This window comes from Dipteris shenzhenensis, chromosome 26 (assembly GCF_047967505.1).
Source record: "Dipteris shenzhenensis isolate YYH24624 ecotype China chromosome 26, Dip_SZ_1.0, whole genome shotgun sequence".
NCBI classification, from domain to species: domain Eukaryota; kingdom Viridiplantae; phylum Streptophyta; class Polypodiopsida; order Gleicheniales; family Dipteridaceae; genus Dipteris; species Dipteris shenzhenensis.
In genome coordinates this window covers 45,308,415-45,380,503 of record NC_141621.1, presented here as the reverse complement: position 1 = coordinate 45,380,503, position 72,089 = coordinate 45,308,415, and the positions used below count along the sequence as shown (strand labels likewise).

At 41.1% G+C, this 72,089-nt stretch overlaps 1 protein-coding gene and 1 pseudogene across 6 annotated transcripts; one reads left to right on the top strand and one right to left on the bottom strand.

Annotated features, from left to right (window-relative positions):
• The first annotated feature begins 13,773 nt into the window (after nt 1-13,773).
• On the top strand, nt 13,774-45,466 carry LOC147885152 (Protein kinase superfamily protein). 6 transcript variants are annotated; one of them, XM_087397753.1, is made up of 11 exons: nt 13,774-14,013; nt 18,104-18,276; nt 18,396-18,447; nt 19,110-19,511; nt 19,637-19,878; nt 22,253-22,379; nt 22,469-22,576; nt 42,274-42,460; nt 42,576-42,708; nt 44,872-45,103; nt 45,210-45,466. In XM_087397753.1, the coding sequence occupies exons 2-11, from the start codon at nt 18,211-18,213 to the stop codon at nt 45,224-45,226; spliced, it is 1,566 nt and encodes a 521-aa protein (XP_087253879.1). In that variant the 5' UTR covers nt 13,774-14,013; nt 18,104-18,210; the 3' UTR covers nt 45,227-45,466. The 6 variants fall into 6 exon arrangements, with proteins under 6 accessions (XP_087253879.1, XP_087253876.1, XP_087253878.1 ...); XM_087397750.1 differs by adding an exon at nt 17,442-17,558 and having other exon boundaries at nt 13,775-14,013; nt 44,872-45,465; XM_087397751.1 differs by having other exon boundaries at nt 13,786-13,874; nt 13,961-14,013; nt 44,872-45,465.
• Nucleotides 25,856-26,921, bottom strand: LOC147885153 (uncharacterized; annotated as a pseudogene).
• Nucleotides 45,467-72,089: the final 26,623 nt, after the last annotated feature.

Here is a 72,089-nt window from a genome sequence, read left to right as displayed (position 1 = left end):
GGAATAGAGGACTTCTGAGCAGTTTGGGCATGAAATTTTACTGAAAGTAGCCTAATCCATCGCTCAGATGCACGATGATCTCATCTCGAGGTACGTTGAATCTCTCGCTCTCTCTCTATATCTCCTGTAGCGATCAAGAGCATTCTGCCTGTACGTAGTAACTTACCAAGAGCTTCCAGACTGATCTCTTCCAAGCAACGCCACACTCTCTTGCAGCAAACTGTCTTCCCAGAGTGATTTCCTCGACTTGTTGATTAAAATCTATAGCAGCGATGAAGGCATCAACACAGAGATGATCAATAGCATTTTGCCAGTACATCGTATCTATGTGCTTTTAACTCCACACAAACGTAATCATGACAAATTTTGTAGGGCTCAGCCACATGTCGTGTTGGGAGGATGAGGATTAGTGTAGGTTGAGCGGAGGATGTTTGTGGATGTTTGTTGCGTGCGCATACCGTTTCAATTTCCTAAAAATCCTTCTTCCTCCATTCACGGTTGTGGATTGATGCTTCAATTTCCCGAAAATCCTCCCTCCTCCATTCGCGGTTGCGAAAAATCCATTCGCCACAATTTAGACTCCTTCCTCCATTCATGGTTGTGGAAAATCCATTCGCCACAATTAAGATGCTTGAAGGAAAACTCTAACGATTGGCTTCAACGATGGAACCACAATGAGACCTATTAATCAAGGATTGGTCAGACGTATTAATCGGATGATCAGATGCACGTCTTCAATCTGCTACTGTTGCCTAATCCGTCACTCGCTCTATCTCGCTTTTTTTGTGGAATAGAGCACTTCTGAGCAATTTGGGCATGAAATTTTACTAAAAGTAGCCTACTCCATCGCTCAGATGCACAACGATCTCATCTCGAGGTACGTTTAATCTCTCGCTCTCTCTCTATATCTCCTGTAGCGATCAAGAGCATTCTGCCTGTATGTAGTAACTTACCTAGAGCTTCCAGACCGATCTCTTCCAAGCAACGCCACACTCTCTTGCAGCAAACTGCAGCAAACTGTCTTCCCAGAGTGATTTCCTCGACTTGTTGATTAAAATCTATAGCAGCGATGAAGGCATCAACACAGAGATGATCAATAGCATTTTGCCAGTACATCATATCTATGTGCTTTAAACTCTACACAAACGTAATCGTGACAAATTTTGTAGGGCTCAGCCACATGTCATGTTGGGAGGATGAGGATCAGTGTTGGTTGAGTGGAGGATGTTTGTTGCATGCGCATACCGTTTCAATTTCCTAAAAATCCTTCTTCCTCCATTCACGGTTGTGGATTGATGCTTCAATTTCCCGAAAATCCTCCCTCCTCCATTCGCAGTTGCGGAAAATCCATTCGCCACAATTTAGACTCCTTCCTCCATTCACGGTTGTGGAAAATCCATTCGCCACAATTTAGATGCTTGAAGGAAAACTCTAACGATTGGCTTCAACGATGGAACCACAATGAGACCTATTAATCAAGGATTGGTCATATGTATTAATCGGATGATCAGATGCACGTCTTCAATCTGCTACTGCTACCTAATCCGTCGCTCGCTCTATCTCGCTTTTTTTGTGGAATAGAGGACTTCTGAGGCAGTCTGGGCATGAAATTTTACTGAAAGCAGCCTAATCCATCGCTCAGATGCACGATGATCTCATCTTGAGGTACGTTGAATCTCTCGCTCTCTCTCTATATCTCCTGTAGCAATCAAGAGCATTTTGCCTATACGTAGTAACTTACCTGGAGCTTCCAGAGCGATCTCTTCCAAGCAACACCACACTCTCTTGCAGCAAACTGCAGCAAACTGTCTTCCCAGAGTGATTTCCTCGACTTGTTGATTAAAATCTATAGCAGCGATTAAGGCATTAACACAGAGATGATCAATAGCATTTTGCCAGTACATCGTACCTATGTGCTTTTAACTCTACACAAACGTAAACGTGACAAATTTTGTAGCATAGTCACAGGGATACTCTGAAACAACGCATTCTAAAACAGAGAGAGAACATGCAGACAGAGAGACAAAGAGGTACCTGGAGCTTCCAAATTGGTCTCTTCCCAGAAATGCCACACTCTCTTGCAGCAAACTGTCTTCCCAGAGCACTTCAAACACCACACTCTTGCAGCAGGCTCTCTTGCGACAACCCTCACACTCTCTTGCAGTAGGCTCTCAAAGAATCTGTAACACAATCGCGGCCCTCCAAGATCGAGCTGCATGGTTTATTGTAACTGAAGGAGAGGCATGCGAAGGAGAGGCACACGAAGGAACGAGAGGAAGGAGGGAGAAGGCGCCCTTGGATCACCACGTGGATCCTTTCCTTGCATTGCATCATCAATTCAAAATTCCCTCTCCCTCCCCTCGTGACACATGGCGAAACGTCGCTCCCTCCCCTCGTGACACGTGGCGGTCCTCTCCCGTCCTCTCCCTCCTTAAGATATAGAATAGAAATAGAAGAATAGATAGAAGAATAGAAATAGATGGAACGTTGCCCTGCAAGTTGAATGCATCCGTTGTGATCCAAGATGCGAATTCGGGCATCTGTTTCGTGACAAGCTATATGCAGTTTCATCTATGCTTACGCGGGGAAAAATGAGTATATCCGTGGCTAACGAATTGATGAAGACGTAAGGAGAGCCTTGGAGAAGATAAGTTTGCACCTTCAGCAAAGTATCTGCTTTCAAATTCTTGAAGTGGAACATGTGCGCGAGAAGAATTCACACTTTTGAAGTCTCGACTAGAAGCGAGTATATGTACTATGTGCAACAACTCTGCGAAGGTCTCTCAGGTATATTATAGCTCTCGTGCAGCACATTGGGCTTGCCCAGATCTCCTACAAAAGGATCGCCGCAGCCATTGCAGTTCTCTTCCATTTGCTCGCCTTTCTACCGCCAGCCATCTCTTGCAGCCTTGGCAATTGATTTTATGCCTAGCGGATTCGTCTCTTGCCAATGATCTTGGTCTCCATCTTCTGCACGTAGATACTGGGCGATCAGAGGAGATTGCGGATACCATAATGGCGCTCGCTCTGGTCACAACCATATTCTCGCAGCGCAAGGCTTCTCTAGCTCAGGGTGGCTTGGTGCTACACAGGACTCTGGTAGCTCTGGTTGTGTCCTTGGGAAGGTGGAAGTGTACGTCGTGAGGCAGCAAGCCACTCGTGAGCCGGCTGGAATGTTGCGAGGTGCAAACGCAAGAGGGACGAGCTGCCAAAGGCAAATAATCTGAGACAAGAGAGAGAGAAAGCAAGCAATTCACAAAGGCAAAGGAGGTGACGAACGTTCAATACTCCCATTTACTCTAATCAAAGCGTCGTGAATATCGATTGATCGATCGACGTGAATATCGATTGATAGATCAATAGATCAGCGGACATTGACCTAAATTCGTCCTTGTACCATCTTCCTCCTCCTCCTCCTCATCCTTCTTCTTCTCTGCTTTATCTTCGCCGCCATGTCCGTAGCCTCTCTGCAACAATGCAAAGGCCCGTATTTGGAATCGTGGAACCTTCAGCGTCTTGCCTGCGCTTTGGCGGCCAAGATTGTGGCTTTTAAAATGAAGGTTCTCTACTTTGAGCTCATAGAGGTAATCTTTTTGGCCTGCCATGGGAGGCCTTAGTAAAGGTTGGCATCAACGAGAAGTCAAAAATGAATTTCTTTAAATTTGTTGGAGCATTTCTTACGTGTAAAATTGTGGTTGGATGTATTCTGCATGGATAGCTTTGCGTTCTGCATGGAAAGCTTCCTTTTGTCGTCATTTTATGGTCAAATCTATGTTCGTGATGGAAATGATGTAACTGTTATTGTTCGTGGAGGCCAAGTGGATGCCCTGCTTTAGTTCCAAACACCTTTTTTGGATTTGTACACAGAGAGTGTTTTGTCTATGTGCTCCATGCTCTCATCCATAAAACCAACTACAAGCTTCACTATCAATAGTTTCGGTCATTTGGTGGCATTTGAGCCGAACGTTTGAGGAGTGACATTGTATTCACTTAATATTTCTTGCAATAGAGTGTACTACCTTTGTAGCTTTGCTTTGTAGTTTCATTCGTGATAGTTTTGCAACGTCTTCTTCCCTTGTGCATTTCAATAATTGATAAAATGTCTTTACAAGTTGACATTGGGAAGTACGACACCAAGAGACATGCAAACTTTATGAAAATGTATCCACAAAACTATGACATTGTGCTGTGTATGGTGGAATTTTCTTCGACTCACACGTATCAAACATTGTTGCAAGCCCTTTGCAATGACATTCTCAGTAGTCCAGCACATACAGCTCCTCCATGGAAAGGTTTTATCAATGACTTCATGTCAGTGCACCCAAACACTTCTGAAGTTCAATGTGTCATCAACACTCTCAAATCCAGTTCAAGTTCTTATGCGATCATACATGATTGCCTTGTCCGAGTCTCTTCGCTCCTACGTTGCTCTTTTGAAGTCCTCGTGCAAGATACAATAGGAACACGTACTATAATGCAAACATCGAACGGTTCTACAGAAGTAATCGCACTACTTGTAAATGAACTAGAAAGCCCCCCCCCAAATATCGCCACTCCACCCTCGAAAACAAAAGCGTGTTTACAATCACTGGAGTCAAGAGTAGCATGTTGCGTTGCTTTCGTACATTCTGAGAATGCCCAAAGAAACTGCGAAGACTATTGCTTCATGTTACATGGCTGCTTTCCCAGGTGTTTCACACTCAATACAAGCCACAATAGCGAAGATATACAAAGCAAGAAAGTCTTTGATGCTTGGATGCCCCCCGAATGCTACGGCAAACGTGCTAGCTACCAGCCAGCTTCCAACCCATGAAATGGGTCCACCTTGCCATGTTTCCATGGAGGAGCACTTTGTGCATGACAGCCGAGCAGCCACAAAATTCATTAAGACTGTAGCAGACACACCGTCATAGTCATGTGTTTGTTGTGGGGTTTTGGGCTTCAAGAAGAAAATGCACCGCACTAATGCAATGACAAGTGCGTTCATGTGTGTAGAAGGTATCATTGCAATGAACAACACATCCGAAAGCCTTCTCTGCAACCTTTGCCACACTCAAATTAGAAAGAGCATGGTTCCAAAATTTGCTTCTAAGAACATGCCTTTGTCCAATCATCTAGAATTTACATACAAACTCAACACACTCGAGCCGAGATTAATCTCTATTAGAATACCATTTGCTCAAATACGCGAGCTCATGTACGAAGGGCAACTTGGTCTTCATGGGGTAATAGTCAATGTGTTGCTGACACTGATCGAGTGCAGTGCCTGTTACCACGTTTCTTGAATGACAACTCAACAGTTTTTGTTGCTATAAAGCGGAAACTTGAGTTCACGCACAACTACATGATCAATGGCTTAGTTCGGCCGAACTTGACACTTAGAGCACTTAATGAGTTGCTACAAACACCACTGTATGAGGAGTCTAATGTCACAATGGATCCACAATGGGCCTTGCACATCAACCAAACTTCGAATGTCAATACATGATAGCGATGGTCAATGTGGGGTTTGCGAAACCTGTTCCTCACTCTTACAGTCGATGAAGTCACAACCACGTGTTGGCCTAAGATCGATGACATTGAGGTGCTCGTTAAATCCATAAACCCTAACTTGAACTAGAGGGATTGTTTGGTCGAGTGTATGGTGCTCTTCTATTGTCGATTAGAGATGCTCATGCAACATTACATCTTGAAGCCGTCTGGACCGCTCTGCTCGGTCGCTTTGAACATCATCTCATCTGATATGAGATCTAGAACCATGGGTTGGTACATGCACATATCATGCTATGGGTGCACCCAGATCACATTGATAGGATAGTTGATGAAATAGTCACTCACATTCTAGGGGACAATACCAAAAACCCATACATCCTGAATCCGTTGCAAGCCCGTCTGCATGATTTGGTGTGTCTGTCAAAAATCATGCATCGGACAACTAGGTCGCCAAAAATGCAAGTACAAGTTTCCCTTTGGCACATAGCCAAACCCTTTCGAGATGATTGACAAAAAGAGACAATGCTGGCTGTATTATTGGCCAGGATATGAGCACCAAAATGTCATGCCCTATCATTCCATCTTGTTGCTCGGGGGCACATACATGAATATATAGCATATCGCAAACGTTGGCATCTTCACTAACTTCTGAAGTATGCCATGAAGATGGAGTCGATGGGCTAACTCAACCTCAACATCGATGATGCAAGACACCTGGGCCTAAATAACCTTGACCCCATTAAGTTGAAGGTCATCTCTACCTCGGCTAAGCTGACATCACATACCGAGGCAGCCCTGAATTGCTTGCAAATCTCGATCGAGCGCAGCGAGGTAGTCCACTACAAAGACTCATTGCTGCCCATACTCCAGCAGAAGATTATCACAACACATGGTCACACTGTTATGCAACCAATTGACTTGTATCGTGCATGATTGCACGAGCTCGAGCTGATTACTTTTTGTGACTACCACATAAATTACTCAGCAAAGAAGCATAGGAGGGCTAAGAAGAATCATGTAGGCACAAATGCACTCAAAAACTTCATTTATCGAACAACTGGTGTGGTCCACTTCATAGAATATCACCCAGGACATCGTACAAAGGGCTTCTTTTTCAATGCCCTATTTTGTCATGTACCGTTCAGAAGGCATTTTTAATATTGATGAGAAACACTGCCCAGTCCTACTTTGATGAATGCCAAATACGTGGCCTCATCAAGACAGAGGATGACCTAGAGATGTACATCATCGAGTACACCCAGCGCCAATTGCTGATAGAAGACATGATACAACAAATCATGAGCATGGTGTTACAGAGTGTGTGTGTGTGTGTGTGTGTGTTTCTCTCTATGTGTGTAACACACACACACACACACCTTTTTGACAATTACTGTCAAGAATGGATGTTTTTTTTCCCATGTATAAAAAGGATTTTTCTTCGATACAGTAGGTCGAATGACACATGACCTATATATATTTGTTCAAAGGTCTATCAACTCTAAAGGGTAGCTAATTGACCATGACTTGGTAATAACATGAAATTAACCCTTCAAGAATTCATTTATTGTCTTTGCATTATATTGGCCCAAGAGAATTGTGGAATTATGGACAATTCTTGCCTTCATATAAATAAAAGGGAAATAAAAAATAAAGCAGTTAAAAGGGGCTTCTAAAAGAAAAAGTAAAGGAATGTACTATCCTCACATGGTTATTGGGTAACGAATGTGTCGCTTGATATGCACGAATAGTCATGCTATTAACCTGTAATGACTCGAAGGCCAATAGGCAATGGACAAATAATCATAGGCTGCTTAGTCTTTAATTGAGATGTCTAGAGAATCCCAATATTTACATGGGTAAAGAATGAAGAAGGCGATTTGTGTACATAACAGAAAATGAATCGTTCGAAAGGACCCTTCATGTTCCAAGATAACCTATCATTTATTGGGAGGCATTGTCATAAATACAACCTCTACTTGAACAGGGGAGCATCAAAAAGTACGTGCTTACGCGATTGACTGTGCGGATAGCTGCATAAGGTAAGTGGATGCAAACTCCCACCTTTTATTCATACAAAGTACTTGAAAGGTGATACGTAGGGAAGTGCTTTTGCATTAAAGTACACGGGCCAATCCATGCAATCATAAGGCACAATCTAGTGCATTAAATACATACACACACATGTACATATACACGCATGTATGTATGTATGTGAGTATGCATGCATGCATGCAAGTATGTACGTATCTATGTATGTATTACATATATGTGTGCACGCGTGTGGTGCAAGTGTGGTAAACCCACCATGCGACCCGTAGATGCTTGGTTGTTACCTAGTATGTGGTTTGCCTAGTGCACACTTGCAACACATTTTAGTCCACTAATTTTTTTCGTTGCTTGCTAATTTCCTTGGAATAAGCCCTTAGCTTTGTACACTTGTTTTTACACAATAACCTTCCCAATATTTGAATTATCTTACCTCTTGTGATTACTATTTGTCAGATTTATCCTTTCCACACAATAATCATCTTAGTTTTTCTAAGCATAGTCCCTCAAGGCCTGCTATAGGGGAGAATCGATGCCGTCATTGGCTACACCAGTATCAATGAGTTTCTCACTCATTACTATCTTTGATGTATGGCTTAGGTATTTGACATGCAGTTTTCATATCAAGTGCACTTTTTATGATCTTGTTGAAAGGACTATTTGTCTCTTGAGCCATTGAAATATATGACTTTGATGAGGCTTAGGAGCTTTGCATGTATATTTACTATACCATGTGACACCTCATGTTTGCTATTCAATGTATTGCTTTACATACTTTTAAGTTTAACATATTTTAGGCATATCCTATGCTATTCAATTGTTGACTTTTCTTAAGTCCAAGTCCACTTTAGGAAAACATCAACAAGTCTAGTATTTGCTCATAAGCCATTCAAGACTTTCATTTTAACCAATTCTTTGACATAATGAGAATTTATTTGCCAATTTTATGTGATTGCTAATAGTAAAAGATGAAAATAATCCTTTGCTAGGTTAGCTCATATTTGTACAAATTTCTGGATGGAAGATCCCATGTTAGAGAAGGCATGGAGCTCTTTGTACACCAAGTTGGCCAAGTAATTACATGTTCGACTATGTTCTAACCCATTGAGTGTATACCATTATTGCCACTAAATAAGGAGATTGTACCGACTTGCCACCATCCCATACAACATGAGTTTATAATGGCACACACTTTGTGAGGTAGGAAGGTTTAGAACATACACTCTTAAGTGTTGTCCTATCACGTTTTAGAAACAATCATGCATATGCCAATTTCATAATTACTTTTTTATTTTAAAGGTCCAAAAAATTTTTTAACTCGTGTAAAATTATAATCCTACACACTATGTTATAGTTATATGTAGGGCTTTATAATCCTTTTTTTAAATTAGTGGTCATTCCTAGATAGAAGAGTTCATAGGCTTTCCATTTTTGTAACCCATCAAAATTTTGCTCCCTAGTTCATGTGAGATCAAGGGCACCAAACTCGTAAAAACTTTTACTCTAAGTCAAATGTCTACACAAAAGCATTTACATGTTCAAATATGAGTTCCTATTAGCAAAAGACTAAGAGTGTTTTGATCATGAACTCCTTAGAAATCTATTTGAACATGGAAGGAGTGAGAGCATCCAAGGAGTGTGTTAATTGGGAGATGAAAGGTCTTTACATATTCAAATAGCTTTCTTAAGGATTTCTTACAAGGAGAGCTTCACAAAGAACTATAAGTGTTTTGGCCATGAATAATTAAGAACTGTGAGTGTTTTGGAAGGCACATCCATTCAAATATGGTTGACATGGTCACTAAAAACTTAAAATTATGAGTGTTTCAAAGGCACAACCATGAAAATATGGCCAATATTCCATCAGCTTCATCTTGAGATGCTTATTTAGGCTAGAAAGGGAAGGATTTGTGTCTTTTTCTTGGTTTCACATCTTAAACCGTATATGGTTGTGGTAAATTTGGTAGTATTAAGGATATAATTTAGATTATAGCTTAGCAAGAAATAGTACCAAATGGATCACTTGAACGCATTGAGTGGGCATAGATTCCAATATGCTATATCCATTAGGTTTACTAGTTCATTCGTTTGTGAAAGAAACATTTAAGCAATATTTATCCCAAAAATTACCTTCATGTGCAAATAAGAAGAAACAATGGCTTCAAATGCTCATACACTCGTGTCTATGTTTTAGTTTGCAAGTTTAAGTGGCTAGTAATGGAATCGACACAAAAACTACACTGATACTCTTCAATTTGTATAGCAAAACCATGTTTAAAAGAATGCAAGGAAGAAAGGGTACGAGCTATCAAAATAGATGCATTTGGAGGGTACAATCAAAGAATGTGAATCTCAAGTAACTCAAGGAAGAAACAAAACTTGCAGATTTACGAGGAGGCAAAACTCGAGCTTGTTAAAGCATAGAATGACTACCACTTTTGCATCACAAACAACCAAGCCCTTGCAAAATAGTATGATGTCTTTATTTCCAAGTTTAATAGGGAGTGTGGTACACTGCCCAAAAAGAGGGAGATACTATATTAATCTTTGAAGTACCCTATCAAGTTGGATTTTTATTGTCAAGCACTAAGGTTGAAATATCTATTAGAGTAGCATTCAAAGATAGTTGTCACAAGCACTAAGGCTTGTATTCAAATATCCATTATGTTAACATTAAAAGCTAGTTGTTGAGATTGCAACAGGAAAAGACAAGCTTGATGGTACTAAATTGATTGAGGCATCTCTTTCCTTTTGGTTCTACTTTCCCTTTCATAGAATCAATTCCTATGTTCATAATAAATTGAACCAATGAGTTATGGCATCATAATTTGTTCAGGAATAACTTTCTCTTGAAGTGCTATCAATTGACACTGATATCTCCCTTATTTGATTCGATTCTTAAACGGCTACTCAAATGAAAGTAGATGAAAGGATTGGTTCCTCTTTGATTGTCCCATAGAGGTGCCTTAAGGGCAATTAAAATGTACTATTAGATGCATTCATGTAGGTTGTCTAACTTCCACATGGCATTTATTCACATTGTAGTAAGTGAACGAATGCATGGATCTAAGATTCAATTACAAAAATCATTCTTCTAAAGGTACAATTTGTTTGTGACTTTGAAAGAGTATTTAAGTGGTGCTCTTTTGAGCACTCTTCTATGTCCTATTCTTGTCTTTTATAGGCGTCAAGATGGGATTTCAATTGGTTCATGTTACCTTTATTGCAATATTATACCTTGAGGCAATGGAGAGAATTGGGTGATGGACCCAAGTTGTTGATTGATCACCACATGTGTCAAATTTAATACGTGGGATTTATGCTATGATTTTGAAGTTTTTACATGCCTTGAAAACAAAAAAAGATAGGTTTTTTGTTCACCTCTCATGTGCAAGAAGCATCAAAAGAGAGAGACAATCTTATAATTGATGCGGGAGAAATGCCATGAAGGGACAGCCTTGGAAGGGACGCATGGCATTCTGAAATAGGGTTAAGTGTGAATGATCTATGAGGGATGTGTGGCCTTGGAAGGGACGCATGGCATCCTGAAATAGGGTTAAGAGTGAATGATCTATGGAGAAATCTCATATTTTTTGTGGAGAATTGTGCTGCTCACCATGTGTGGGTATCCCAAGCAATTGTGACACATAGCTGGGATGTGAAGAGAAGGCACTGGGAACTTTGTGTGGAGGGTAAAAGAAAGAGATGTGATTGAGAGGGAAAAGGCCTCGAGATATTACTATGAGATGCTGGGAATCTATGAAGTAGCTTGTGCAATTACAACTTTCCACTTCAAGAACTCCAATTTCATGGCTTTCAGTCTCTACTATGGATGAATTTGAGCCCTATGCTTTCTTGCTTCATTGAACTTCCTCTCGTTATCTTCTAGTTTGTAATGGACTTTAGAGTGAGTATGTAGTTTGACCCAATGCTTTGTAATATTCAAGCAAGTTTTGAGGGATTTATAAGGGTCCTACCATGTGTATGTCAAGAGACTTTAATAAGTTATGCACACACATGGCAGCATGACAATCTAATTGAACTCCACTTGAGCAAGCTCTAGGATAAACTCATGTAGACTTATACTAGTTTATTCTCAAATTAATGAATTGAAAAGAGTGCACAAGTTGAAACTTAAAAGTGAGTTGTATGTAAAGAAGGACCTTCACAATGAAGTAAGAGTGTTTTGATCATGAATCACTAAAAATTATGTTTTGAAGGCATCCATTAAAATAGTTCAATATTCCATCACCTTCATATAGAGATGCTTATCTAGGTGTTTGAAAAGAAGGGTCACCCACACACCCACCCATTTTGGAGCTATCAAGAGGCCCTGCCCTATGCACATGTTGCAAGCTACTGAGGATCGAATGAGGGCCGCCACCATGGTAGGTAGGCAACCCTACCATTGGGCTACCGCAATGTCCTCAAACTCAAGCTTGTTAAAGCATAGAATGACCACCACTTTTGCATCACAAACCACTAAGTCCTTGCAAAGTACTTTAATGTTTATTATTTGCAAGTGTAATAGGGAGCGTGGTACACTAGCCAAAAAGAGGTAGATGATATATTAATCTTTGAAGTACCCTATAAAGTAGGAATTTTATTGTCAAGCCTAAGATCTCTATTTAAATTTCCATTACATTAACATTAAAAGATAGTTGTTGAGCTTGCAAAAGGAAAATTTCCCTTTCATAAGATCAACTACCATGTTAGTTGTTGAGCTTGCAAAAGGAAAATTTCCTTTTCATAGAATCAACTACCATGTTCATAAATAAAACTGAACCCATGAGTTATGGCATAATAGTTTGTTTGGCAATTACTTTCTTTTGAAATGCTATCAATTGACGTTGATATCTATCTTATTGATTCAATGCTTAAACACCCACTCTAAATGAAAATAAATGAAAAGCTTTGGTTCATCTTTCATTGTCCCATAGAGAGAAGGGCAATTCAAATGTACTATTTGGTTGGTGCATTCATGTTGGTTGTCTAACTTCCACATGGAATCTATTCCCATTATAGTGAGTGAACAAATGTCTGGATCTAAGATTCAATTACAAAAATTGCGCTCTATTCTAAGGGTACAATTTGATGGTGACCTTGAAAGACTATTTAAGTGGTGCCCTTTTGAGCACTATTCCATAGCATAGTCTTGTCTTTTATAGGAGTCAAGATGGGGTTTCAATTGGTTCAAGTTGTCTTTATTGCAATTATTATATTTTCAAGATAGTGGAGAGAATTGGGTGATGGACCCGGGTTGTTGATCAAGACATGTGATCGATTTAATACATGGGCTTTGTGATGTGCTTTTGAAGCTTTTTACAATGTCTTGAAAACCAAAAAAGGAGGGTTTTTGGTTCACCTCTCATATGCAAGAAGCATTGAAAGAGAGAGGCAATCTTACAAATGATGCGGGAGGAAGGCCATGAAGGGAGATGTATGGCCTTGGAAGGGGAGCATGGTGCCTTGAGATAGGGTAAAGTGCAAAGGAGGAATCTCATATTTTTTGAGAAGAATTGTGATGCTCACAATGTGTGGTATACGAAGCAATTGTGACACAGAGCTGGGATGTGAATAGAGGGCATAGGGAATTGTGTGTGGAGAGTAAAAGAAAGAGATGTGATTGAGAGGGAAAAAGCCTTGAGATATTATTATGAGATGTTGGGAAGTATGAAGTAGCTTGTACCAGAGGAGAAACCAACATGGAAGGGGTTCAAGGCTCAAGGGTCAATGCCTGACAATACACTTAAAATTGGAAAATTACCTAAAAGTAAGTTGGCTATAGTGATGCCATAACTACATGTAAGTAACATAGTAAGAAGAATCTAGCTGTGTGCACATCAAACCAACAAAAAGTGATTGCATGAAACCAGCTGTGTGACAAGCAGATCTAGGCTGGAAAGGGCTGTAGCGCTGGGAACATCTGGTAGTGATATATTATTGTTTGACCCGCTGCTTCTGCAGTCGAGGAATTTGGCAACCGTTGGACGTGCTTAACAACGATGTTGAAGTGAATGCACAAAGATTGAGAGATGGTGTCACTAGTTTTCACGCTATAAATCCTACTATTAGAAAGTGTTTTCATTTATTTATTTGGAGGTGAACTATCCACGAAACTTTAGACAAAATCCTAGTGTCACAAAGGATCGAGATTTATATATATAAACGTACCCACACTTGTACACACACATTGTGAGGTTTCAAAAGTTGAAGCTGTAACTATTGACTAACTATGGTTATTAGTCACCAGGGTTGAGGGTTTGCTCATCGTCGTCTTCTTCCAAGTTCATCAGCCATCCCCTTACCCTTTCTACATTCAACTCTCTCTTCAGGTTTCATATTCTCTCATTCCCTGCCCGTTTACATTTCGTTTTCGATTGCGTTCTGCTGCCTCCTCCTCACAGACATTTCCCTGCAGGTGCGTGCTCCTTCATCTGCGTTGGGGTCGCTACGGACTTTCCTACCATACAGGTTTTCTTACACCCACAATATCTGCTTGTTTTCCTTGCTTTGGATCGATTGGTCTGAAATTGATAACTTCATGACTCGGGTTCGAAGGGGTTGCGTTTCCTCTGCCTTTGTCTAAGGCCCCCGTCCCTGCGCGTACACCCAGTAGTCTGCAGCCTATTTCTGCCTTGCTCGTTTGCCTTGAGTAGGGGATATCTACGGGATGCACGTATTCTCCGCCGGGTGTTAGACTTCCCTATTTTCTCTGTGCTTTAAGCTTTAATGTAGTTTTATTCACATTAATGTATGTGCCTACTCCTGTGAAGAGCTTAAGTGAAGAAGAACAATGTGGAGTGCGGCACTTCGCCAGCCAAATCCGCCGACCAGGAAAAAGAGCAGGAGCCCGGCTGGGCCAACTTCTTTGACAGAGGAGTCAAGCCGGTTGAGCTATAACACCCGACAGTAAGTCAGAGGCCTCGCAACATAGTGGGTCAGACGTCCCTGATGCAGAATGGTGGGTCCAAGGATGCCGACGTTGCAGCTTCTACGGAAGCTGAACGACACCCCAAAATCAGACGCTGCAGCTCTTGAAGAAAAGACTGCAATGTGGAGAACAAGCAAAATGCTGTTAACGTAGGCAAGGCAAAAGTTATGAAACAGGCGTCATACGATAACAAGGCAAAATTGAAGTTATGAAAACAAGCGTCACGGAATGAAAGGGAAGCCTCTGAAATCGAAGTAGAGGCACTTGAAGACGATAAGGGACGTAGGACGAAGCAGAAGTGCAGGAGATGAAATTGATGAGGAGGAGGACCGGGTTAAAGGTGTGGAAAGTGAGGATGATGCTGAGAATGAAGGTGTGGAGGAAGGAATAAAAAAGGAACATGAAGAAGAAGAAAGGAACGTATGCAGGAGGAAGGAAAGGGCAAGGAAGAACAGGTTGAGGAGGACAGTGAGACATAAATGAAAGAAGCTTGAGGTTTTCGTGGGTGTTCTGGATAAGCATGCCACTGAGAATGATTTTAAGAAAGCTTTCGAGGTGCCTGGTCAGGTTTTAGGACTGCTCAAGATGAGGCGAGGAAAATTTAAGGTCCAATAAACCAAGCCAGATATACAGCAATGTAGTGACTTGCCGTCTGTCCCCACTAAATTCTGGTCTAAACAGCTGCCGATAGCCAGAATTTCAAGCTCCAAAGCTGGCACATCAACTGCCCATATAGCAATCCCAAAACAGCTCAATGAGGCATCCATGTGGCAGTCTTTTGTGGACTACAGAGTCCTCATGCACTGCCCATGTGGCCTGTTCCAGTAAAACCCTAACAAGTATCTACCGGAGGTCAAGCCCTGAACTAATTTTATTATCTTTATAGATGATTAGCTGGCATCAGTTGGTCATAAGGTGGACCCGCTGCCAATGGTCTTGTTGAATATGTTGCCGAGGAGCTTCATAATCTGCATTACAACGTCAGAATGGTTGAAGCAGCTAAGTTTTGAGGAATCGGGGGCTATGTCAGTGCAGGAGGAGGCAAGGGAAAAGATCTATGATAGAGAGGACGGCAACGACAAGGCCTTTGTTGCTCATAGCAAGAATAAGGGCTGGGGGAAGTCTGGCAAAGGAAAGTCCAAAAAAAAGAAGGGTGATGAGAAATCTGACGAAGATGAGGGCTCTTTTGGTGGAGGCAAGAAAAAGGAGAAATGCTTCTATTGTGATGAGCCTGGACACTATGCGGGAGATTGCAGGAAGGAGGAGGAAGAGTCCAAGCAAGAGCAGCAAACGTAGGGAAACATAAGCACTTTTCTTGGTAACAATTCTTGGTAACAATTCTCGAGTGTTGCTAAGATCAGGTATGCAAACCCAGTTGAAACTGTATTGAGGTTTGACATTGAGAAGTGGACTGCTGAGCCAGAGGAACTAGAAGCCTTTGTGAAGATGACAGCATTGGTTGCTCACACGGCTGTCAGCACATACATGGATGAATTGACTCTGGAGGGACTTATAGGATCAGAGTCAGATAGGTGCATGAGCACTGAGGCATGCAGTATAGCGTTAGATAGGTGCAAGCACGATGAGGGATGCAGTACAGAGTTATGCATGGATGCCTCTGGGAGGTACCTAGCTTGCTTTCAAGGCAAGCAACATGATGAGGGATGACATGGACAGGTGTTTCGGAGGCTTCTTCAGCTGCAAGGAGTTGGAAGCGGCTTCACCAAGTGTCCTACTTCCTTCAGATGCGTGGCCCAACAATGCTCCAGTATCTTTCAAAAGTCTGTCCAGGGCAGGATTGTGCTGCACATTCCTCCTTGCTCTTCTACCTGCAGATACGGGTGCCACACTACTGAACTACTGGACCGCCAATGGGCCCCCTATTTTATAGGCTTCGAAGTCCCTGGCCCGCCAGATCCACAGACTGGCCGACCAGTATGTATAAATCCTGACCAGGCAGCCCTACTGCTGACTGGCTGCCCATTCTGCTACTTTGGCCCAATTCCTGCTGACTGCCAGCCGGCCCAGGCGGGCCTGATCTGCATGTGTAGTCTATTGACCAACAGACATCTTTCATGGCCTATAAATTGCCCTCTACAGGCCCCATCTGTAGTCCTGTGTGTGGGCCCTTCTGCCCTCCACTTTGGGCCTGTCAACACGCCTGCATGAGCCTTTAGATCTGTCCATGTGGCAGCTTGCCCACATGGCAGCCACCATAAGATCCCATGCTGCTTTTTCCCTCTTCTCAGTTCATTCCCCATGGCATCTACATTCTCAGCCCATGTGGTCTCCCTGTGAACCCTTTCTTTGCTACAGGTCGTCCTCCCCAAAACCCCGCCCCCCTCTTTCCCCCCTCATGTCGTCATTTGGAGGCTCACAGGTAAGGAGGTGACTCTAATCCTCAATACCCCCTCTCACTGGCTGCCTGGTGTCCTTGATCTTTCATTCTCGTACCCATAGCTCCTGTTCCTCCAGCTCCAGCTCCGCACAAGTAAGCCATCTTGGAACACAAGTACAATCCTAGTAGCACCAAGCATCCATGGCACAACACTTGATCACGAACATGCCAATGCTCTCTTTGTTTTCTGACATCTCAGTATACAGAAAGCATGCTCAATGGTATCCAAGTAACAAATATGGTATTGTCAGGTTAAAGATTCCGCAAGATTGCAGCAATTGTAAGACTCTAGATCTGTTCTTTATTGGGAGAAGGCAGTATGTTAGTGTGTTGATGCTGTTGGATACTTATATAAAGATGAATAACGTAAATAATTAGTAGATTGGTGTTTTAGATTTCAAACTTTGATGCTGTAGTAGGAATTAGTGCTGATTTCTCATCCATAGGCTACTTTGGCTCTTAAGTGTCAGCCTTCATCATGGCTGAGTTTGCTGCTCTCTTCCTGTGTGCTGTTAGATTCCTCAGTACAGAGTCCCTTATATCAAAGGATGCTCATGTGTATGTATACAGGTTGACTAGTACAAGCCTATGTCTATACATTGGACTAGTGGGTGTACATATGCTGATGAATACATTAAGTCGAGCCTATGTTTATACATTGGACTACATCAGCTATGGGCTCTATGGGTATGTCATGGTAGCTTGTCTCTTGTATGCATATTGGAGTTGATCGTTGTTAAGCTTTAATCACCATCGTAAGGTTAAAACTTTCTGACTGAGTCACTTGAAGATTGTAGGCTTGTTCCTAGAATCTTCTAGATAATTGGGAGGAGCAAGTAGTTTTCTTGTCGGTACTCATGACATATGGAATTTACCTATTCTTTATCCAGCTGTCATCATTTTAGGATATTTTTTCAACAATCTGTAATATATTGACAGATCTTTGCTGTTTGAAATTTCAAATTTGGATTTTTTGATTTTGGTTCATTTAGGTCAAAATGATAGTGGTACAAAGTCCTTGTATTGTGTAAATCTGACCAGGAATCATAAGCACTTATTCGCTAGAAGTGCTATTCGAGGCGACACATGCACACACCCTTGCTTGTAAGAGGTTGAATAGTTTTTCGTGACTGAGAGGGCAGCTCTGTCTCCTCATCTTATTCTTGTAAGTTAGTAAGTTATTGACATGCAGTATATCAGTTTTTGGCTTACAGAACCGTTTGCTTTTGCAGTAAAGAAGGAAAAAAGACGTGATGAGAAGGCTGCAAGCTTCCTTTTACTTAATTTGCTTCATCATATCTAGGGGATATCGGATTCACATATTTCGTTTGGCCTCTGCATGTCAGAAATCTTAAGACTACAATTCAAAGGGCCCAACCTCAGGGTCTTTGCAAGTCTGTTAATTGTAAGTTTTAGATTGTGCTTTGAGCTTATAAGCATTAGATTGTTCTTTTCCTTGACATTTTTGTCCCTGATCTGAGCTATCTGTGGCATTTGAAGTGATATGGTTCTAATGTGCTCCAGGAGGTTGAACAACTGCTACTTGAGAAGACAGGTACCACAGGATTTGGGCAGTGTAAGATTTTGGCCTCCCAATCCTCTCTGCTGTCTCCCTTGATGAAGATAATCAAGTAATAGAAGCTTGTTTGTATGAAGGCGCTATCATACAAACTTGTGTTTTCCCACCTGGTTTTGCTCCAAGTAATGCATATCATTGTCTCCTTTTGAGGTGCTTAAAGCTTCTTTGATCAGAAGTCGCTTTCTGTCTTGTAATACTCTTTAAACTGAGAGAATTGTAGGACCTTTATTTCCTGGTCGTTTTGCTTGTTTATTTGGATTGGGCAGTGCCTTGGGTATTGTGAGTTCCCATTTCAAGAATGCTTTTTATCTGTAGCGTTACTAATTGTAGCTCCATATTTATCTGTAGCCTTACTAATAGTAGCTCCATATTTTTTATCTGTAGCCTTACTAATAGTAGCTCCATTATTTTTTCAAGTATGTTCTTTTGACATGGACTTGTATAATGATCTCATCTGACCTGCCACCAAGATTCTTTATAATAATCAGGAGAGTACCCCTGCTTTGTGAAAAAAAGCATGTTCTGAGTCATGGAAACACATTCTTAGTTTCTTGACATCGTCTATGATCATTATCCTGTGTGTGGCAATACACTGTACATGCACAAATGTGATCACGCCCATGTCTTACTTTCTACATGATTTTTTTAATCTTTTGCAGTATACCTCTGCATTAAGAGAGGACCAGAAAGGCCTTTTTGGTCTTATGTTGCAGGTATTTGCCATAGGGTTGACCTAAACTGCACCACCTTTGGGAGCCTTGATTGGTCTTCATGTGCCCTGGCATCAACGTCTGCTTTAAGAAAGATCAGGCATTGGAAGTCTCTTCTGAGTACCAATGGGTCAGATATGAACAGTCCTGCAGCAGATGTTATTCCTGCTGAACCACCCAGTACCAGCTCATCTGGATCAGGGTCACATATAAGTGCAATCGCTGGGGGTGTGGCAGGGGCTGTCGTATTGGTTTCAGTCACTCTTGCATTGGTTTGCTTGTCTCTTCTTCGTGCCAAGAGATATCCAACTGGGCAATCAGATACAGGATCTTCTGATCCTTCTGCTCAAGGTGAAAGTTGTGGATTGTGAAATAGCATTGTTGAGACGAGGTTCTTTTAGATGGTAAAATCAGATCTGGGATCTGTTGAAGTCTTTACCCAGTGAAAGCTCATTGTGATCCTGGTTATTTTGCAGTTGATTGGGTGAAACGTCCCGACAGTCCTTTGGGTGGAGGTGCACCTCCTACTGTTTCTGAACTTCGAAGGGCAAGATGTTTCTCTCTGGCAGAACTAGAGCATGCGACTAAGCAATGGAGTCTGATCAACTTGATTGGTGAAGGTGGGTTTGGCCCAGTATATAAAGGCTTGCTTGAGGATGGCAGGATTGTGGCGATAAAGAAAAGAACAGGCAGTGCCAGTCAAGAGTTTGCAGCTGAGGTGAGCATGTTCATTTTGAAAAGGATACCACTATATGAGGTGTTGAAGCATATGGGCCTTCCCAAAGGGCTGTGTTAATGCCGTGGGGATACTCCAAGGAGTTTCTTGTTTTGGACTATCGTGAGATTGAGACTGCACTATGTTGTGTTTTTAGAGGATGAGTTTGGGAATGTTCTTGGATTCATCTAGGTATATACTCCAAGGAGTTTCTTGTTTTGGACAGTCCTTTCTTCTTTCCTCTTTGTTTCTCCTTCCTTTTCTTTCATTTCCCTGGTCTTTCCTCGGCTTCTCATTTTCCTTTTGGACAGTTTCCATAAGGAAGTGTTGAAGTTGTATGTTTGTTGATAGTTTAGTCTAGTTTTCATCAGCTTTGGTTACGATTTGCTATCCATTTAAGGCGGGAAACTTTTTTAGTTCTGTAGGTATAGGGCCTTACAGAGTCGCTGATGGTATGGATCTTTGAATGTTTTTTTTTCCCCCATTTTTCTGGTTAGGCATTGTGCAGTGTAAAGTATATTTTCATTCTGAAAAAGTACTTTCCACACCCTCTTTTCTTTTGAGGCTTTCACCTTGCCTCTTTACACTGCATAGTGGAAATCACTTGATGAAGTGACATTGCAAGAAGGCGTTTCTAACTCTCTTGGGTAGCATTTTTGCTCGATTTCCCTTTGGTGTAATTGCGAGCTTCTCCATTTCTCCCCTTCTTCTGAAATCCAGACGCTTTGGAGGTACTTTTCAAGTACACAAATGAGAAAGTCTTATATATGGACATTCGAGTTGAATAAGTTTTTGGTGTGATTGTATGAGGCTAATAAGTACACTGTTTGTTTTGCTTTTACATGATGGGTTTGGACATATTCATTCTTAGACATACATGGTGACCTGCATTTGTTATTTGTTCATTGTGAATCATGTAAAAGAAACATTCAAGGCCTCATATTAATGGTCTTTATCTCTCCTCTTCGTTCTGTTCTCGTGGAAAACATGTGATGGAAAAGCAGCTGCTTGGTCATCACAGGCATTTCCTTGTGTGGTTTATTTTTCTCTCCTTTTAGGTTAAATTGTGCTAGAGGTACTTTCTGTTTAATTTGAGTATAGGCACTGTTGAGAACATGTTGTTTGGAAATATCTTCCATGCACTGTCATTACTTATAGATTTTTGTGAAATTGAGACATTTGGTATTCATACACGCAACCCAGTAATCTTTCTAAAGTACACTACGTGAGCTTCTCCTCAACCCAAGCAAGGACACACCTAAGTGAGATCATTATGCATGGGTTAATGGGCCTCCAATGTTGTGCTAAAGTGATGCATACCCATTTGAGGGCACGCTCCATAACTTTGTTTTGATTTGTTGAAAACCAAAACGGATTGAAAATTTGGAATTCAAACTATTGGGACTAGTGTATGGTGGTCTTAAAACATTGATAGTTGTTGGTATTGGTATCTAGATTCACCTTAAAATGGAAGAAGTTGGAAAAGTGCAATTGCATGTGCAAAGATATTTTAATAAATCCAACACTATTTACAATTTTGAATTGTTTCTTTTTCCATGCACTTGCTTGCTATATGGCTCATAAGCATGCCAAAGGTCATTGAATTTAATAATACACAGCATCAAACCCAATAGCGTGCCCTTTGGTCGATTTGTGTTTTGAAGCATTTTAGGCCACATTGCACTTGTTTGGGATATCCAATTCTGGTGGCGTGTATCGTCGGAGGGGGAAAAACCGGTGGTTGAAATTCCGCTATTCCCACGAATTTTGAATTATCACACCTCCCGTCCATTTTTTTCCCAGACTCTCAAGGTGCTTTAGGATGCCTCACACGAGTTAAACTCTCATTGTGCGCGATATTTGTTTAGTAAAGCAGACTATTTTTGTAAGTTTTGAAGGAAAATATGTATTGCAGTGTGTGCTCACTATTTACAGTATATTTGTTACATACATGTTTAGTTCTGCTTCTACTGCTCGTCAGGCCTAAATGTAGACCTATCTTTCATCTCAAAATGGAAGGCCTCCATATGTTTGGTCTAATCGATCTTAACTATGGTGGATCTGAATTTTTGTTATATATGTTGCATTCTCTCTGACTTGTTTGTGCACGGGTGTACATCTAGATTGATATGGGACAAGGAATGCTGTTGGTGAAGGTCATCACACTCTGTGCTCTTTGTTATTTGTTCTTTTCCTTTCTGGATTTAAAAGATTGGATGCATGCTGTCCTTGATTTATATGTTCCTATGGTGGGTACAAAATAGTAAGCTTTCTGAAGGCGTTTTGCCTGAGAGGATGTTAGTCAAAACTATCAGTATCCATTAGAGTGTTCCTTATTGTTAAACTTCTAAACCCGTTTACATGATATACATTGTAGGTTGAGTATCTGTCCTATGCGCAGAACAAGCATGTTGTGATCCTTCTCGGCTATTGTCAAGAAAATGATCAGCAGATGGTTGTGTACGATTATCTCCCAAATGGGAGTGTCAGCAGTCACCTATATGGTAACAGATCATCAGTTGGAATCTGCTATGGATTTGTTGTCCTTCAGGAAATTGCAGGAAGCTGAAGGTTCATGAACTGTGCTTTACAGATGCTGATGGGTGCAGCTTGGGAAAGCTAGACTTCAAACAACGCCTTTCTATTGCATTGGGGGCAGCAAAAGGTAGCAGTCAGTCATGTTTACGTGGTAACTTATTTGGTAAATGCCTTTTCAGAAGGTCTAGGAGTTGAAGAGAAATTGACTTGCTTCTTCTGGGTTCAGCTAGCAGATTCTGTTTGGATGTGTATTTATGATTGGGTTTCTGTGCGGTTTGTATGAGGTAGGTTTGTGGTCTACTGGAATCATTTCCTGCTAATGTTACTATATTACTATTTCGAATCTGATGAGAAAGCATTGGTCAATTGAATTTGGACACTAGGATTAACCAACACAGTAGCATAAAGTCATTCTCTACCTAGGACTACATTTGTCTTGTCTACATGTTTGATTAAAAAATCAAGACTATCCTTGGATTTTTAAATCCACGCTATTTGCCATAGTATCTTGGACTGTTTTGTCTCAATCTGTAGTCAAAGAGACTACATACTTACACGTATGTGGGATATGTGGATTTGGTAATGAGTGAGCAACTCAGAAAACCATGTCGGAAAGGGAACCTCTTACCCTCTTACCCACAATGTCCTCTTGTATAGGCCTAAAAAATTCCTTTTCTTTTAACAAGACCCTTTCCAAACTGGCAAAGGTGGAAAGTTAAGGTTATAGACGGAGCTTTAGATCTTGCCGTGAAATCATCATAGATGTGGGTAAACCTAATGGCCTCGTTAGTAGCTATATGACTAGGACAATTTGTAGCGATACGATCATGACAAAAGCATTTTAAACATAGCTGCTCTTTGATAATGTCACATGCACCCCTGCACTTGGGTGTAATGTGACACATTGGCTACATCAACAAGTGTGTAATAGTTCCCTAATAGGAGATTCTGCCGTATGCTGTGACCCCTTTGTGAGCCCTTGTCCAGGGATAGTCAGGCACAACCACAGTAGGGTAGTGTTTCCATCTTAGGTTTAGGTCCAGCCTAGGATAGGAGCCCTTTTGGGCCCCCTCAGGGCTGGAACAAGTGAAGGGAAATGGCCGGGGAAGGGCTGCCTTTATAGGCTACCTTGCACCCCTCCCTAGGCCACCTTTTATGGGGCCAAGCAGCCTTTATAGGGCCAAGGGTCCAGCCAACCAGGCCCAAACAGCTGACTGAAAAGTTGTTCAGTTTGGCAACTTGCAAGGTTGGCTCAGCCCTCCAGCCCTATAAATAGGGGGGCTCCAGGCCCTCATTTCTCATCCAGCTCCCCAGCCTTCCAGCACTCCAAAACAGCTCCTCCCCCAGCCTCTTGTGTGCAGCCTGAACACCTCTGGAGTTGGCCCTGATCAGCCTCAGCCTTTGGCCTTCAGTTCAGCCTGTTCGAAAGGTGTATACGCAGCACCACAGTTGAGGATTCAGACTAGGAAACGAGTAAGATTAGGGTACTGTTTCAGCAGCTCTTTACAGCTTTCTTTACAGTTTTGGACAGCTCACTTCTCAGCTCTATATTTCAGTCATCTCTCAGGCTTCAGCTCTCTTTAGAATCTATTACTCCTAGCTTTCACTCTCTCACTAACGCAGTAACCCTGCATCCGGTGGACAGCACAAGCCTCTTCCTTGCCCTGCAGAAGTGCCCTACATTGTTAGTGTGGACAGCATCAAGGTCTCGATATTGGTCAGCATTGCTTCTCAGGTCTTTAGGCTTGCAATATGTGTGCACAGTGTCCTGTTTCTGTGCTCTCTCAAATAGTGTTTTTTGTATTTCTCAGTTCTCCAAGTATAAAGCAAATTTTCCCCTGATTGGGGGAGGGGGCTCTCAGTGGGTACAGGGACCCAATCACATGGTGGGCTTGGAGTTTCGAAACGGCCGGTTTCGAAGTTTCGGAAACGTTTCGGAGCAAACCCGAAACGTCTGTAAAAACGTTTCGTGCATAATAGGGGTATTTAGATATATAATTTTTCCCAAAAAAATCAAAACATTCTAGATTATTACCACCAGAGCTCCAATACTTGAAAAAAAACTCATGAAACATAGTGCATAGACATTGGATATGTCAGTGAGTCATGACTTAGAAGTTAGAACTTGAAATTCGATTCTTGAAAGTTAAAACATATTACTAATTCTGAAAATGAACCACACATCATTGTACATTCAAGAGGCAATGGTGAACCACATATCATATTTCAGAATTGGAAAACATACATAAATGATGAATCATGGATCATGAATCATGATTCATGAATCATATCAGTGTATCACATGAGTCATGACAAGTCACAAGAGATTCAATTTTCAAAGCTGAAGTGATGCTAATACTAAATAGATACTTTGGTGTTGCTGGAAAATAAAAACGAAGAGTACATAGCAAAATATGAAAGTACTGAAGTAGTCAAGACTTAAAGTATGAAAGTACTGCTAACTAGTCTCTAGAGTAGCAAAAAGAGTCCTCAGTCAAGACTAAATGGTCATCCAATACGACCAAATCTCAAATCATTCACAGCTTGCTTGCACAGGTTAAAGCCTATGTGTGTTTGGCAAATTGGCAACAACAAATATTCATGTATTTGAGTTTTCTGATGTACTACGGCTTCCAATGCTCAAAGCTCCTCTGTGCAACTGAAATGTCAGTATTCTAATTCATAAAATTGAGATACAATCCATTTGATGACCCAACATGCAGGTCCCCTTTTTGTACTACTATGAGGAAAACAAAACAAAATACAGTATATGCAATAACGCGGTCTAATTAAGCTAATCAACGTACGGGAAGGCAAAACAATTTCAACCCCCGGGCGGATTTAATAAGGTCATATACAATAAGGTACTAGCAAAATAAAACAATTTCAACCACCGCATTGGTTTAGGACATTCACAATTTCAACCATCGGGCTGGTTTAGTACACGGTCACAATTTTAACCATCGGAGTGGTTTAATACGGTCATATACAATAAGATACTAGTAAAATAAAACAATTTCAACTCTCGGGCTGGTTTAATACGGTCATATACAATAAGGTACTAGCAAAATAAAACAATTTCAACCACCGCATTGGTTTAGGACATTCACAATTTCAACCATCGGGCTGGTTTAGTACACGGTTACAATTTCAATCATCGGACTGGTTTAATACGGTCATATACAATAAGATACTAGCAAAATAAAACAATTCAACCCCCGGGTTGGTTTAATGCAAACATCGGGCTGACTTAGTACACGGTCACAATTTCAATCACTGGACTGGTTTAGGACAGTCACTATTTCAACTATCGGGTTGGTTTAGCTTGACAATCATAATTAGACAATAACAAGTATATTGCTTTTCATTTCTGAATTTCATAATTAGAAAATAACAATATATTACTTTTCATTTCTTTATTTCTGTTTAACCACAATTTTAATTAGATCTCATCCTCGCTCTCGCTAGCAACGGATGACTCCTCAAATGTATTATCATTTGTTGGAGGCGGCGCAGCACTGCTACTTGCATTTGCCAGAGGTGGTGCAGCATTGGTAGTAGTCCTCTCATAAGATTGTGTCGCATGAGATGGAGCTGATATCTCCTCATATAGTATGAAGTAAATGCCTCTCTCCTCTTGAGGAATCTCTGAAGCGTCCTTGGTTTTGTTGATGTCGATTCTATCTAGATTGACTTGTTGTGCCTCAATGGGATTCCCCTTGTGCTCCAGCAATCTCAAATTGCAATGACAAAGACAAGTCTCTCCAACTGTGTAGTAGAGAGCCTGTTTCTCATTTTTGTGTGAAAGAGAGCACACGTACTCCAATTTCTCTTGCACGGGCTAGAACTATGGCAATGTGTCTTTGTAATTTGCAAAGAAGTGCAAATATTTAATGAAAGAGACATATAAAGAGTACAATAGAAACAGCAAGATATGTTACCAAAAAAGAGAAGCCTACCAATTCTGGGGTAGAAATGCCATATTTCTCCCACCAAGAAATTGGCTGTAACAGTGTATCACGAAGCAAAGCAGTTGGCTTTCCAAACATAGAGATACTATTGCGGAACATGAGACGCTGATCCTCGAGCTTCGTCACAAGATTTAGATTACCATCTACCAATGCAGTAATGCACTTTGTCCAACCCTCCTCAAGTTTCTCACACAATGCTTGGCTCTTACTCCTCCACAGAGGATGCAATATATGTGTGACCGCGTGGATTGGTCTATGAAACCAGTCCCAACGCTTGCTCCATATCTACTTAATGTCTTGAATCCTATATAAATGATAAGAGTTCAAAGGTTAAGGATGCAACATGAGCTTAGAAGTTAGCAAGCATTGCATTATGCATAATGGGAAATAAATAAATATCATGCAGGTAGCAAGGCCAAATATGTTTGGTTCCTAGTTAGAGAAGAACCTCTCGGGCTTTAAAACAGTACGAGCATCCAAAGATTCCCCAATCTTGTCCATGAACTCATATAGAAGCCCAATGGTGCTACCCTCCATATCTGTGAGTCACAAGACACTATATAGAGGGTTTAGGGCCTTCACCAAGGCCTTTACATCTCGCAACCATCTCTCTCGCAAAACTACCCAAGCAAATGCAATAGACTTGGGTTCATCCCTGTCATCCCATGTACACCACTCATGACACACCATAGTGCGTGACAAGCCAAGTCACACTCTTAGCAACCTCTCCAATACAATGAACATGTATGAAAAGTGTGTGGCGGAGGGCTGAAGGAGCTCCAAATCACTGTTTACCCTGAACATGCTCAAAACCTTTGGCCTCTTGGTGACAAATTTCACCATGCTTGATGCTGTAGAGAAAAGACGGCTCACCCAATCAAGCTTTCCTATATCTTCCATCAAGAGATCAAGGCTGTGGGCTGCGCAAGGTGACCAGACAATCTTAGCAAACTCTTCCTCAAGCATCTGTCCCATAGACAGACAATTGGAGCCGTTATCTGTAATGACATGTACAACGTTCTCAGGTCCAATTTCAATGATAGTTTGACGGATATGAGAGCAAATAAATAGTCTTGTAACCACGGTCCCTGCCTTGGATGCATCAATGGCAGGGAGAAACATAGTGCATTGCATGACAACACTAGTATATTATATACACTTCTCCTCCTCACATCTGACCACCGATCGCATAGTAACGTGCATCCATACTTCTCCCAAGTGGCCTTTAGTGGTTTCAGCTCCCTCTCCAAAGACTCCTCATTGCGAAGGTGTGATGTACGCAAGGTTGTATAAGAGGGACCATCCTACTCACAACCTATGCGTGAGACGGATCTTATGGCCCTTCTCAAAGCCGGTGTGCATGCAATGTTAAGTGACATTCCACACTGAATGAACAACTTTGTCAATTGACTAGTTGCCTCCTTCATGGCAGCCTTTTGCATCCCTGTCTTCATATGCCCTTGCTTGTATATTTGCAAACTAGTTCTTTTTGCGCGAGGTGTTGAGCTAGAACCACCACCGACAGTAACAACATCACTAGCATCTTCCCCCTCCAAGTTCTCCGTACCACTGCGAGATCTTTTGGACACAGCGTTACATGTATCTTCATACATGGCTTCCCAATTTGGGAATATACCCTAGGCTCTGAACAATCATATATGCTATGCTTGTTTGTGCTACATGCTTTAATGATGGTATATTCACTTGTATTTCAGAATGCAATCGAGGACTCTTGCAATGTTTCAAGAGAGGGGTATGTCACGAGGGCGTGACTTCTAGCTTTGGCGTATGCATGTTGGTCTGCATGTGGGCACGACCCAGGGAAAACAAGGAGCATGGTCAAGGGTTGCTTGATTTGCAAGATTTTCCCTAGGGATTGGTGCCTTGGGGGTAAACTAGTGCTTTGGTTCAATTTGAGGGATTAAAAGGCCATTTAAGGGACCTATGGGGTCAATAGGCCCAAAGTTGGGCCTTGGTACCTTCATTGGTGGGGGCAAATAGCCTTATAGGGGCCTCAAGGAGCAAAAAACCCCCAAATTTCATTACGTAGAGAAATTGCCATGTGGCAATTGCTCCCTTCCTCCCCATTTGGAATGGAAGCTGGAGAAGCCTGGCTAAAGGGGGGATCACGAGGTTGGAGAGATAAGGAAGCGAGAGGACTTCTACGGCAAGCACGGGAGCCGATACGGTTACCTGGTGAAGGACAACGTTTCACAGTACGGGTTTCGTACCGTCTGTTGGTATGGGCTGATACAGGCTGGTTCGCCTTGCGCGTACGACTGGTTGGTACAGGTGCTCTGTATAGAGTGTGTTTGATTTTCTTTTTTGTTTAGGTGAACAAACTTACAAAAATCAAACTGACTACATAGTGACTTAGCCTTTCGATTAAGCTCCTTCAAATGTGGACTTCTTGTCTTATAATGCCCTTGCACTTTGCTTTGTAATAAGCTGAGAATCTCCTCTTACTTCCAATTCTTTAAGTTGACTTTGAAGACAACCCTCCAAAGCAAGAATCAAAGCATTATACTCAGCTGCATTATTAGTTGTGATACCTAGAAGCTCTTGTCCTCTTGCCCATACATCTTGACCTTCAAAATTCATCAAGTTTTGGTTGTACACATTCACTGTATCTCCTACATCCATATGCAAACTGTCCCAATCTTGAAGAACATGATCTCTAAACTGTTTAGGCATAAACTGCTGGTAGAAGGCTTTCTTGAAGTCCTTCCACCTCTTTGGGACTGACCCATCTGTGGTCTGTGCACTCCACCATGCACTAATATCGCTGTCAAGTGCAAACTGACCATTCTTAACTTGGAGGATTCTGAAAACTTTTCTGTACCGAATGCAGCGTCAAACTGCCTGATGAACTGCAATGCTTTGTCTGTATGACCATATTGTCCATTATAGGTCATAAACTTGACAAATTTACCTCCCTTTTTAAATTCCTTGGTCTCTCTGGAAGACTTACTCTTCCTAGACTTCTTGTGTTTCCTTCTTTTCTTGGCTGGTTTATCTGATAAAGAAGAAGATACAGAAGTCGAACTCGAGGTAGATGGTGAAGGACTGGGAGATCGGTGATGATGCCTCGATCTCTTCGTGAAATGAGACCGTCCCCTATGAGATCTCTCTCTCTAGCTGTACACGAGAGTGTGCCTCTGGCATTGGCACATCATAAGCTGCATTAGGCATATTTTCTGTTTGAAACAAATGCTGAGCTCTTGGATCCTTTCTGAGATTTTCCATCTTTTGCATACGAGTGCGTACCATCTGCTCAAATTCTTGCTGATTTTGTTGCACACTTCTCTGTCTTGGATGTGCATCCCTATCTTGTGAATCCCTTTGGATAGGTGATTGAGCCATTTTCTTACAACTCGTCTGAGATCTACAAGTTTCTCACATACTGTGTATGCAACTGATGCACGCAACCTTTGCTTTTCAAAGAGAAAAATTACCTCAACAATAGGTGTTTTGCATTCACAATCTATGCCAATACTGGGCTGTCAACTCAAGGCATATACCCACAAAGTTGTCAAGGCATCAACAACTATATTGCCCCTTTTCTGGCTGCTGCAAAAAGCACTGAGTATGCATCTGATTCCCTTTTCCTGAGCACAAAGGCATGCATCCCTTTGCTTGTGCAAATCTCTGATTTTTCTCTTATTTCTGCTTTTTCTAACAGTAAATACTCTCTCAGATAGATGAAAACTGCTAGCAGAAACAATCTCTGCAACTCTCCTTTTTTCTCTCTTTCTTTTTTTTTTGGGAACAGTAACCAGATGAAGTAACCGGCTGGTTACACTAACCAGACTGACTGGTTCTGGTCTGGTTGGTCTGTAACTAGACCTCTAACCAGATTAACTAGATTCTGAAGTAACTGAACCAGACTGGAATCTGGTTAACTGAACTAGTCTGGTCTGGTTAGGCTGATCAGACTAGTTAGCTATGATCTGGTTAGGCTGACCAGACTAGCTAAAAGTAACCTCACCCTTAACCTGAGTCAACTAACCACAGTTAGCTTAACCACTGGCCTGCCAGGCTGACTGCCACGTGTCTGCTCTTTGCACATGCTTGTGCCACGTCAGCATGCCACGTCACTGCCACATCAGCCACACATGGTGCCATGTGTAAGTGCCACGTCAGCTATGTGCATACCTGCCACGTCATCTGCTGAACACAGAAACTGCCACGTGTCAACTAACTCACGCATGCCAGCGCCACATCATTGGTTGAGTTGGCCATGCCATGTCGGCAACTAACACTCAGCACCCTAGGGCTATCGTCAATTTTCGTGAAGCTTTGATGCAAATCGTCACGTACGCAGAGAATGAGCAACCGTTCGTGTATGCGCTCCTACCATGGGGTCTTGGAGTCATCAGGTTGCCTCAAGGTTTGTACTTGCCTTCGCACTTCAAGCAAGCACCAACGTGAAAGCTTCAACACACGAGAAGGTGCCTATTAATAAGGAAATCGCCGACTATGTCCTCCGTGGAATTGCTCTTCTACGCAAATATCCCATGAAGCCTTTCATACTCTCGGAGGAACACGACGCCACCTTGCTTTTTCAAGCTTACGCTTGCGTGAAAACGTCTTGCCGCGTGAAGGAATCACTTTGCGTCACCTCTGCAAGAGAACCCGACGTGTATTTGTTGCGCCTTAGTTGGGCCGGCCTCTTTGAAGGCGTGCGCATTTGTTGGCAGGTCCTGCGTGGCTTTCAAACAAACCGGTACAACTTAGCAGGCGTGGACACTCCTCAACGTTCATCCTGTATACTAATTGCGGGCCTCAATTCTCCTTGGACCATCATCCCTTGAGAAAGGGTTGAGCCTTTATAGCTTCAGATCGTCACCTCCTTCAGAAAGAAGGCGAGCCAGGCTTTGATACCAATGAAACCTTAGTCGTAAAAATACACTCTCATTTCTCTCCCTCTCTGCCTCTCTCAACAGAGACACTAGGGCCCATGACAATCGTCGGGTTGGACCCCCCCGAAGGTTTTTATTCATCAGAGAAATCAAGTACATGAGGTCAATGTGGAAGCTGTTCATACATATCTAAAACGTGAATAAATCATTTCATGAGCTCTAGGCTCTCTTTCTTGGCAACAAGCCACTTGTCAATTTCTACTTTACTTTCCTAATTACATGTCACTAAGGGCAACTCTAGAGTCTTCGAAGCACTTGGTCACGCGAACTGCCTCCTAGACTCTTGTTAGGCTCCCGTAGCGCTTAGGAAAATCACTCTTCCTAGTACCTGCAACAATTAATTAAAGTCGATGCAAACTCGCTACTCCAAGCACCTCAACAAGCTGTGAGCACCTACGCCATACGTGTGACTCTAGCACGGGTCCGCTAACGCTCCACAACAAGAAGCAGCCTCAACGACGCTTTACGAGCTCCACAACTCTAGCAATACTATATCCACTGAAGGCGCAATGACCTCGATCTAAACGGCCCAATCGCTCCTCTACACAGCCTCCAACCTTAGAAGATCTTGGTAGCATCTTTTATGATTTCAAGAATCTTATCCCCAAGGGTGGTCACCACAAGGGTTTGAGATGTGGCAAATTGCCACGTCATCCCTAATCTACCACGTGGAAGCCAATATGCCACGTCAGCAAGAGCATAGACTACCACGTCACCACTTATCTACCACGTGGCAACCACATCATCAGTGGCCTGCTTGTTGCTATATCAACAACCCACACAGACTGCCACGTCATCTACAAGGTCCATTTGTCGCATCATTGGACACGTGTCACTTGCCACCTCAACAGTGACACCTCAACAGGCCCAGTCAACAGCCAGGTCATCAATTACCTAGTCAACATGCCACATCTGTTAGAAATAGAGCATAGAATCACTCACACCTCATACTCACGATCTAGCTCAAACAACACTCAAAGAGACAGAGAGCGATATAGAACAAAAAAAAACCTCAGATGTATTCCTCCACAATGTTAGGCAGACAAAAGCTCAAGGATGAGCGCAAAGGATAGCAAGGTTGCTGTCAGCAAGAACTGAATATTCTCCTCTCCATGCGTGCTTGCTCGATGCAAGGCAGGTCAACCGTGGTGATTGAGAATGAGGGAGGAATGGAGCCCCTTTTATAGGAGGGCCTCGTGCCCTGAAACTAATCGACCAAGCTAGTCTATTGCAACCGAATGAACCGACCTGGTCAGGGCCCTCTTGGGGCTGAATCTGGGCCGATCAGACTTGGTTGGTCTGGCCTATAAATAGGCCTCCTCTGTGGGCCTTTTGTTGCTGTTGGCTGGTCTTGGTACTGCTCTGTGTGCCCCCGTACAATGCTGGCGTAATCTTCCACGTAGGCTTGCTGGCGCAGTCCTCCACGTAGCTAGGTAATCTTAGCCTTTTTCCCCCTACAGTCTCATGCCCCCTTGTCCCCTCCAGTCGGGGACTCACACATGGGGCAGTGACATTTCTAACACCCCCTCTTAATGACACAACTGTGAGCCAATCCCCATGCGTCGAATGAGGTGTTCCATCTGCTCCTTGGGAAGCGCCTTCGTGAAGACATCCGAGATGTTGACATTGGTCGGGCAGTACATCAACTCTATGACTTCTTTCGATGAGTTCTCAAACAAAGTGGTAGTGGAAGTTGTCTAGAGTCCATCCACCTCGAGTTTTCATATCATGATATTTGCTCCAAAATTCCTTGATGGGGTTACTGGGAAGTGGTATCTCATCAAAATCATACCCATCATTGGAACTTGGCATGGGAGTACGAATTGGATTATTCGGATCCTGATACCTCCTCTAAGGTACCATTCAAAAATGCAGAATTGAGGTCCATCTGAAAAATAGGCCAACTGTCATGAGGAACCAAGGCAATGACTGTCCGAATAGTCACCATCCTAGCTGTCATTTCCATGTCCTTGTGTTTTAGTTCTCTTGAAACCGTGCTAAATACCTTATCAATATCCTCATGTGTGTGGGAAGGAAGGTCTCGTCGAAGTCAAGTCCTTCTAACTGTGCATAGCCTTTCACCACCAATCTGGCTTTGTACTTGTCCAAGCTCCCACATGACTTGCACTTAAGCTTGTACACCCATTTAGCACTCTGAAAATTGATTCGACCATATCTTATGTGCCATAACCAGCTCTTCTCATCATCTACACAATCCCTTGTATGTGTTGTTGGCACATGTGTACAGCATCCAATAATCTACAAAGTCCCCTGTCACTTTGGGTGTATCTCAGATGCTATAACAAGCTCGTCATCTGCAGAATCCACTGCATTTGCTGCTGGCCTATCTATATACAGCCCACACAAACTTACATGCCTCAAATGTCTAGAAATGACAATGAAGTTCTTCTTTTTGTGCAATATAAAGCAATTATTATCATCTCACTCTACCTTCATTTGCTATTTGAAATTAAATATATATACTTCATCTCACCATTTGGAGGGCAAATAGGAACATGACTAATTCCATGAATGAGCAACTTTTAACCATTCCCATATACCTAGATGAATCCAGGAACATTCCCAAACTCATCCTCTAAAAACACAACATAGTGCAGTTTCAATCTCATGATTCCCATACGTACTTCTCAATTGTCCAAATGAATTTTCATACTCAATTGACTAGACCAATCTTTTCGAGCCGTTATATGGCATAAGGCTCCTACGTCTTCAACCTAGCTATTATGACGCTTGAATGTGGGGTAATATTATTTTCCTAGAAGGTTCCTTGTATCAGGAAGCTAGACAAGTTTGAGAATCAATTTCTCAAAACTTTTACCAAAGAATGAGTAAGAAAAGTCATAGAAATTGTGGGATTCTCCAAGTATGGGTAAGTTCTCATTGAATGAGTATATTTCCAAGTATCATGACGCTATCCTAAAATCAGAAGATATCACTGAGTTTCATAAGATCAGGGGATTCAAACCAAGTATATTAAATTCTCTTTTAGGCCTTGAGAGGATATTAGGTTTGTCCAAATATTCTACAACAAAATCTAAATCTCCTTCTGAAACCGTAGCTTTGCATCCTTGCCATCTAACCAAGGGTATCTTAAAAGAAAGGCAAATTTAGGATCCTCAAAAAAGTGTACGACAACAATTAGGGGTAAGATATTCCTTTTGATCCTAACCAATATAGAGGAGTTATTTGTAACATGCAACGGTAATCTAATCGTGTAATCACAGCACGACCTTCTTTAAACCTTTAGCGAGGAATTAGTGTTATGCACCATAGAGAGAGAAAGGAGATAGGGATAGAGAGAGAATGGAGTCAACAACCGATGAATGGAGTCAACAACCGATTGGGCATAGTTGGCCCGAAACGTACGAAGCGTTTCGCATTTGAAACGCACGTTTCAGGGCCCCCAAAAAACCCCAAATGTTGAAAAGCCCCCACGTTTTCACGTTCTTTGAGCTCCCGGCTTCGAAATCTACGTTGCCCATCGATTTGCAGACCATCTGTATGCACGCGTCTGTGAATCCCCGTACAACTCGTCTGTACACGCTTTGGTGGCCCAAGCCCCTGATGTCCGTACGTCCGTACGGTCACGCCTCACTATCAACTGCCAACAACGAGCTGCTTGCTTTGCCCAGCTCCAAAGGGCACGAATATTTGCAGCCTTCAGATACCTATTTCCAAAACGTCATGTTTGCAGGATGCTGTTTTTTCTGTGTGTTTTTGTTGCTCGGACGTTGGAAGGATCTGCTGCTGCTACCTTGCATTTTGTAGCTGCAAACAGACTATGTATATATATATGCTACAACCTACACTATAGTCTGTTTGCAGCTACAGTGTACTATGTAGGTTGTAGCATATGAGTCATGACTTTACATATATATGTGTAAAGTCATGACTCATATGCTACAACCTACATAGTATATGTAAAGTCATGACTCATATGCTACAACCTACATAGTACACTGTAGCTGCAAACAGACTATAGTGTAGGTTGTATATATGCTCGGACGTTGGAAGGATCTGCTGCTGCTACCTTGCATTTTGTAGCTGCAAACAGACTATGTATATATATATGCTACAACCTACACTATAGTCTGTTTGCAGCTACAGTGTACTATGTAGGTTGTAGCATATGAGTCATGACTTTACATATATATATATATATGTAAAGTCATGACTCATATGCTACAACCTACATAGTACACTGTAGCTGCAAACAGACTATAGTGTAGGTTGTAGCATATATATATATATATATATATACATATAGTCTGTTTGCAGCTAATATATATATATATGCTCGCACTGGGCAGCTGCATGCATAAGATTTCGAAGGTTGAGGCTTCAGCATAGACTATAGTGCAGCAGCAGGGCCCAAGCTAAGCCTTCTTGAAGCACTGTAAGCCTTAAGCTAAGGTTGAGGCTCTTTATATACATTGCAAAAACCTCATAGTGACTAGTACAATGATCATAGAAGTCTCAAGGCAGATATCCTGTCAACAAGCAGTACCTCGGGTGAAACATACAATGTCACCAAGCGACCTCCAGATATCTGAGCCTATCTGTAACAAAGAGACGGAGGTACTACCCCTCTCTTGAGCATCAAGCAATGCTCTAGACCTACGCTCTGCTGAGCTTGAACAAGCCACAACCGAAGTTGGGTCAGGCTAAAAAACTTTCAAGTAAAGCTGAGACAACTGAGGTGTTATCTGCCAGATCACCCTCTTCGAGCCACTTCTCATACGATGGTGAATGATTCCAAAACTTCACCAGAGAAACTTTACCTCTGACTTTCCTTCCCTTATGTGTCAATACGTGCTCTGGAACTAAGATATCAGGCTGGAATGGTCAAGGAATGCTTGAAAATCACGCTGTTGGTTTTCAGCCTGGAATGCAAGATATGCAAAGGATTATGCTTGGGGGTATGCAAGTCGGAAAGCAAAGAGTTATGAATGGAACACTGGCATGCAGCCAAGAATGCAAAATGGAATGCATGGCCTTATGGGAGCTCTTGTAAGCATGCGTGGTATGCAGGGTACTGGGGCTGGTATAGCAAACCCCGCTATGAGAAACAGCAATGTTGGTCAGGCTTTTGTTGTCGAGTGTGATGTATGTGGGAGCAACATTGGTGCAATTCTCTTGCAGAATGAACGGTTTGTTGCCTATGAGAGTAGAATGTTGCAAGATGCTGAAAGAAATTTGCAGGTATATGAGAACGAGTTTGTCATCCTGCTTCAACATGTATCCACTTGCTTGGTACTATTTCTTTTTGTTTTTCAATAGTATGCTTATTAAGAAATGAAATGTTTTCCTGCTGTTCAGTTACTGACAATGGGGACTAGGTCTAGCATTTGAGGGTGGACCCCCTTGCTTGGGGTTATGGGCATTAGTGACCCACAAGAGTGATGGCCTCTCTTTGAGAGGGACATCTAGAAACCACACCCCACCTGAGTACCCAAACATGGGACCAATCAAATGCACAGATTGCTTACCGACCTAGGAACCATTCAAGAGAATGTTCCCTGAGCTTTGGGTGTGGGCCTGGCAGCATGCCAAGAGTAATGGAGATACAAGATAAGACGACAAACAAATGAGCTCAGTATGGCTCAATTATGACCTTAGCGTACGTCAATAGATAGTCTAATCTGTTAGGAACCCGTGGGTGCGATCAGAATTAAATTATGACAACTTTGAAATTTTAGGGTTTTTGGGAGTGACGTGGCAACTGACATGGAATCTGAGCTGGCAGGTCAGTCCACCTGTCCCACACATGTGGCAGCATGCATGGCAAGTGGCAGGCATGCAGGCCAAGTGTTTGGCCCCAAATCTGGTAGATTTGGGGCAGGTTGTGGGCTGTCCTCTTTGGGACTGCAGCCCACCAAAAATCTGGGACAAGTGTCCACCTTCCACTCTAGGCCTGGGGGGGGGGCTGAGCCTACAAAAGAAGGCCTCTCCCCTTCATTCCTCACATGAAAATTTCGTCACTTTTCTTCTCCCTCCTTTTGGATGATGCAGCAGAACCTCTCCAGCTCCTTGGGTGCAGCCAGCTTCTCCCCATGCCATTCTCTCACCTCAGCAGCACTTTCTCTCTCTACAACAGCACATTCTCTCTCTACAGTTCCAGCCCCTCCTCTCCAGAAATCTGCCCCCTCTCAGCTCTTTTGGAACAGCAGCAGCATCCTCTCTCCTTCACCTAGCCTGGAGCAGCCACAGCCCCTTTCTCTCTCCTACTGCAGTATTTCTCTCTACTGCAGAATTTCTCTCTCTACTGCTCCAGCCCATTTCCCTTGCATAAATCTGCCTTTTTGTGCATCTCTGGAACAGCAGCAGCTCCTCTCTTACATCTCCTCCCTTGGGATCAACATTGGCACTCTCTCTCTATAGCTATCACTCCATAAAAGCTTTCTCTCTCTAGCCTACAGGCTGTTTTTCTAAGCTGTTCTCATTCCAGCCCCATTTCCACACTCTCCTCACCCAAGGTAGCTTCAGAGGCATCAGGGACTTCATCTACAAAAGGGTCAAGTCACGAAGGGAGCCTGTATTGTCAAGTTTATCTCATTTACAGCACTATTTCATGTTGTTTCTACTATCTTTCTAGAAACTAGTGCTTGTCTCTAATGTTGGATGTAAGTGGTGATTGTTGCAGGCTTCTTCCTTGTGGATTGGGCAAGCCAATAGTTGAAACCTGAGCTTGGAGTCCTCCTTTTTGTTGTCTACCTTGTACATATGCTCTTGAGTCTTGTATCTAGGTCCTAGGTTTTTCACTGAGTTCATCAGTTTGGAAGGTGCATTGCACCTTGGTCTTGTATCTCCATTTTCAAGAATAAAGTGAGCCTGGATAAGGGGGGGGGGGCGTCTTGGCCCCTCAATCATATTGCATTTTCCAATGATGTCACTTTGTGTTTAAGTTTATAAGTCTTATTTCCAGCTTAATTGCAAACTCTTAAGTTCAAGTATATGTGTTTGGCAACTCGCAATCATCTCATTCAAATGCCTCTGCAAATTCCGTTGTCTGAATTGATAGAAAGCACCGAGTAGTTTACATTGGTATCAGAGCTTAGGCAATGGTCCTGTACTCTGTGCTTTCTCTTGTTGAGTCTCTCCTTTATTGAGTCATCTTGTCATCATGGCAGCCAATGGACTTGACCCTCCTCCTAACCTGCATGAGTTGAGTGCTCTGTTGGCAAACATTGCTCAACAGGTTCAAGTGCTGGAAAGCAGTCAAGCAGAAACTCATGACATAGGGCCCCAATCCCAAGGAAGAGGCCGTGCGGACAACACCAACTCCAACAAGGAGGGAAGATCATCCTCTTCTTCCCCTCCTCGAGGTAGACGGCGTCATCGGAGTCCATCTCCTTCGAGACGTCCACGGAGACGAAGGTATGCAAAGCATAAGGTACCTCTTGGAGATAAGCTCTTCAAGTTTACCAAGTACAAGGGAGAGGACAAGCCCGAGGTCTTGCTGGCCTGGATCCGAGACCTCGAGTATTTCTTTGAGGGGGATGAGTACGAAGACAAGGCGAAGATCCGGTTTTCCGTCTTGCACATGCAAGACCGTGCTTCACACTGGTGGGCAGCTATGGTCAACACTGGACAGCAAGCCCACACCTGGAATCGCTTCAAGAAGAACTTGATGAGGCACTTCCTGCCTAAGGAGTTTAAGAGAGATACAATGGTGCAGTGGGACATCCTCCGCCAACGCCAAGAAGAGAAAGTCAGTGAGTATGTTGATCGTTTTTGGGATACTTTGTTAAAAGTTCAAGCATTCAGTAGGAAGGATAAAAAAGAGCAGCAAAGGAAGTTCTTTGCTGGCCTACGGTATATCGTTCAGCATGAGGTGGACATTGCCACTCCTACTTCTCTCGAAGACACCATCAACATCACCTTGAAGGTGGAGAAGAAACAATCTTTCTCCAACAAGCGGAATGGCAGCAGCAACAAGCGGAAGTCCCAGGGAACCTCTTCCAAGGAACAAAAGGGTAAGGAGACAGCAAAGGACGCACCAAAAGAGCAAAAGTCAGCCAGTCAGCCTCCTTTGAAGAAAGCAGCCCGCACTTTCAGCTCATTGTCTCCACAACAGAAGCAAAAGTATTACTCCGAAGGGCGGTGTTTCAAGTGTGGCGATCGAGGCCACAACTTCTACGAATGCCCTCAAGCTGCCAAAAAAAGCAGCAACAAAGAAGCAGCCCTCAAAAAGCCAGTTTTGGTAGTTAACAAGGTGGAAGCACCTCTAGAAAAGGGAGCTCTAAACGACACCCATAGTTTGTTGAAAACATGGGGTCAGGTAAAGGATCAATCTGCTTTGTTTTTGTTCGATAGTGGAGCTACTCACAACTTTATTTCTCATGAGATGGCACAGAACCTCGGGATAGCCCCAGAGGATAAAGGAGAACCCTTGGAGGCAACTGTAGCCTTCAAGAATCAAGAAGAGAAGGTGTACCCCATCATCGGCAAGCTTCGGGTACACATCTAGGGGTACTTGGATCATCTACCCTTCATGGTGGCACCACTTCAAGGATCAGATGTAATTTTCGGCATGCCCTGGCATAAGCAAGTCAATCCCCGAATCGATTATGTGAAGAATATTCTAACCCTCCAACATAAGGGTAGAGATGTGAGCATTACAGCAGGAGTTTCAGGAAACACCATTCCTATGGTAAGTTATGCACGATCTCCCAATTTGCTTAAGAAAGGAGTATGTTCTTTTCTAGTGTTTGTACGCGATAAGCAACCAAGTGAAGAAAAGTCAGATCCTCTCACAAAAGAAAGATTAGATTTCCTTCAAGAATTCTCTAGTTGCTCTCTCAGGAACTTCCTAGTCACCTCCCTCCTGAGAGACCAGAGGATCACAAAATTGACATGGTTCCAGGGTCTTCATCTCCAAATAGACCCCCATATAGAGTTAGTCAATCTCAACAAGATGAAATTTTCAAGCAAGTCCAAGAACTCTTGGACAAGGGATTGATCCAACCCAGTAGTTCTTCTTTTTGCTCTCCTGTCTTACTAGTCTATGAATAGACTGTTGCAATGGAGCACCTTGTCCATTTGGCATAACTATTGGCTGTCCATTCAATGGCATAGGTCCATATGGCTGACTATCAGCATTCTGATCATCATCAACAGGAGCTCCCTCGAACAAAGATTGCCCATCTTGAGAAGACTTCTGTCCACTATCCCAATCCTCGTCACTATGTGACATACTAGCTGAATTCTCCATGCTGCAATTCAATTACAGCAAGCAATACTTGCACTAGAGACAACCACAGGCTCACCTCCTTAAAGAAGATGGTGATGTCTCCTCACCAAAGCAACCACGGAAAGGGGGACCCGGTTGAAAACGTGACTTGAGAAGGTTGGGACACCTTTATACTGGATTTCTTGACTTTTGCTCTAGGGACAGAGCTTTTTAAAGAGGGACTGTGTGCCCTAGCTCACTGCACTCAAATTTTGCTTCCATGGTTATGTTTTATATTTTTGATATTGGGGGACCGTTCAAATTGTTGAAACGATATGGAACCTTGGCTTATAAATTAGACCTTCCCAAAGAGATTAAAGTCCATCTGTCTTTCATGTTAGGTTGTTAAAAAGGTATGTAGCTAACCCTGAACATGTCTTCCATGATTTACATAGATTACAAGACGATGGAAGCAATTTTGGATAGACAAGTGGAAGCTCTCAAGAACAGAACCTTTAGGGAAGTGCTGGTAAAGGGGGACCCAGTTGAAAACGTGACTTGGGAAGATTATGACACCTTTATACTGAATTTCTTGACTTTATCTCTAGGGGAAGAGCTTTTTAAAGAGGGAGTGTGTGTGAGGTCCTAGCTCACTGCACTCAAATTTTGCTTCCATGGTTATGTTTTATATTTTTTAGGCGATATGACCATTTTTGTGATGGAAATAAGTATGGAAAGATGAATTATTTTTGGAAAAGTCTATATGAGAGAGTTGTAGACTTTCAAACAGGCTTTAGTTTGATGCCTTGTATTTTTTGTGATTCAATTGTTTGGATGAGGAGATAGTGACTCGAAGATCAGGAAAAAGCACTTTAGGCTGCTTTTTGTGATTTAATTTACGTGCAGGAGTTTAAAACACATCTTTGAGGCCCAAGATGATGGATTTTGGTAGAAAGGGATGATGACCAAAGTGATAGGAAATGGAAAGACTATTCAAAGTCATACGATTGATTATATACAGATTCCGTGCCGTTTGGAGAGATACGAGCCTCCGAACAGGGCTGATTTTCCAGTGGAAAAAATGAGAGCAGAATTTGCTAAATTGCAATTGTGATTTATTTATGGAAGGAGGGGGGCTGATTAGCAGGTTTGCGGCTCAAAAAGATAGATTTTTCTGAAGACTGGGATCATTAGGAACACATGGATTTTCGCCTTAGCTCTTCGTGCACGGATTTCGAGGTAGGTTTTGGAGGAGAACCAGATCCTGGAGGACCAGGATTAGAGTTCGAGACCTAGATTGAGATTGAGATTGATATTGTGATTGAGTTCGAGAATGAGATTGAGATACGGGAGGTAGGGCAGGGGGGTGGTGGGGCAGTACATCCTTCTTCCCGTGGGAAGATTTTCCTTCTAAAGGATTTCTCTTGAATAAAGATATTCTTCTTTCCGAATTGCTATTTTTTGTGAGATCTCGACTTCAGTGACTAGGCTTTTGGTGGACAGCATAAGGCATAGATTTGGCGCTTTGTTTTTTATTTATTGGCATGCTTGTAAGAATATAATAAATGTGTGATTTATTGATACCGTTTCCAACAGCCTTTTCACCTCCATATTTCCACTCATTACACATGAAGTTCTTACTTTGCTTTAATTCTTGGTCTCTAGAATTCCCTTCTTTCGCATCTCAAGTTCATGAAATTTTTCTGACAGACAGTACATTTTTGTGATTTAGTTAGCTTTTTTCTTCAAACACCTAGCAACTTAATCTTTGCAGGTTTGGATTATTTGCACTCTATGGTGCCCCCTTTGGTACATAGAGACTTCAAAACCAGCAATGTTCTTGTGGATGAGAACTTTGTAGCAAAGGTGACAGATTATGGTCTCTCTAGATTACAAGTTGGGGGGCATGAGATCCTGTCATCTTCAAATGGGGCGGGTACAGCAGGCTTTCTAGATCCAGAGTAAGATGCTAGTTGGTTTTTTTCAATGCATTTCGCCCCTATAACCATCATGGTCACAGACTTTAATATTGGGTTATCAGTGATTTTTGAGAAAATATCTGATGGCCTTGTACAGATACTTTGGTGTACAGAGGCTGACTGAGAAGAGCGATGTTTATAGCTATGGAGTGTTCTTGTTAGAGTTGATTAGCGGTCGAGAGGCCATAAGCACAAGTAAGCCTCGGCCGGAGTGGAGCTTGGTTGAATGGGTAAGTCTCATTTCTAGTGCTCAATGTGTTGTCTTATTCTGTCTTCCATCAGTCATATTTTGGGTGGGGAAGAGAGAGAGAGAAAGAGAGAGAGAGAGAGAGTATCTCCACTGGTGTAACAGAAATTTACAGGGCATGCATGTGTTCAAGATTATGAAAAAATATCATTTTTACACGTAAAGCAACAAGGACAAAAACAGAACCTTGGAAAGGGGACAGCAACTGGCATCTGGCCTCCTGCCCCATAAGCAACAGAAGAAGATGAGTAAGGGAGCAACATCATACCTTCAGACCGTGTTGCTTTATTTATCTGATGATTCCTAGTTTGCCGTCATCAGAGCCTTGCTATAATATGTCACTCCTTTGAGTCCCCACACCTGCAGCACTCTTCCCACATCGCTACCCCTTATCAACTAACCACATTTGAGCTCTTTTACCATGCATCAAGGCTGGCAGGATGCCTGGAGAATCAAACATAAATGTAGAGATCATCTTACAACTTCTTGCTCAAAGAATCAAAGGCCTTCCTTGCAAATTTCTGTGCCACAATTATGGAAGAAATTTAAAGTTCGAGCTCATAAAAACAGTGGTATTTGTCAGGGCTTTTGCTGAAGAGTACTAGGGCTTGCTGCCACACTGTCTTTGTGAGCATGGCATTTCAGTGTTAATGCTGTTTGATCATCACATGTGCCTCCTGTGCTGCCTTGAGTTCCTGTAATTGGAGAAGCGTTGCCTAATCAATACTGCACTCCTCGAGATGTGTATTGAATGCAGAGTTCTGGGGCTTATCATTGTGAAAAAAAGTTCCTACAAATATTCATGTGACCATAGTTGCACGAAACTCCCTTTCCTGCGGCTGAAACAGAAACAGAAACGCCACCCGTTTCTGAAATGGCGAAATGGCTTTTTTGGTTGCCTGTTTTTTTTTTAAAATTTGAATTAAAAATACATAAATAAATAAAATAATTTTTGTTGGGCTTTTCTAAAACACCCTCCAGCCTCTTCATTCTCCTCTACCCTCTCCACTCTCCTACTCTAGCCTCTCCACTCTTATACCCTCTCTATCCTCCTACTCTAGCCTCTCTACTCTAGCCTCCCCACTGTCCTACACTCTCCTATCCTCTCCACTCTCCTACTCTAGCCTCTCCACGCTTCTATCCTAGCCTCTCCATCCTCATTCTCTTGCTGTCCCTCCTCCTCCCCATACTCTCCCTCATCCTCCCGAGTCTCCATACTCCCACCCCCCCCGCTCCCCTCGCCCCCCCCTCCCCCTCCTACTCCTACTCCTCCTCGTACTCTCCCTCCCCCTTCTCCTCATAAATTTATTTTTACACATAAGTTGTACCATATTGCCGTTTCTCGTTTTGTCGTTTCAGTTCGGCTTGGAAATTCCGGCGTTTCTGCCGTTTTCGTTTCCCCCGTTTCCTTTGCATGCAACTATGCATTGAGTGCAATATAGTCTAGAACTAAACTGCCGACATTAGTCAAATCTGTCTTGATAACTGAGATTGGTTCTTTAAGTTCAAATGAGAGTATTGTTCATTTGGGAGAATTATCGCTATGTTTCTAACAGAGATTTGGCTAAATTTCTATTCTATATAGTTAGTATTCTCTCATGTATATCAAGGCTGTATGTTTGATATCATGCAAAATAATTTTCTTGTATCTTGGAAAACCTTTTGCCCTGGTTTTCTGACCATATATTCGAATTAAATATTCAGTTGAAGCATTGGAGTTGTTCATGCAATATCCATAATGTGATCAATCTTTTCCTTTGCCCCGGAAGCGTTGGTTTTCTTGTATAATAAGGACATCCTAGTTGCAGCTGGAGAATTATGTTGGCATATCTTCACATGAATACTTTGGGCTGTCAGCAGTCAGTGAGTCCCACTGATAAAAGCAGACATTGAAAGTCTGGGCATGCAGAATATTACGTTACAGAGCTTGAAACTTTTCTAAGAATACCTCTCATTTCCACTTTAAAAACTCTGTACAAAATTTCTTCTGAACTTAGCCCTTCATGCCCAGCTTTCTGCTACGAGAGATTTATTTTCTCAGCTTTTTTTCTTGTGGGAAATCATGCTGGGGAGACCCCTGTGGTCCAAATCCCGATTGGTAGTTATGCCTTGTGCTGCTTATTCTAACGTTTATGTTATTTTGTAGGCCCAATCGCTGCTGGAAGGACGGCACTTAGGAGCACTGGTGGACAATACTTTGGGTGGCAATTTTACAGAAGATGGGATCAAGTCAATTGTAGAAATTTCTTTTCAATGTGTAAAGCCTACAGGAGACAGGAGACCCACTATGAAGGAAGTTGTGAAGGAGCTTGATGAGATATTGGAAAAGGAGAGTGGGTTCACACCTGGTACTGAGGGGGCGGCGTTTGTTGCTTTAGGTAGTGAGCTTTTTTTAAGAAGGGCATGATTTTTTGGGTATCAGGTTTTCTTCTCGACGAATATTCCCATTTTTTACAAATCTGATTCTTTATTGGGCTTTGTTAGTGTTCATAAGAGTGTAGCATATCCATTCAAAAGTCCAGGACTGTGCAAGCTGTAGCTTTGCTTGATGGAATAAGGTGGAATCTGTGGGGCAAGAAAAGCCTGATGTGGTCTGTTCCAAAGGATCAGAATTCAATAAAATGGGTTGCACAGCCCTGGATGATCATTGTACATTATCCACTCATAGACTCTCTTATTGTGAAATGTTTGGGCTGTAGGCCATAAATGCGTGACAAGTGTTAATTGCAATTGACTTAAATCAATTGAGCTGAATTTGAATTGCCTCTAAATGCATTGGGTTTGACTTTTAAATGTAAGCTATTTGCTCCAATTATTCTGTTCTGGGTGTATGTTAAGCTTGATCTATCTGTTGTTGCTTCCATTTCCCTTTTTAAATGAACTTCTTGGACCTCTGTTTTGCTTGGATTTGATCCGTTCATGCAAGCTTTATGTTTGGAATAAGTGTGTTGGAATTAGGCAAGGACTCATGCATCCAGTATGAAGACCGTTGTATAATGAATGCTCAAGTATGTATGGCTGTGTAGATATGTATGTGTGAGAGCACATGTTTATATGTTGGTCTACACTCACCGTTGGGTGCTGATGACGTTGGTGGGGATGCCATAGTTGCTGTGTGGCTGTGTAGATATGTAGGTGTGAGAGCACATGTTTATACTATAGTCTGCACTCACCGTTGGGTGCTGATGATGTTGGTGGGGATGCTAGTCCCTGCAATGCCTGACGGAGTTTATGGTTTTCAACCTTGTGACTGTCATGAGATTGAAACTGCACACTGTGTTAGTGTTCGTAGAGGATGAGTTTGGGCATACTCCTGGATTCATCTAGATATATAGATGATTCTTCACTCGGAACAGGTACGAAATGAATGGATGAGTTGATGTTTTGAGCGGCCAAAATCTTGGGAGTAGAGGGGATGTTGCTTAGGTTGACTACAGATTAACCAATTTTGAGACATCTTAGATCATTGACAGGAAGCTTGGAAAGAGCACAACGATTGCTTGAAAAGGGTATTGATGGTTGAGATAATTAGTCTAGAGTGATGTCATTCTATGATAATCTTTTTCTCCCCTCTCTTTAAAGTGAGGCTCTTGTAATTTCTGTTGATAGAGTGATACTAGTGATGTTAGTACAAGCTATGAAAGGGCTCATCTGCTGAAGATCTGGTGATTACCTTACAATGGTCAATATTTGTTACTGATGTGCTCAATGTCTGATATTCTTCCACATGAAACTTTGTTGCGGGGGTGCTTGTGCTTTGAAGGTTCAAATTATAGGGCCAGGATTCTTAAGTAGCATTGATGCAGCACAGTTTTGGTGATGGATAAGTCAGCATGGACAGGATGGCAAAATACAAAGCAGTTTTTGTATCTGATAGGCTATGCCTGCAAGTATATGTATGGGAACATGGACACACAAGTTCCCAAATTCGTATAATCCATTGGATCCCTTATATTTCAAGGATTTTCGTGACTCGATGGATCTTGTGGATGCTAATGTACGTTAATGGCTTCTAATGGCTGTTAAAGTACATCGAATTATCTTGAGTGGGTGCAGAAGCCCCAACAGCTAAAACTTCTGTAGATTTTTGGACTTAAGAACAAAAAAAATCTAAATTTGTACGATTGGATAGTCTTACAAAGGTATATTAATGGCTTCTAATGGCTCGACTCTTTGAAGCGGGGTATCACATGGTTCAACCAGGAGCACAACAGTCAGTTGATACAGATATAGGAAAATGAAACACAGTAAGCAGGGACAGCATTGGTGTGGTGATGGCTGCACAGAGAGAGAGAGAGAGAGAGAGAGAGAGAGAGAGAGAGAGAGAGAGTTCACAACATACCAACTGTTTCAGCTGAATTCGAAAGGTCCCCTTAGATGACATATGTCTATGAATGAATAGGGGGGAGAGAGAGAGAGAGAGAGAGAGAGAGAGAGAGAGACTACCAGCTCCTTCTCAAATCAAAGGGTGATGTTGCCTTTCTACTTCGCTGTTTCTTTTTTTTGTTTTGCTTACTGTTTTGTGCGTAGATGTCTAGTACTTATGAGATTCAGAACTTGAATTCAAATGTCATGATATGAGGGGCTGCATCCCTCTGTCATTTTTGCTCCTTTCAAGATTTCTTGGCTTTCTTAAAGGACTTGTGAGTGTGGAGGCTCACTTTTTATCTTAAATTTAGGAGAGGGGTGTGAGTGTGTGTGTGTGTGTGTGTGTGAGAGAGAGAGAGAGAGAGCGAGCGAGCGAGCGAGCTGGCATAGGGTAGTTAGAATTGTTTTTGTAAACAATTCTTAAGTAAAAGTTTTCTTTGTTGATGTGGGTAGAATTGAATGTTTTGCACAATTGTCAAGCATTGTTGTTGTTTGTCTTTTCAAGAGACTTGCAAATGTAGAGGCTAATGTTTGATCTCAAACATAGGAGCTCTATGCATGTGCATGGTGTAAAAGTAGGTAGAATTATGTCTGGTTTTTAAATTTAAAGTGGGTAGAGTTAATTGTTTGTTGTTGAATTTGCCCAAAAGTGAAGAGTTTGGGACCTGAGGAGAAAGAAAGAAAGTCTATTAATGGTCAGGGGAGACCAACAAGTCTATGGGACAACAAAAAACCATCTAGTACATTTGACTTAGGGAGGGTACATGGCAGTTCCTAGGGAGTGCAAAAGCAACCCCAATTATTTAGAATACATACATAATAGTTTGAAAGAGCAATCAGCCATACATCAGTTTAAGATTGAGAGTCTTTTGGTTTGGATTTAAACTCTTTGATTAGTGGTATGCCTTCGTGATAAACTGGCCATTTTTCGTCCTTCCTAGCTGCCTTGACTTTAGCTAATTTTGTTGCCTTATTCTTCAATTGAGCTCGTGCAAGTTCCTCAGCTATCCATATCTTGGTCCCTTTCAACTTGTAAGATTGTCGAAGAAGCTTGATTTGTAAATTTCGCGAATTAAGCGTAAGAATAGCATGTCCTTTGGAGTGCCGAATATTAGTTGCCTCATCATCATCACCATCATCATCATCATCATCATCATCATCATCATCATTGTCATCATCAACCTTCCATTCAATATTAGGCATGGTTGCTTTGACATGTGCTAAAGTCTCATTGAAAGAGTCATCATCTTTGAACCATCCTTCAGGGAGCTCCCCTACTCTAATCTTTGATACATTATCATGTTTGGCTTCGTGTTCTTTGATCTCTTCTTGGATATGAGTCTTGTTTGCCTTTGTGTTGAACTCCTCAATCACTTATTTCTTGATTGATTGTACTCAGTATGGACCATATTTCTGACTGTAGAGACTAGTTGAGGAGTAAGAGCTCTTACATGAGTTCAAAACCTCAACAATTACTGCGTGCTTGCTAGGTCCCTCTAGAACTTGAAGTCAGCTCAAGCCTTAACTCTCTGATTACTTGCTACAAATAACAAGTCTCTTCATGTTGTCCAACGATAGGTCGTTTGGACCCTTCTTGCCGGTAAGGAGAGGGTGACATGGTTGCAACTGTAGATTATCGAGTCTGGATAGTTGAGGTTGATGGAGTTTAGGGGGATTTGGAGGAGAGGGTAGACCGTTTCATATTGGCTATTTCTTTAGAACTCCCTAGTTGAACCGGGTTAGAGACCTTAGGAGCTTGCTACGAGAAAGTACAGGCTGGTATGATGGATTGGTACGAGATGTAAGGAAAGGGTATGGAGAATTGTACGGGTTGTGTGACAAGTTGTACGGGGGGTTTCGGGACTGTACAAAGAAGCTACGAGGAGCTGTACAAGACTGTACGGAGAAAGTACGACGAGCTATACGGAGGGGTTACGGGGGGAGGGAGAGAGAGAGAGAGAGAGAGAGAGAGAGAGAGAGAAAGAGAGAGAGAGATTAACATCCGCAGGAGGCCTTGCGAGCCTAGCAAAAAAATAGCAAAATAGCATGAGGGGTGACATGAAAATATCAAGTGCTGAGAGCTAGAGTCCCAAGTGCATGAATCGGCTCCACGTCTCCAGGCTCCATTGTGGCTCTTTGATGAGATGCAAAGAGCTCACGTATCTGCATCCGTCGAGGTGTCTCCCGTGGTGGTGGAGGGCATGGTCTTCTCGATCTTTGGATCTGATGGGCTATGTCAAGGGTGACGCCTCGCCTCAGTCGATCTCCCCTGAGTAGAGCTGAAATAGGTCGAACCTCGATCGTGTGTGCTTTAGTTGCTTGTCGCGTCGTGTACGGTCTTTGTGTCCCTCGTTAGAAGTGTTGTGTTGGCTCTCTCCACCAAGAGAGGGGTCGGTACAGCATGGTATGCATGCATCACCGCATGGCTTGCCAGTCACGGCATTCAGATGGACCGAGTTCAATATAGCATGGATGCACCGCCCGAGTTAATCCCACGGGATGAGATTAACCGCATCATACGATTAGATCTCCCTCAACTCCACACATCTCGCACTTTTGGGGGGGGGGGGGGACCAGGAGTTTCCCACCAAGACCCAGCTGTACTATGACCATTTTCTGAGAGTATCGGAGGATGAGCTTATCATCCAACCTCAATATCTCAAGGATAGAGGAGTCTCACACGCACTGAGGATTGCCATCGGACAGATGCGGGTCTCGTCCCATCAACTGAGGATCAAGGCAGGGAGAGCTGCTGGCATACCCAGAGAGCAGCGGACTTGCAGATTGTGCACGATGGAGGTGGTCAAGACAAAGGAGCATTTTTTATGTGTCTACCCAACCTACTATGAGATCCGAGGGTGCTACCACTGCCTTTTTCAACAGGGGCACGGCTTTGGCCCACTCTCAGGACGAATGATCCACTTCCAAAGCCAGGTCTATATTGGGCTCTACCTGATGGAGATGCGACAACACAAAGAGACGCTACTACGAGATATCAGAGAGTAGGAGGATGGTACAACCGCACCACATGGCACTAAGGTAGACTGAGCGTAGAGACAGGTCACGGATTTCTATGCATTTGACTCAACTCCAGGGCGAGATAGAGAAGGAGCTAGCCGACATGAGAGATGTTCTGCTAGTCGTATGGAAGATTCTAGTGCTAGTCTCGGAAGTCTCTTGCGAGGTAGGTCCCAAACTCTGTGGAGGAATGTCACTGTCTGAAAGATGGCATCAACCTGGAGAGGGGTCATGGCAAACTCTGCTTGTACTATATCTGATGGGGACTGAGGGCTTACTCCAAATCATCCTAGAGCCCATAATCACTTGTAGCCGCTCAAATCCCCTCCATTCTGTTGGAGAAAGATCACCCCCCCAAAAAAGGTGCCGTGTACAAGGCAATCGGCCCCACCAGAGTGTCAAAAAGCCAACACTTCGTCAGTGGATCTTGGAAGTACGCTTGGAAGTACTATCGCTCTAGTCGGGCCAAAGCACCATGTCCTCGTATGAGTCGTGCTCTGGCTACGTGGGTCATCGTGAAAATCGGCCCTATGAAAACTGCACCCAAGTATGTGTAGGACTGCATAGTCTCCACTGGCTGACTCTGGTATGTAAAGCTATGTCGGTGAAGCACTGTGTAAGGTGTGTTGAAGATCACGACCTTGGTCTTCCCAAGATTAACCATTAGGTCTCTCTTTGCAGAACACCCTCTAGGGCATCTAGATGTCTCTGTAGTCCCACTGCCAAAGATGACAGGAGGACTATGTCATCTGCGTATAGTAGAATCTATATCATCAAGTCAGCTAGTGGTGCTCCCTTGCCTCCTAGGCGGTCTATAAAAGATGTGATCTCATCAATGTAGAGCCCGAAGAGAGTCAGTGAAAGAGGGCATCCTTGCTCTACCCCAATCTGCTCTCAACCCAGTCTGATAGACCTCCTGGGGCACAAACTCTCCCTCTGATGGACTCATATAGGCTCACCACTCCCTAGATTAGAACCTTTGGAATCTGCATATCCTGTAGTCTCTTGATCATGCGGGATTGCGGGATAGTGTCGAAGCCCTCTGAAAGTCTACAAAACAAGCATAGACTTTCTAGCGTCTCGACCTCGCCTCCTCAATGATAGTCCTCAAGGTGAAGATGTGGTCTAGTGTGGAGTGCTGTCTCCCGAAACCTGCCTGCCCTCGAGCACGCTGCCCATGTGCCTCTGTATGGCTGCTGATGGCCCTCTCTAGTATCGTTCCATAAATCTTGGCCACTGTATGGCCAATCATGAGAGTGCGATAGTTCCCAGTATCCATGGGATCACCTACCTTGTGTATCGCGATGTACAATGGTGGCGGTACTCTAGGGGGGTGGGAAGCCATGACATATGGCGTGGTTGAACATCTGCGCTAGGACCGGAGCCAAAACCTCCTGTCCATGATCGAAATACTCAGTTCATAGCCCCTCATGGTCATGTGCTCTCTGGTTATGAAGCCAGCTGAGTGCAGCCCACCAGGGATGTTTCTATCGAAGCTATGCTTATATATTAATATAAAATCTTGGCGAAAGTTTTCAAGATAAATTTTTAGTTTCACAATATTAGTAGAATGTAGTACTTGTTTATATATTTTCTTTTGAATTTTGAAGGAAAAAATACAAATCCTAGCGAAAGTTAAAATTTTTTTGCATAAAAGTTTCAAATCATGGCGAATGTTTCAAACATTTATTTTTCTTAGGACATACAAACTTTCGATGCCAATATAAAAGTTTAGCTTCTTAACGAAAGTAACTTGAAAAAATCATCCATGCAGCCCACACATTCTGTGTAGTGAACAAGTGGCAAGTGGTGGGCCGGGGCATAGTGGACATATCAGGTGGTGCCTTCATCGGAACATCATAAAGAGAGCATGCATAAGTGTGCCAAACATCTGGGTTTGTGATGGAGATAGGCGGCTTCCCCTCCGATAGAAGCCCCCAGCCAATGGTGGGATCCCCCCCTCGAAATGAATTGATCACCTCGTCCATTTTGAGAGAGGTTGAGAGAGAGAGAGAGAGAGAGAGAGAGAGAGAGAGAGAGAGAGAGAGGGAGGGAGGGATGTAGACAAAAATATCCATGTTGTGAAGGGTTAGTTATAGGCTACTTAAAATGTCGTAGGGAAACTAAGGGAAGGACTTGATATAGAGGATATGGATACATGGTGCTTTTTGAAAAGAGTGAAGAGTGATGGAAACAATTGAGCTGATGGAGTTTTGCCCATGAGCATTTATGCAATAATTGACTTCAAGGAGAGTTTTCAAATGCAAAGGGGTAATTTTGGAGGTTGAAGATGCATACCATTAGTGAGCATTCAAAACCTTAAACGAATGGTTTGAAGTTTTCAAGCTTTGTAAATTAGTTATAGACTTGTTTTTAGGTGTGGCATTTATTTAGAGCTGAAACAATGGTGTGTGCTACATGTTGTGTGGATTGCTTTAAAAGCTTCCAGTGGTGTTCCAAAGTGATGAATTGGTTTTAATGATGTGCATGTGAGTAGGCTATTTCACATTTGTGCAAAAAAAGTCAAATCACATTTGCCATGTGCACTATCCTCTTAAATGGTCAAAGAACAAGGTGAATATTTCACTGGGCTTGCCAAACGTGGGTGTTGTGTATGATTCGACCCCATTGAGAAACAGAGACCGAGGGTCATTTCGAAGTAGAATGTAAGTGCTTGAATGGTCTGACCAATAGTAGTGACTTGTTTCAAACATTGCTGTTGTGCAGGGTCAATGCTTGTCCTAGATGTGGTTTAATGTTGATTGGTATATTGTTCTGATTGTTTGGAGTAGAGCAATGTTGAGAGCGTTTGTTGAATGGATTACTTGGTTCCAATTAGTGTTAAGGTCACCGACGATGATGATTGGGTTGGTGGCGCGTAGCTTTTAGAATCACCACCAAGTCTTGGGCACTTGTTCTTGATGACCACCTAACTGGAAATCTCTGATTGGAAAGGTATCTTTTTGTATGTTTGATTCCTCTCCCTTTTTTGCAATCGTTGTATATGTGATTAGTCTTTAGGTTGGTTTGTATAGCAGTGAAAGACTGTAGTTGTCATATCATGAAATTTGATTGAAGTTGGGAATGCTAGGTTGGTCGATGCTAGCTTCTTGATATCAATTGCTGTCTCCCAAAATGCCTTGGCGATTTGCGTTCAGTGAGAATGTGTTTAGGGATTCTATGATTATGTGGGAAGTGTTGTATGTTGTTATGGATTTTGCAAGCATTTCCATTTGGCCTTTTCTTTGTAGGGGTGAAATTTCTCTTAGAGCATCTGCATTAACTTTGATGTGTTAATCTCTAGTCTTCTAAGCAAGAAAAAATTGTTGATACAAGAGATTTGCAAAAGAGCTCTGTCGCTAGCCCATGCGTGCAAGAGTTGTGTACGCTAGCCCATGCGTTCGGATATTTTGAGGGTCGAATGCGATGCTTGCCATTGTTAGTCTTTGCGATCTGGCTTTTTGTATTGGGAATTGCTTTCATGTTATTATGTTTAGAGAATTTTTGTCGACTTAGAATTCTTTTGGGAATTGTTGTAATGGTGTCCATGTTGGCGATATTGTTTCATCATATAGATGTTGGTTTTTGTAGCGCGACTTCGAGCCGACATTTCTAGTTTGGAAGTCTATCCAAGCTATTGTTTGATTTTCTCTAGTACTCAAATGCTAAAATGTGCCGTCTGCACCATTGTCTAGTCCATCAAGGATGTCTATGTTGCCTCTGTAGACCGAGACCATCATTCCTTGTTTCAATGCCAATGTTGCATGCAAGCTTGATGTCACTTGTGGGTCCTTCGGTGCTTTGACTTGCTTGTTGCAGGTCTTGATTCTCTTATCGATTGGTCGGCCATCTGCACCATTGACTAGTCCATCAAGGATGTCTATGTTGCCTCTGTAGTCCAAGACCATCATTCCTTGTTTCAATGCCAATGTTGCATGCAAGCTTGATGTCACTTGTGGGTCCTTCGGTGCTTTGACTTGCTTGTTGCAGGTCTTGATTCTCTTATCGATTGGTCGCAGCATGAGCAGTTTCAGGAACCTTGTTGAATATATATATTGATTGTGGTTTTCTTTTTGCGCATTTGTGAAGAAGAGATGTGTGATTTCGGGGTCTGCGGAAGATGCCTTCAGGAATGTGTTGTTCAAGTAGTTTAGGTCTTTGTTCATTTTCTCACCAATCTTGCTTTTATTTAGTGCATCTATGAACTTTTTGTCTTTTTGGTGCATTGTTATTCATAGCTCATAGCATCGAATCTTGTTGGGCCAATAAGATTGTTCAATGAGGCTTTCTCGGCGATTAGCATTCCTTCATCATCGAAAACTAATTTCAAATTTTTGTATTGTGTGTTGAGAGTATTAAGCTTTTCTACTGCTAGACTTGTTGGGGTGTAAGCCGTTAGTGGAAGGTGTAGTGCTGAGTGTATTGTCATCCCTCTTATGTTAAACAAAACTATTATTTGTATGCCATCAAAGCCATTGGAAGGTCGACATCATTTTCTAATGTTTTGCATGTAATGTTGAATCAATCCTTGGACAAATGTGTGTAGTTTGAATGTCTTGCATGTTGCAGCGCGACCAGCTAGGGAACCGATGGATGGACTCTATGGGTTAGTCTCAACGTTTTTGAAGGGAAAATAAAGTAAGCAGTTTCATGGTAGAAGCTCATTGGGTCTTTGTGTTGACTGAAGTGGACAAATCATATTATTAGCTCACTCTTCAATTTCATTTGCCTATTGTGTGCCCTTTTGTATTTACTAGCATATTTGATTAAGTAATTGTTGCTCATTGTAGTAGAGAGAGAGAGAGAGAGAGAGAGAGAGAGAGAGAGAGAGAGAGAGAGAGAGCCCCTCTCCCTACCTTGCTATGCACTTCTGCCTAGGCTCCCTGGCTAGACGGCTTCATCAAGTTTTGCAAGGCTACTTTTCTTTTTAGTAGGAGTGCTATGTCTTCCTTGAAGTTCATATTAATGAAGACGAATTGTCTCAAGGAACAAGTTAGCGACAACGAAAGAGCGATATAGGTAGCTTGTTGTGAGCTTAGTTCTTGTGTGTTTATTGTATTACCTGTTCTTCACAAGTGTTTGGCTGTGTTGAGATTGTTCTTAATTTTATATTCGAAGGCATCTTTGATTGCTTTCGTTGTGATTGTCTCAGCCTTCGTCATGAAAGATGTGCAATATGCAAGTGCACCATGTGTATTTAAGATGAATTGTATGTCTGTGTTGGTGTCCCATAGTGACGATGGCTGAGAGTAGTGTAGATGCCCTTTGGTTCTCTTTTCATTAGGATTTATGGTTTTGTTATAGAATGTATGAGTGCTTAAATGTATGTTTCCTCCGTTATGTCCAATAATGCTAGTCATTTCTCAAAGGAAATGGTTATGTCGTGTCCAACGATTTCTTTATTTTTTATGGTAGTGCTTTGAGGTTTGGCTATTGTGGTTTTGCGTCTTTGCCAAATGGTTTAGAATGTAAGTGGTAAGAGGGAAACCCATATCTGCATGCTTTCCTTATTTTTTTGCATCCTCTTCAATTGTAGTGTGTCTGTGCAGTACGCATCATTTTGTCTAGCAAGCCACTTTCTACATATAGAAGGATGTCAATGAATGCAATTATTTCATTGCTTGAGGCTTCATTGAGCTTTAGTGCATTATCAATCCATATAAGGCCATGGTCGTGCTGGCTACCTCAATGTTGAAATTCTATAAGGAAGAAGTCTAATACCTTTCCAAGGATTTTGCTATTTCTTTTCAATTCTACTTTGATTGATAAGAAGCAATGGACATAATACGTCACTGTGGCGACTGGCTTGAGCATAGGAGATGTGGAAAGTATGACCCCGTATCCTCATCGGCTAATGTCTGGATTTATTTTATGCAAGCATTCTAGTAGCTTTGGCCATCGTCTTTCAGCATGCCGGGGTAATGAAAAATGTAGGAGGGCCAAGTTGTTGTATCATTGCAAAGACATTCTTTTTTAGCTTTCCCTTGTAGTCTGCATAAGTTCACAAATATGCAAGCCGTGGTGTAGTGTATCTGTGTTGAGATTCTCGCATCTTTGGCAACAACAGTGAAAGATGTAGGCTCTAGTTATAGGCTTTCTTGTAATGATCTAATGTAATGATCCCATTCGTGATTGTCCATAGTGGTCTAGTGCGAATCTCTTGAAGTGACTCCACACCTTACTTCTTGTGCCTTTTAATCTTTGGGGGACCCTGCACTGGCCTTGCAATACTGCTTGTTGATGCGTTCGCATTGCAAGTTTTCATTTCGACTATTGTAAACTCTTAGCATGTTATTATCAAGAAATTCTAATGCATGAGCCTTGCAACAATAATGGAAATGTGATGGATTAGCATTCTAAGCTATGCCTAACATCACTGAGGTTCTAAGTCCCAAAACTAAATCATTGGAATTTAGCTCATAAAGATCACCACACACATTATATTAGTTTCTCCAAGATGCAATTCCTCGATTATCTTTGTGATTGCCATTGATTGCATGCTTTCCACTGGTATTAGTTTCCACTGAGTTAATGCTAGGAGGACACACGTATTTATGGGAAATGATTGAAAGAAGCTCTAGTCAACTTCCAAACTATTAATTATTTCTAGGCTAAGTGATTCCATATTGAGAGCTCTAGGATTGAAAAAGCAAATATTTACATGAAGGACTCACAAAGTGAAAAAAAAGAAAGTGAAAATATTCACTATATTAAAAATTTACAAATTGTTTGCAAAGCATTTGATACTTTGCAAAGAGTTGTATGTGTTTTCAAATTCCAAAAAATAGTTGCAAAGGCTGTGATAGTAAAATGCTACAATTTGAGTTGTATATATATCACAAAGCTAATTAGAATGTATGTGACATTATTGAAGGAAGTTACTTATAGATTTCTTGAGCTTTCTAAAGTCAAATATTAAAAAAAAAATATTTGGAAGTCTAATTAGAGTTTTGAGACATTTTGAATCATAGTCAATTTAGGTTCATTCTTGACTCTACAATCTCAAACGCAGCAGCTTTGATGAAACTAGAAGCTCATAATGCACATTCCATCAAGGAAAAAAGATGAGAAATCTATTTAAAAAAGTTATATATATTTCAGAATTGTAAAATGTACATTCACATATTGCTCACAATTTCTATATATGAAGAACAATTGTCTGTATTTCAACTTCTTAGCAGTAATTACAAGTCTTTCAATATTCTGAAAATTGGTCACAAAGCTTCAAGACTTTACTACCGACCCTTTGAAAACTTAATTCATGGGTTGGTCCACAAAGTATATTTGACAATGAGCCCACAAACCAAGGGGGCCCACCTGGGGTAGGACAAACCAAAGTCCTCCCAAAGTGCATACAAAGATGTGTCACCACAAGAAACGAGCAACCAACCATTGGTGCATGTGAGCTGCCACTAGACAAGAAGCCGCACTTAATTCTGCTATGAATCATGACACTTCATAGCAGTCAAAATTTGCTTGTAGTAAGCTACTACCATGTGTTGAATACCGACAGACAACCCCCAGATAGTGCACACAGTCCACAGGCCAAACTTGCTCTGATACCATGTCAAAACCTGTAGAGAGTGCCATGGGTCAATCCGGAAGCACCGAGTGCAAGGGCCCCATTCCTCTCCCATAGACATGCAATAGCCTCTCTCTCTCTCCCGAAAGGTCTTGAGAGGGATGAGAGAGAGGGTTTCCACCACCTAATATATCCAAGACCCATCAATCCCCCACATTGCTTGTGGGATTAGTAGGCCAAAGTCCACGTGTCATCAAGCACCTCCATGAGCCCAAATTGCCCATTTTCCAATTAACCATTTTGATCCACACAAGGGAACACATGTTATTTAATTTATTTACTACTTAATGAAATAAATAATAATAATTAATTAGTAAATTGTTAAGAAATTATTTAATAAATAATTAAGGAGGTATTTAGGAGCAATAATTATATAACAATGAGTTTGACGATTATTTAACAATTCATAAATTTTGTTAAATAAGTTAATTAGTAAATATTATTAATTAAAAATTAGTTAGTAATTAATTAAGAAATTCATGAGAAAATGAGATTGATAAAAAATTATGCTTGTCTCTTTGAGCCTATTTGGGATTTTTGGTTATATGATAATTTTACCTTCCCCTTTTTAATCAAAACCTTCACTAGAAATTTGAGAATGTAGTCATATTTGTAGTCAAAACGACATGTTTGTAGTCAAAACGATTGGAAAAGGGACAAAGTTCATTTTTGATGTCAAATGTGCATAATACTATATACTATACTAAAAATGATTTTTTCTTCCCCTCACATTCTCTCCCTACTGCGATTTATCCACCAATTATTTCCATCATTTTGACTACCCAAAAATAATGTGAATGGAAATAACAATAGCTTTTTAAAGCCATTTATGAAAACATGGTACCTGAAATAATATGTTCTCTTTCAAACTATTTAGATTTCATGAATCTGTGATAGGATTTATGAAAATATCTCTTCTTAAATTGAGGTTAGAGGTTATAATGCTTTAATGAGACCATTCATGATCTTGAGGGAGAGATGAGACATGCATTTGGTGAGATGGGGACAATGCTAATGATATGCTAGCTTATTCCTGTATCTCATTATATTTGAAGATACTCTTACTATTGGAGAGCAAAACCATGTCATCTTCTCCAAATGTGGCTTTTAGGAAGCCAATTGTTAAAGGATAGATCCTAGAGTGCACAGATGTTCATTTAGTAACTCTCCCTCATCTTGAGATTAATGATTTTATGTTTAAGAAAAAAATTTAAATTAATGATTTTACTTCCAAGCAGATTTTAAAGTTTTGTCACTTCTAAGATTTTAAAGTTTTGTCCACACTTCACTTTGTGTCTTGTTAAAATCCACATGGTGGATTATGTTGTTATCAAGCCCTAGGCCAATGATAACCATGGCCTTATCATTTTGGTTTTCTCAATGAAGGATATTTTCGTCGTTTGACTTCGGCTTCTTTTCCTTGTTATTTTCCACATTTGAAATTTCTTTTCGCATGAGAAGAAGCTTGGTCTTAGTTTTGCTATTTTAAGATATGATAGTTCAAAGTACAATGTCCATGGAAAGTGTCTGACTATGCCCTTCCAAACAAAAGGTAGATTAATCATAGCAAATATTTCATTGATCTTAAATATAGTAAGTGTTCTAATAATTCTGTCAAGTATCTTATTTGATTAAAAGTGTCTACCTAGCGATTAATCTTAAAAGTGCATACCTAGTGATTAAACATAGTAAGTAGTTATCTTGCCAATCTTTTGTATATAAGTCATTAAAGTAAGTGTTCTAATAATTATATCAAGTATCTTATTTGATTAATCTTAAAAGTGTATAACTAGTGATTAAACATAGTAAGTAGTTATCCTATCACACTTTTGTATTGAAAGTTATCTTAAAGGTTCTCATTACCAATCTATTCATCATTAGCAAAATATTCATCATAAGAAGTATTTATGGAAGCTTAGCAAACACTTGGATTTTTCACTAAACTTTAGTTTTAAAATTTAGACAAAAAAGTACCATTACGAGTGTATTCATAAATTTTGGACTTTTTCTTAGTCTATTTTTGAATTTGGACTTACACAAGTCCAATTTTTTTGAATAGTTTGTTCATTTGAATTATATCTTTGAGAGGAAGATCACTAAGATTGAGAATCTGTAGAAAGGCATATTTGAATTTAAAGCCATCATGCATACTCCTTCAGAAGCTAAAGTTTTAGAGCAAGAGTTTTCCATCCATGGAAATTGAAATTTTTTACCAACCGTAAGGATTCCAAGCTATTGCACTAGGTTTTCAAAGCATAAGATCAAGTAGATGTGCATGACATAGTAGTATTTTTGTGACTATTGATGATGCTCATAGAGAGACATTAGCAACCGTTCTTAAGGCAAAAGAGTCAAATCCATTCAAATATGTAGAAAATGAATTAAAATCCATCTTTACAAGCTATTTAAAGAAAAGAACAAGAAATTGGGAGAGACTGTTGATGCACAACTAAGTAAAAATTTGTCTCTTAGAGATATAGATACAACTAAACAACTTGAGAAAGAAGTGTAATAGACTACCTCACATGAGGAGTTAGTTGGGTAGTCTATGGATTCAGAACAAGAAGTTAATGCTATTCACCCTATGGCCATGGCATTGCCATAGCAATTTTGTTTGTTAGTACTATGTAAACACACAAAAATATTTTTAAAATATGTAAGAATATTTACTCTTTTTTATTTTGTGCACTAACACCACATATAATGCTTTATTTTGGGATTAGTAGACGATTGTGCTTGGGGGTAGTTGGAAACTTGGTATTGCACCAAGCCCTTCTCTATTTTCCAACACAATCTTGGATTGGTATGATGTTACATCAAGACAATGGTATACTAACTTCCAGCAGAATGATCCTAGCGACAATTATGCAGATTCAACGGTGCACAAAAAAAAGGGGTTGCATGTTGCTAGCAAGAAGATGTGCTTGAAATAGGCTCATCTTTGCCTAGATATCAAAAGAGTCTTGACGGGGAGAGCTAGTCACAAATGTAGTTATTGGGCCATGAATGCAAAATGACATCATGATGATTTCTTATGCATTCACTATGGTCATGACCTCTATGAATCCTTGGAGAGTTGGAAAATTGATGTAATTGGGATTGGATGATTAGAGGTAAGGCTTCACGTGTGTGTGTGTGTGTGGATTTAATAATACCATCAATAAATGAACCGTAAATTAACTCAATCATTTGTATGATTACAAAAAGTTGCATATGAGAAATGGATTAACATATTTGAGAAAACTAAATTCAAGTAAATTATATTGCAACCAAAAATTGATAGGGTCCCTAGCTAGAGGCATCATAACTCTACCACCATTGGACAAAGGTTGACAAACTATTAATGGTAGATAAGAAATTCTTTATATCTAGTTTGCAAAATTAAGCATAAAATTGGTATAAAAGTGTTGAATCCATCGGGTAGTCTAGGCTTCGAGGCCAGGGCCTAACCTACCACCATTCAAACAACACTAGGTGTTAGAACATCATAGTAATGCATGTTTTCCTTGGCTTGTTATTGCTTTACCTAAGAGCAAGGCATCCCTCTAGATTCTAAAGTAAAAATATCAAAGTATCTTCAACAATACAAGGGGACATTCCACACCCATGAGTGAGCAAAAAAGGTTTGAGGGGTCTGCTCCCCTACTTACCTTTGTTGCCTCCTTTGCTCTCTACTTTGGTCCCGGGGGATTCACTCTTCATTAAAGGGGGACGTCACCTGCGTGCATGAACTTCAAGAAAACCCCCTATTTAAGATCCACGTAGGATGATAAAACACCCCTATTTAAGCTTATAAGATACCACCAAAATTCCATTATGTCCCCCCCTTTCCTTAAATCTACATTCTTTCTCAAGCATTTAGATTACATAATAAGCAAATTTAGGTTACTTTCCCTATGACTATATAACACCATACACAAAATCAAACTTGTTTGGACTAGTTACCCAAGGTAACCTATATTATGTCCCCCCTTCTTAAATATGACATGGTCCCCCTAGCTTAAATTCAATATTGGGGAAAAAAAAAGGGCCCCCACCCCTAATATATAAGCTTATGCCTCATTTCAAAAAAACCCCCTATTGTACACTCACGTGATATCATAAGTTTCCCCCTGTGAATCCCCTGGGACTTTGGTCAAGCACTTATTATGCCATCTTTTAATTGCTTACATACTTTTTTTGCTTAGTTCTCTTTCCATTATTCTCCTTAAATGACTTGCTTTCTTTGGACCCTCTTTGCTGGGCTAGAACTTCTTGCTACTCATGTAGTACATTAACTCCCTTCTCCTTCTCTGTTACACTCTTGGCTAGCCCGTATTGGAAAGACGTGTGACTTTTCTTGGTCCTTTTCTTTTGCTTGTGTTCATTTTCTACACACACACACACACACACAATCATTTTCTTCCTTTTTTCCATGCAACTTACATTCTTTCCTTTGTTACCTCCCTCTCTCTATCTTCAAATGAAACTTCCTCCCACGCTCTCTTCCCTTCCCCTCTCTTTCTTTTAATTTCCCTCACACCCTTTCTCAACTCCCCCCCCCCCTTTTTTTTTCCTAATCTAAAACATGTTTTTAAATCAAAATATTTTTTATGCTAATATTTTTCTAAATTTTTGTTAAGTCTTCCTAAAATTTCCCAAATTTTTTCTAAAATTTACTAAAATTTCCCTATTATTTTTTCTCCCTTTTGTTATATTTCTGTATGTTTCATATATCTCTCTCTGTCTCTCTCTAAACTTCCCCTTAGTTCTTCCAATTTTTCTATTTTCTCCTCTCATTAGTCACTCCTCTCTCTTTTTCCTAAGTTCCCTAAGTTCAACTCTCTCAAACTTCTCCTCTCTCTATTTCTCCTCTCTCTCCCTATTTTTTCCTAAGTTTTTCTTTTCCTCTTTCATCCCCCTTTTTTTGCTAATTTCTTTTATTATATCCTAATTTCCTATTTTCCCCTAATTGTTCCCTATTTCTTCCTATTTCTTCCTTTTTTTCTTTAATTTCTTCTAGATTTTTTCTTTTTTTTTGCTATTCTCCCAATTTTCCCCCTTTTTTCTTTAATTCTTATCCTAATTTCCTATTTCCCACTAATTGTTCTCTATTTTTCCATATTGCTTCGTATTTTTTACTAATTCCTTCAAATCCTTTCTATTTATTTTCCCTAATTCTTCCCAAATTTTCTAATTTCCCCTTCTTTGAAATTCCTTCTTTAAAATTCTTTCTTTAATTTTCTTCTTTTTTAAAATTCGTTCTTTAAATACCTTTGAAATTCCTTTAAGCTCCTCTTTCTTATGAATTCTCCTTCCCTTATGCTCTAAATCTTAAAATTACATTTATTACTCTAATCCTTAGTTTCTCCTGTCCTCCTCCTCCTTTATGTTCACACACCTAAATACATTAAGCTTTTTCGCCTTACATAACCATTTATTTACTTTTCCTTTTCCTTAAACTCACCCCAATTTTTTTAACAATTAAAGAATAATATAAAAAATTAGCTTTATAAGTCTATAGCATGAGCAATAGTTTTTATTGTGATCCTGATAACTAGGGTGCAATAGGCCACCCAAGGGGAAAGGCAGAATAAATTATGAAATTCATAATAAGTCATTTTAAATTAACAATGTTTTAAATTGAAATGAAAAAAGTAAGTTGAGAATATCAAAATTGTATGCTTTTTGCTTTTTAGTGTTTAAAAAGCAAAGATATGCTTTTACCCATGAGTCTTTATGCTATTTGAATAAAACCTTCATGATTGACATTATTTAAAATCAATCTAAGGGCTCATATTTGTAAGGGCTAAAATCAATCTAGGGGCTCATGTTACACATGGCTCAAGGAGATGGAAGAAAACCGAAAAATATGATAACTATAAGTTTTGAAAGTTAAGAAAGGGAAATACTTGACTATAAACTAAGAAGGCAATAGTAGGTCCGAGCAAATGTCATCTTAGATCAATACGGCCAAAATACTTAGGCCCAACTAGCTAATCCATCAAGGCATTGGATACTTGTTCTTAATTGTGATTTTGTTGCAAGGTCTTGCTTCACTTTTTGAAAAGATGCAAAAAACACATCTGAAATGGAAACAATATTAAAATATGGTATTATTGAACAACAAATCATTAGTCTTTCTTTTATCAAAATTAGTATTAGAGAAGGAGCTCTATGCACCTGAGCTCCTCCATGCTCAAGCGTGTCCCACTACAGCCAATGTGTATTATGTTCCTTAGAACCAATATAGTTTTGATGAGAATGGAAAAGGATTGGGCATCACAAAAGTCCCTACTGCAGACCATCGGATATGTTTACCTTGAGAAACTTGGAGAATGCGAGCTATTTACTTTTGTTGTTATTAGCTCTAAATTGCAAAAGAAGTCGGTTGATACATCTGCGATGCTGATACATTTGAAGCCATCCTCCATCTTCTTACCGTAAAGACATGACCATATTCCTATCCTGGTTACTTCTCACCTCGATCGTTTTGGTGAGCTAGTGGTCTCCATTATTTCAAACACTAATGAGGGACGCATTCGTGGAAGCCGTTCCTTCTTATGACCATGGACACTGGAAGAAAGCATGGGCATCCAAATTCGTTGCCATAACCACAAAAATTATCGCCATCGACATGAGCCACATGAAGAATTTAGATGGGGCCTTGTTTTCCCCAAAATGAGCTCTATTGTCTTGGCAAGGGCCTCTTGGAGCTTGGCCATGATGTTAAGCTCGCAAGCTGGAGCCAATGTAGAGCCAGGCTTCTTATGGAACAACATCGTCCAAGGCAGGCATTGCAGACACGAGCGATCTCTATTGGTTACAATGAATGGATTGGGAGCTACAAAGGGAGTTGTTTTGGGTGCAATATCCCCTCCTTCCATTGTGTCCATCCCATTTGTTCCATCCAAAAACACCTTCCTAGAAACTGTTCGACCTCTGCGCACCATTGCGACAACGTGGATTGCAATATGTCTTTCCATTCGATCCATAGGGAGTCACAACATGCCAATGGGGGGCAGCGGTGTAGTGATGGTACTACGGGAAGGGGGAGGGATGGAGGAGAGGGTACGAGGGGGGAGAGAGCAAAGGGTGAACAAGGAAGAGAAGCAGCTTTGAAGAAGGACAAGAAGCTTCCATACCTCTATTCAAATGAGGCAAATGGAAGAAGAAACCATAGCTGAGCTTGAAGCTAAGCTTGAAGCCATAGTTGAAGAGCTTGAAGAAGATGATGATGGCAAAGATGAAGAAAGCATTTAGTGGATGCAAAATTTGGTGAAGCGATGGATAAGACAGATCAGTCACTGCAAAAGGTTTTCCTTTGATTTGAGAACAAGCAGTTAGCACAACAAATGAAAACGGTGGATAAAATTTGGAGCACAGAAACTGATACTAGAAACAACATATGAGCGGCAAAGCCATAAATCCATGTAGTGGGTGATATGCTAGACAAACGCCCAAAAGCAACAAAAGTGGGGATAGTCATCCATGGGTCCGTTTGTGATGTTTCATCATCATTGGAAGCTTGCAACAAGTAGCTGGTCACCAAGGTCTCTAAGCATTTTGAGGGGAAGCTCAGTAAGAGGGGGGTTGAAGCCATGATCATTTGTGAGAAAACCAAGCAGCTAGACTAGGGGTCGTCGATCTCTGCACATCACTTAACATGGTGCTCGTGCAAGAAAAGCACTGCAAATTTCAAAGCATTTCTTTTTCATAGAAAGAAGGCTTCTAGCCCTTAGATTGATTCAAGATCAAGGGTCTATAATGGAGCACGTGGTTGAAGGAGGGAGCCTAAAAGGAAAACTTCCCTTGCTTTTTCATAGAAAGAAAGCTTCTAAGGCTTAGATTGATTCAAGATCAAGGGTCTATAATGGAACACTTGGTTGAAGGAGAGAGCCTAAAAGGAAAACTTCCCTTTAGGCTACCTACTGTAACAAGGGAGGGGTGTTTATGACACCTGTTTTCCCAACTAAATTAAAATATGGTTCTTATCATTTTTCTTGTTGGATGGTGGCAGGTATGCAGACTCCCCTCTTTAATAAAAGTGATGCTTATGATGACTTATTAAAGCAAAACTTGTTTGTGTAGTCATACATTCTATAAGTCTTTTGCAAATCGTGCTCCTCTCGTTTTTTTGTAATGTCTCATAGAGCAGTTTTCTCTTTTGTTTCTATTACCATAATTGTTTTCATTTCACTATGAAATGGGGTTTTGTCGAGTCTTCACACACACATACACACACACACACACAACACACACACACACACACACACACACACACACACAAGTAACCCCTAATTTTACATAATACTATCTTTTATGTGTGTTTCATAGTATACTTCTTTTGTTTTATAATAAATACATGACAAATTTTTTCCTTATTATTCAAAATTTTCTTAATCTTTTTCAATCAAATGCTTGTAATTTAAATACTTTATTCGATTTTAATTCTTCATTCAATTGGTTTTTCTTATTAAGATAAGTTCTTCATTCGATTTAAATTGATCGATTTCTTTTGCATCTTATGTACTTTTTCCTATAGCAATGTAATTAATAATTATAGATTTGTTGATGGACCTCGTACATAGTTAGTTGCAAGGAAGACCGTAGCTTGGAGTTGATTATTGATGTTGTAGTTTCTCTAAGCTCTTGAGGCTCTCTTTTTCTTTAGAGTCCGTGAATAAGCTCGACTAAGAATCAAAGATCTACCTCTTCTCTAAAAAATTATAAGACAACCTCTCAATCGAATATGGAGAATTCTTCTCTCCGAACTCTCTCTCAATAGAGCCTATCAAAGAAACTCTCTAAACTTCAAAACACCATAACATGAGTTCTAGAAAATAGATATGGGAGTTTTCTAAAGAAAAATAAAGGTTGAATGGAGATCTACAAGAAGATCTCTGCAAGAGTGATGAAGGTGTCCCAAATAGAGGGCTTATGCCTTGACAGAACAACGGTTTTCATGCCTTGATGGAACAAGGGCTTGCACTCTCTCTCAAGAAAAAACTCTTATTGGAGGATGCCTCGCAACAAGGAGGGCTTGACACTCATGAAGGAAGTGGGAGCACAATTGGCTTTGATACCATGAAGTGGGGAGAGAGAGAGAGAGAGAGAGAGAGAGAGAGAGAGGAGTGCACACGATGTAGCTACCTCTGCATTATGTTGCATTGAATATAAGCATAGATATATGCATGTGAACCCCTTAGCATTAGGGTTAGGATTTGCCTCTAATGCCCTATCTAGATGGTGCAATTCACACCATCCTTAACAACCTAGTGGCTTTACAATATAGGTGGCATATATTACACACACACACACACACACACACACACACACACACACACACACACACACACACACACACACACACACACACACACACACACACACACACACACACACACCATTGTAAGAGTAGAATACATCCAATCATTTGGGATTACTAAAAAGGTGCAGTGGGTCAGTGGTTGTAAAACAAGCTTAGTGGGAATTTACTATTTGGCATTTACATTTAACAAGCGAAGTGGTTGTAAAATAAGTGCATTGGGGAGTTACTATTTGGGATTTACATAAAACATGGGAAATGGTTGCAAAACCAGCACGGTGGGTTTGGGATTTATCCATTTTTAAAGGATAAGTGGAATACATTTTTCTAGAATGCATTTTCTTATACTGTCTTAGTTGCCCATTACTCCAAGGCACCCCATGATGTGCTCATGTGTGTCTTAATTCATTTTGAAAATACTCTTGGCCTTCTTTCATCTATGCATATCTTATAATTGAAACTTAATAGATGAGAGTACACACATTTTTGCAGACTCTTATGTAACAGTTTGTAATTGTGGCCTCTCTTGGATGTTTTTTTGGACTAGGCACTCCAACTTCTACATCCCACTTCTCATATCTTATTTCCCAATGATCCTTAAATGCTTCCTCAATCTTGTGCTTTAAACTAATCAAGCTAGTCCAAGAATGACTCAAACCAACCCATAAACTAAACCAAATTAATTTATGGTCATTAATTATTTTGGATCAAAAAATATATTTTTGTTTAATTTTGTTTTTTGAATATTTGAAGCATTCCTATAATTCAACATCTCAATTATCAGCCAGGTTCGACCCGAAACTCCTACCCTTTTGGAACCATAGTCCAATATGAATGCAATTTTACTTGAAACTTGATCCAAATACTTCTATTTCACTAAAATCTCTTATACTATGGCTTCACTAAGAAGATCTGATGCATCTATGACCTTTTGGCTTTGCTCAAAGCCCCGATCTATGCTTTGGTTTTTTTGATGAGTCACATACTATGTATCGAGGCTCACATGGGAGTCCTATGCAAATTCAACATGTCAAGTTGTTATGGCTGATATTATATACTTGGAAAAGGCCAAGAAAAGCTCCAAGTAAATCCTCAAATAAAGTCCCATGCAAAATCAAACAGGTTGATAATAAAATTTTTATATCTTAACATGTAATCCACTTTGTGACACAAAAGTCTTATTGATAAATATGTTGGACTATGACAAAGACATGCACACAAGAAAAATACAAAGGTGGAGCATATGCCTATAGAATTGGCATGGCATCAATGTGGAAGGATTTACCATTACATTAGTACCTTTTTGTTATAATTTTCAAACTATAATAGCAATGGATAAGATTATCAAAGAGGTGGAGCCCAATTGGATGATGATGAGGACAAGGGGGAGGAGGAAGAGTAAAAAGAGGAAGTACAACAAGACCCATAAATAGGGAATGACGAGGACTGCTTTTATGAGTCCTATTTGGATTAGATGTATTCAGTACTAAGTGCATATTATATAAACAATGTCATAAGAGTGGGACATTGCTCAAATATATATTTTTTAGTACATTGCATCAACATAAGCATTGGTATTTTTTGGTGATGATTGTTTTCACACTATTCTAATGATAAAAGAGACGTTACAAACCCAAAATATTTTTTGAAGCAAAAAATAAGAGACAAAACGTTTCCCTTTTATTTGTGGCAGAGAGATGGAGTTAAGGAGTGCAGTGAAATGATCATCACTTCATTTCCATGAAACTTTGGGTTGATGGAACTTAGGCCTACATTGATGTTTTGGGGTTGGAGACATTTTCTTAAGGGAGGATTCAAAAAGGAATGTTGAATTCACTCCTGAGAGGAGAGAGTAGTGGTGGCAATAGTGATGGGAGGGGAGCAATGGAGAACACTAAGTTGGAGACTGGAATTGCAAACTCTCTATCTGTCTATCTGTCTATCTGTCTCTCTCTCTCTCTCTCTCTCTCAATTCGAGGCTTGAATTTTCTTTTCTTGTTCCCACCATCAATTCCTCCTTTTATGAAGGTGCTGGAAGAGTGGAGGATATAAATGTTAGGATGTCTAAATCTTGGTAGAGTGGAGGATATAGATGGCATAATACCTAACTATCAAGGAAAAATAGTTCAACCACACAAATCAAGGGCTGTTACCAAGATAGATTGGCTTCAAATAACTTATCTAAAAGAGTTTCATTTCCAAGGCTGTAAAGCATCAAATAATCCTAAAGGCCATTCAACATGCATTTGACTTTATACATGAAGATAAAGCATGGGACCAATTTCACAAGCCAAGCACCATGTAATGCTACTAGAAGAGAATATGGATTTATGATTCTTATCTGACATTATTGTAAGAAACTTTGTATTAGAAGAGTTGTGAAAGATAGTTTTGAAGCCCCGAACGCCTAGGTACTTGGAGTAAGATAGGCTCTAAGAGACATAAGCATCTCTTTCAAGAGATTTCTTACTCCCTTTGACAACCTCATTAGATTTTGAGACAAGACTTTGTAAATTTTGACCAATACATGTTGTCACTGTCTCTCTCATATGTGCATTTTGAGAGTGTTGGTCACCTACAATTGTGTCATTGCTCATTGCAACATAGGTGTTCACAAATATAGCATAGGTTATCGAGTCATATTTTAGTGACAGGTGTAGGCTAAAGCATGGAAAGTAGCTTGAGTGTGCACATAAATGAAAAATAAGGAGGATTGATCATAATGATTGATGGAGGTTCTTACCTCCATGAGATTTCAAGGGTTTAGAAGGGGGACAAAGTGGTTGAGAGAGACAGAGACAGAGACAGAGAGAGGGAGAGAGAGAGAGAGAGAGAGAGAGAGAGAGAGAGAGAGAGAGAGAGAGAGAGAGAGAGAGAGAGAGACCATATTCAAAAAAATTGGACTTTGTCTCTTATTTTTGACTTTTTTTACCAGTCACCTCCACATCATATTCACCTAGTGCACTTAAAAATTTTGGACTTTGTCTCTTATTTTGGACTTTTTTTCCAAACCGGTCACCTCCACATAATATTCACCTAGTGCACTTGAAAATGTGGGTTTTTAGTGCACTACATATATTCACCTGCACACAACTATGGCCTGCAAAATAAAAATAGAGGAGAGCCAGTCTCCTTCACAATTTTATGGGGTAAAGGGGTGAGAAGGAGGAACAAGGTTAAGAGGGAGGAAGGAGGAGGGGAAGGGAGGATGAAAGGAGGAGGAGGAGGGGGGAGGGAGGAGGAGGAGGAGGGAGTGCAAGGGTGAGAGCATGCCAGAACAAGATAGTGTAAGGAAGCATGGATGCTAGGAGGTCAAGCATATGAACTAAAAGGTGAACTTGGACATGGAACCCAAAAGAGTCTGATATTCTTTGCATTGGGATGTATTTATACATGTTCTAGAGTTTCCACCCTTACACAAAAGTGTAAGAAGGCAAGTGACCTACACAAAAGTGTAAGGCAAAAGTGTCCTACACAAAAGTGTAAGGCAAGTGACCTACACAAAATTGTAAGTCTTTCTCACTCTAGATCATGATTTTACAAGTATGAGCAAATAGTTTGTAGAGAGAATTGGCCATTTTGACCCTATAGATCCATTAAACTATCTTTCAAGCTCAAGATATTACGAGTAGAACTTTGCCATTACTCTACACACACAATGATCTCATCTTCATTTCCCTAGACTATGCTTCCATCCCTTGTTGCCATGGGGTTAACAACTCCCCCAAACTAATTTGATTACCTATCCTTGGGATTTGCTTGAGCTTATAGTCAATGTTATGATGTATTTTCTTTTAGTACCCCAACGATTGTGGTAAAGATGGCCTCAATGATAGATGGGTTGACCTTGGTGTCTATATTTTCCTTGTAATTATTGAACTCCATAGAGTGTTTGGTATTTTTAAGACGCCAGTATCAACCATTTCTTTAAATAGACACATATAACTCATCAATTGAATTGGGTTGTGGTTATCGAGACTTGCCCATGTCATGTAAAGATCAATTGTGCTTGCCTACTTCATCTATCCAAAGTAGGAATGAGGTGTAGCAATAGAAATTGTCAAGGAGGGTCTAACAAGAAAAAATAAAGGGCCTTGAAAGAAGGGAGCCTAAAGCAAAGAAGTCTAAGATCGGACCCTCGGGAAGAAGGGAAGATCTCCCCATCTAGCTCAAAGTGACTTGATGAAGGGAGCTCAAAGTAGAAAGTAAAATGTGGAACTAGTCCCATGAAGAAAAGGAGTGAGAAGGGCCAATCCTCTAGGTGACCGGATGTACCTAATAGACCTCCAAGCAACAGGATGTAGCCAAAAGACCTCAATGCATGAGATGTATGTGTTCAATTTTTAATGAAACCACTCTTTACTTACTACCAGAATTGTCAAATGTTTGTAGCCATTCTAAATTTTTAATGAAACCACTCTTTACTTACTGCCAGAATTGTCAAATGTTTGTAGCCATTCTAATACAAGTTTGTTTAGGATCTACCTTTATACAAACAAGCTGTTTTAGGATCGCAACTAGCACAGTGGTGGTACATCATAAGTGGTCTCATAATTTAGGATCACAACCAGCAAGTTGGTAGTACAAGATAAGTGGTCACTAGCGTGGCGGTTGGTTGCATACAATATATGGGCCCTTGAGGGATCTCCTTTAGGGGAAAGGGCCATATTGATATGTCACTGGACATATAGAGCATGTTGATATGGACCTTGCCCCTAAAGGGGACCCCTCAAGGGCCATGTTGACAATTGCATATATACAAGCTATTTTAGGAATCACGATGGTTTCCTTTAATATTATTATAAGATGAATGTGGTCACCACCCCATGATGAAGTGGGGAGAGAGAGAGAGAGAGAGAGAGAGAGAGAGAGAGAGAGAGAGAGAGAGAGAGAGAGAGAGGAGTGCACATGATATAGCTACCTATCCACTATGTTATATTGAACATAAACATGAATATATACATGTGAACCCCTTAGGGCTAGGGTTAGGGCTTTCCCCTAATGCCCTATCTAGATGGTGCAATTTACACCATCCTTAACACCCCCTCTTAAATTTCACTAGGTAAGTAGAGGGTACATGTACAATATC

Bases quoted from the DNA above. Each gene is read 5' to 3' on its own strand.
- LOC147885152 (XM_087397752.1), top strand. From the start codon at position 18,211: ATGTCAGAAATCTTAAGACTACAATTCAAAGGGCCCAACCTCAGGGTC. The intron at 18,448-19,109 runs GTAAGATTTTGG...AATCTTTTGCAG, and splicing joins TACCACAGGATTTGGGCAGT to TATACCTCTGCATTAAGAGA. The intron at 22,577-42,273 runs GTAAATGCCTTT...TAATCTTTGCAG, and splicing joins TTTACGTGGTAACTTATTTG to GTTTGGATTATTTGCACTCT.